Source organism: Phascolarctos cinereus, unplaced genomic scaffold, assembly GCF_003287225.1.
Source record: "Phascolarctos cinereus isolate Bilbo 61053 unplaced genomic scaffold, phaCin_HiC Scaffold_9;HRSCAF=440, whole genome shotgun sequence".
In the NCBI taxonomy this organism is placed as follows: Eukaryota; Metazoa; Chordata; class Mammalia; order Diprotodontia; family Phascolarctidae; genus Phascolarctos; species Phascolarctos cinereus.
In genome coordinates, this window is record NW_027556402.1 from 188,780,073 (window position 1) to 188,852,161 (window position 72,089).

The 72,089-nt window shown below is 37.9% G+C and overlaps 1 protein-coding gene across 1 annotated transcript; it reads right to left on the reverse strand.

Moving 5' to 3' along the window:
- Positions 1-21,838: 21,838 nt before the first annotated feature.
- CYTL1 (cytokine like 1) lies at positions 21,839-30,368 on the reverse strand. Its single transcript, XM_020992293.2, has 4 exons — positions 29,918-30,368; positions 29,284-29,328; positions 24,087-24,215; positions 21,839-22,547 (listed from the first exon to the last, which is right to left on the reverse strand). Exons 1-4 carry the CDS (start codon positions 30,059-30,061, stop codon positions 22,401-22,403), a joined length of 465 nt encoding a protein of 154 aa, XP_020847952.1. The 5' UTR covers positions 30,062-30,368; the 3' UTR covers positions 21,839-22,400.
- Positions 30,369-72,089: the final 41,721 nt, after the last annotated feature.

The following is a 72,089-nucleotide window of genomic DNA, read 5'->3' on the forward strand; positions in this document are numbered from 1 at the left end:
TTTCCTTGATAATTTCTTGAAAGATAATGTCTAGGCTCTTTTTTTGATCATGGCTTTCAGATAGTCCAATAATTTTTAAATTCTCTCTCCTGGATCTATTTTCCAGGTCAGTTGTTTTTCCAATGAGATATTTCACGTTGTTTTCTAATTTTTCATTCTTTTGGGTTTGTTTTACAGTGTCTTGACTTTTCATAAAGTCACTAGTTTCTAATTTCTCTATTCTAATTTGTAAGGAAGTATTTTCTTCAGTAAGCTTTTGGACTTCCTTCTCCATTTGGCCAATTTTGATTTTTAGGGCATTCTTCATTTTTTTTGGACCTCTTTTGCCATTTGGGTTAGGCTATTTTTAAGGTGTTATTTTCTTGAGTATTTTTTTGGGTCTCCTTTAGCAAACTGTTGACTTGTTTTTCATGATTTTCTTGCATCACTCTCATTTCTCTTCCCAGCTTTTCTTCTACTTCTCTTACTTGGTTCTCAAAATCCTTTTTGAGCTCTTCCAAGGCTTGTGACTGATTCATATTTTTTTTGGAGGCTTTGGATGTAGGAGCTTTGACTTTGTTGTCTTCTTCTGGTTGTATGTTTTGATCTTCTTTGTCACCAAAGTAAGATAATATAGTCTGACTCTTTTTGCGAGGTTTGCTCATGATCCCAACCAATTACTTGAGTTAAACTCTTTATTAAGGTAGACGTCTGCTTCCAGTGTGGAGAATGTACTATCCTAAGCTTTGGGGGTTTGTACAGCTGTTTTCAGAGATACTTCTAGGAACCTGTAAATTTTCAGTTCTTCCAAGATGCTATGATCAAGGGCGAGGTGTTTACTCCTTTTCTGTCCTGTGCTCTGGTCTATGAGTGACCACAAGCACTCTTTTCTGTCTTGGAACTGTGAGGAGGATTTTCTCTGTTACCGCCACTATAAGTTCCACCAGGCCAGAGCTCCTCCTTGCCCCAGGACCACCACCCAGAACTGTGACCCAGATCCAAGCATGGGCAAAGTAAGAAATTCCTGCCTCAGCACTGACAAAGAAATCCCTGCGATCCCCCTCTGATCAGCCACTTGACTCCCCCTCAGTCTGTGGGCCAGAAGCTCAGGAGGCAACTGCTGCCCGGGGCCATGCTCGGGAACTGAGGCTGAGACCTAGCTCCTCTCTCACCGCAGAAACAGACTTTTCTCACTGACCTTCTAAGTTGTCTTTGGTGTTTGTGGGTTGACAGGTCTGGAAATTGCCACAGTTGCCCACAATTCAGTCCTCTGAGGCCTGCTTCAGGTTCACTGTGGCCTATGCACCCATGCCAAACTGCGCTCCTCTACCAGCCTGGAGCGATAAACCTTTCTGATCAATTATCCAGGTTGTCTTGGGTGGGAAATTTGTTTCACTCTGTCTTTTTGTGAGTTCTGCTGCTTTAGAATTTGTTAGAGCCATTTTTTATAGGTATTTAGAGGGGTTTGGGGGAGCACTGAAGCATGTCACTGCTTTCACTCTGCCATCTTGGCTCTGCCCCCTCCTCAAATGCTGAGTCTAAATAGAATATTTCCCCATATGTAGTGATATGCTACAGATGTTTTTGCTTGTAGATTATACTATGCTTGATTGCACAAAGCCCTGGAGTATCACATAGTCTTCTATGTGAGATATATAAACACCTGAAAGAATTCAGTCTTACTTTCCACACAAGAAAAAAAAAGTGAATGAAAAATGCTTGTTGGATAGAGTATTATAAACAGTTGGATTGACAGTGTATAGAGCTGGCTCATTAGTACACACACACACACACACACACACACACACACACACATACACACACACACACATAAGCTTATGAACCAACTCTATATACTATCCATCTACACACACACACACACACACACACACACATGTCTTGAACAGATAATATGTAAGCACAATAAATTGATACTGATATTGAAGAAGAGGAGAGTAAGATACAATCTGGGAAATTGTATAGTCCAATTATCTTCCTGCAACAAAAATCCGTTACTTTAAGATTGCTATTCTTTCAGTGATTACATATGTTTGTAAGTCATACAATACCATAATCTCTGAAAAATTAAAGTTGTAGATCAACCAAAGGTCAATGTAAAGGCTCATGGTTGCATACATAAACTACAGAATATTTCCAATGAAGACTGATGAGCTCAGGGGCAGCTAGGTAGTGTAGTGGATAGAGTACTGGCCCTGGAGTGAGGAGGACCTGAGTTCAAATCCAGCCTCAGACACTTGACATTTACTAGCTGTGTGACCCTGGGCAAGTCACTTAACCCTATTGCCTAGCAAAAACAAACAAACAAACAAACAAACAAGAAAAGAATGATGAACTCAATGATCTTAGAAAAACATGGACAGACTTTCATGAAATAATGAGGAGCAAAATGAGCAGAACCAAGAGAACATTGTATAAAGTGAAAACTGAACTTCTGGTCTCATGAACTTCTGAACTTAACTCAGAGACAAAAAAACATAGCTCAGGTGGTTAGAATCAGCTGTAATAGAATCAATTACAGAATGGAATAAAATATAAAATGAGAGCTCAATATTTGATTTTCTCAAAGTCTCATTCCTTTTCTTTTTCTCTTTGGGGAGGTGATTGGGGTTAAGTGTCTTGCCCAGGGTCAGACAGTAATAAATGTTAAGTATCTGAGGCTGGATTTGAACTCAGGTCCTCCTGACTCCAAAGCCAGAGCTCTATTCACTGCCCCACCCAACTGCGCCCAAAGTCTAGTTTCTTCAGAATCATGGAATCTCAGGATTTGGAAGGTTCCCCCAAGGTTACCTAGTCTAATTTAGGGTGTATGGAGTATTCATGGAGGGCTAGCACCTCTAGTGAGGGGGCTTGCTAAGCCCTGTTCAGGGCTGCTCATCCACTTTTGGTGTCTACCTTTCTCTCAGATCTCACCTGTGGCTCCAAGAAACTATAGCATGTTCAGCAGCCACACCCCATTAAAACTGTCTTGGCAGACAGGCTAACCCAAATTGAGGGTAACTGACAAGCCCCAAACCCATAGATGAGTTGGGGAGATGTCTACCTCAAGCATGCAAAGACTTCCCTTGGCAGAATAGGAGGATGAGAACAATTCATTCCAATAGCCATGAAGGCAACTGAAGCAGGTGCTGTGGAGCACTTAGAGCTTGGTCAGACATCAAAGACGCCAAAATCATTTGCTACATCCTGGACCATCATCAGTCATCTTGACTTTTGTCTTGCCACTAGACTTTGATGACTCTGGAAGAGAGAGTGAGACTGATGACTTTGAGCAACTCTGCCTCACTCAAATCCAATTTACCCATAAGTGAAGACTTGATGATGTCATTGGTCCTTTTCAAAAAGAAGGACAACCAATACCTAGTCTAATCTATACTGGAAAAAAAATTACCATTGGAACTCCCTTACTAAGTGTTCATTGAGTTGTCCTTTTTCTTGAAGACTTGGGACTCAATATCTGAAGCAGCATATTCCACTTTTAGGTGGCATTAGTTATTTTATCTTCTCTTTTTCAGACCAAATTGCACCACTTCTGTCAGCCAGTCTTTTATAAAGCATGGTTTCCAGTTCTCTCACAGTCTTAGTCATCTTACTTTGGAGATTTCCATTTGATAGTGTCCTTCATAAGAAGTGTTGTCTAGATTGGAACATAATACTCCAAATATGGTCTGACTAGAATAGAGAACAATGGGATGGTGACTTCCCTAGTCATGGACACTATATATCTCTAAATGTAGCCTAAGTTTCTAATAAGATTTTGGGGCTACATTCTCACATTGTTGAGCCATACTGATCTTGTCATATATACTAAAGAGCCTAGAGCTTCTTCAAGTGAAATATTAGCTAGCTATACTCCCCCCATCCTGTATTGATGTAGGATTTTCTGAATCCAAGTGTAGGACTTCACATTTATCTCTATTCGATTTCATTTAGTCTGAGATTTTGTCAAGTCAAGGACTTTTTAGATCCTGAAATTGAAAGTGAAGCATCAATCATGTCAGCTCTCAGTGCAAGATTTATGTCATCTCTGTGGCTGATAACAAGTCATTTGTGCCTTAATCCAAATCATTGATAACAATATTGCACAATATAGGGCCCAGGACAGAACTCTTTAGAGAGGCAACATGATATGGTGTCTAGGACACTATATCTGGAGTCAAGAAGACCAGGGTTTAAATTCTGCCTCACATACATACCAAGTATAAGACCCTGGGCACATCACATAGCCTTAGTTTTTTCAGTTGTAAAATGGGGGTGATAATAGTGCCTACTTCATAGGGTTATTCTGAGGATCAAATGAAATAAAATTTACATAAAGTGTCCTACAAGCTTTAAAAAGCTGTTACTAGTTGTGTGACCTTGGTCATACAACTTAAGTCATTTAACTTCTCTCAGCCTTGATTTCCCTCATCTTTAAAATGAAAGGGGGATTGGATCTGATAACCTTTAAGGTCCTTTCCAGCTTTAAATATATAATTTATTATTCTATGATCAACTCTACTAGATATATCCCTTCAGGGTAGAATTAAGGTCATTCTGAGTAATATTATTTTTATTTGGTTAAAAAGCATTTCTGATACTTGGACAGTCCTGCAAACGTGTGCAGTGAGGCAGCTTTTGAGAAATCATTAGGTTACTCTTTCATAAAACTTTGCATTCAAAACCAAATATACCCAGATCTAGATTTTGGAATGAGAGAATCACAATAACAATTAAGAATTATATGTGGATGAGAGCTGAAATGTATGAATAAAATAATGGAAAGAAGAACCACACTTGCATGCCTATGAGTTGTAGACTAGAAAATCTAAGAGATAATTTGATGTATTTTACATTACATCTGTGGCTCTCAAATGGCTCTGAAGTTGATGGGCTAAGGTAGGGAGCAGAGTTTCTGACATCTTCCATATCAGACATGCAGTTTTTGATTGCCCTAAGATGCTCTTGTTAGTATAGACTCATCTTATTGTAGATTTACTCCTTGTCTAGGGAAGTAATAAATGTAGCTGTAGCTCACAAGTTCCCAAAGGGAAGGGAAAAGATAAGCACACATAGCTTCTTTGTCTGCCTTATCGGGCTACATCAGTGTCTTGAGGAAAATATACCCACCAGTGGGGAGTCTTTTAGGGATCTTGGTAATGTATCCTTGTCCTTCCACAGCCCTACAATCTCTATTTGGTGTGAATCACTTTATAAAGCAACTAAATCTGTTGCAAAACTGCACAATTGTGGATAGTCTATAACCATAAGCAGTAAGGAACAATCTTTCTCATCCTTAAATCTCCTACTACATGGCACCATATATACATGCTTAAGGATGGCCAACAGTTGAGAGTGTCATTGTACTGTCTCTTGCAAAATGATGACTTGAGTTAGAAGTCTGAGCACCTGCACTACCGCTGTCCATGGTGCTGACAATATACCTGAGAAGGGAGTGGAATTTTTGATAGTTCGGGATGCCTAGACACCTAGTATATGGGAGCCAAGAGGAGAAGCTGAGTTGAAAACAATATTCAAATGAGAAAAAAATAGGTGAAGACACATTAGAAAATTAATAATAATTTAGATTCTCTAGGCTTCAGTTTCCTTATGTGTAGAATAAGGGGATTTTGAATCTGGATGTTAAGTTCCCATCCTTCTCTAAATCTATGATGTTATAACTAGTAATACTTGATAGCATTTCTATAATCCTTTAATAAATACACAGCATTTTCCTCAAAACAATCTTCTCAGGTAGTTAGATGAGCAAAAGTATAGAAAAGAGACATAACTGCATAACAGTTTGACATACTCAGTGCATGCTCCAAAGATGCATATGCACGCTATATACAAGTATGTTATATGCACTTGCACATATATGTACACACATACATATATAGACATATGCTGGCTCAAATCTCTCTGCTCTTTAATATGAAATTGTTGTTAAAATACTGGATCTATACCTAAGGGATGGATGTGAGAAGTTTTACAAAGGGCAAGGATGTTAGTGATTTTATATGGTCTTATAATGGTTTTTTATTATTATTACAAATGTTCATGCTTGTTAATGTTGTCAAGCTTATAATGTTAAAGGGCAAGAAAAAGTTCAAGATAAATTCAGGTCTTCCACACTGGGAAAGAGATGAGAAAAGAATGCCTTACCTCTACATGGAAAGTTGGTCTAAGAAAAATATGACTGAATAGAATGACAGAATGGTTAGATCTGGAAAGCTTGTAGTCCTACTTACTCATCTTTACTTTTGGATGGATTGGCACTTAGAGAAAAGTGCTTTGTCCAGGGTCATACAGCTAGTAAGTTAGTGACAGAATGATCTCTAGAATCTGGTCTCTTGACTCTCAGCTCAGTGCCCTTTTCACTCCACCACACATTCCATTACCACAGAAAAATAAAGCACTCATTTTATTATCCAGCCAATACAAAAGCATAGAGCAATGATCAGGAAAAGCAGATTAGATTAAATCTTTTTTTTTTGGCTTCAATCACTTAAAGCATTAACAATAATGTCACTGTGGATTGAGTTTTCAGAATATACAATTTTAATTTGATTTTTTAAAATTTGCATTAACTACAATAATAAACATGTAGAAAAGTCATATTGTTTTGAAAATACAGTCATAAATACTTGATTTTCTGGCCTAGGACCCAATTGAAATACTTAAATCTGCTCATAATTAATTATACTAGAGAAACTGATGTTTGGTTCCCTGAGCAGCATCCTTTGCCTTTGCGCAAGCCGCCCAAATGGCCTCATAGACATGGGGGCATGCTTTCCATGTTTCCAAAATGTGTTGACATTTTCTCATTTTTAAAATTTCATGGATGAGTCCAGGGTAGGGAATGGAACAATGATTTGTCTGAGTATTTACTAACTTGAATTTAGAATGATTACCAGAGGGACTTCCTCTTGGAATGCCAATGACCCCCATTTTCAAAGGCTGAGCCAGTGGTAAAGAAGCTCTTGTAGATTCATCAAGCTTGAAAGGCTTCATAGGATGGCTCATCACCAGTAAATTGCTGCCATCTACCCCACCTCCCATCTGTAAAGGATGGATTTTTACAGTCAAAATAACTTTTTTTTTTTAACAGAAGAGGAAACTGAGTCTTAGAGAGACTATTCAAATTCACATAGTGAATGGAAAAGATCATATTAGGAAGAAGCCAGATCTCTTGTTTGCTAGTGCAGTGCCCTTTTGCCATGCCCTTTGTCTTCTTACCAATGTCAGGCTTATGATGAAGATGAAGATGATGTCCACCCGCCACCCCCCAATATAGTTGTGATTAGAATTAGCAAAGGGAGTATTTAGATTATAAAAATCATATATCCTCTGCCATAAGGGAATCAGGAAGGAAAAATGCACCAACCCTCAATTACTCTATTGAGACTTTGTTTTTTATATGTATTCCTTGCTTTGGGTTCTCTAGAAGATAGACAGAGAGGTGCCATTGAGCTAAGGATCCAGAAATAGGCCTAAATTCCAGGCCTGACTTCACCATTTGTTAACTGTGCTGATATATAGAATGAGAGATACACTTATTCTGCTTGGCTTTAGGGGGAGGAACTAATAATAATGGGAAGTTACAAAAAAGCAGCTTTTGCTTGATATAATGAAAATCTCTTAATAATTAGATAATCAATCAATCAACCAAAAAAAACACTTATGAAGCACTTATTTTGAAACAATTCCTGTCCTTGTAAGTGTTACATCATATAAGGGCAAACAATGTATACATATATATGGAAAACAAATATATCCAAAGAGATATAAAATAAATTAAAAAGTGGAATGGGCTGCTGTGGAGATAGGGGGGTTCTCTTTTGGAAGACCTCTTGAAATAAAGGTTGGAAAATCACTTGTTGGATATGCTGTGCTGTAGTAGAGATTCTTTTTCAGGCATGGGCTAGACCTAATGGTCACTGAACTCCCTTTAATCTCTTACATTATGTGATTCTGTGACCTTAGGAGAGAAATTTTACCATTTTTGAATACCTATAAATTATAAGATGGACATAATATATGTGCCACCTGACTCACAGGAGTACTGATAGAATACTCAGGAGAACTTGAGTTCAAATATAGCCTCAGACACTTACTAGTTGTGTGATCTGGGGCAAGTAACTTAACCTTTGTTTGCCTTGGTTTTCCCATCTGTAAAATGGGGATAATAATGGCATCTCCCTCCCAAGATTGTTGTGAGAATCAAATGAGATACTACTTGTTAAAAAAAAAAAAAGCTTAGCATGTTCCTGGCACATAGTAAGCACTATAGAATTGTTAGATATTATGGCATTTAGAAAGGTCAAGATACAGAATTTCTGGGTATTTAATCATTTTATTAACAATGACAGCATTTTAGTAAAAGGATGGTCATGTGGCATCTCTCTCTTAGACAAAAAACATCATGACATTAGGCTTATGGCTTATGTACCCATTTGAAGAAGAGTGTTCCCAAGGGGGACGATCCATTCTGATTAGTTAATAATTAGTGAAAGAATGAATATTACAACGATGGTCTAGACCTGAACTTTGATTATGTTATTAACTTCTTAAGTTATCGCCATCCTTGGACCCCACCCAAACCTAAGTTAGAGTACAATGGCTTCCCTACCCAGGTGGGGAAAAGGTTAGTTCAACCTTCAGAGACTGAGGTCTTGAAATGAGGATAAAAGAAAAAGGGGGAAAGCTAAATCTCCCAAGATCATTGGTTATTAATAATTATCTCTCTCATTATTGTTGTATGGGAGCCTTGGAGGTCATGTGCTTCATTTCCTTTATCTGGGTGGAGATGTAGCCAGGGTCACTTTCAGCAGTTGTGGGCCCAAGGTAGACTTTTGTAGGTGAGTATCCTTTTAAGGACTGAACTTTTGAATACTCAATGCATGCTACCTGGTACTCCTGAGATAATCAAGGAACAAGAAGACAATTTGTGCCTCGAATGATTCCTCTAGAAAGGATTTAGGGCAGGAGTTCTTGATTTCTCTTGTGTCAGACCCCCTTGGCAGTCTGGCAAAGCCTATGTATGCCTTTTCAGATTCATGATTTTAAATGCATAAAACAAAATACCGCAACATAGCAATACTCCCAAATATGCCAGCCCCTTTCCCACTGTGTGACTTTACTAAATATCCAGGTAGGAATGTCAATGCCATGTGCCATCAGTCATTGTCAGTCCCAGTATAACAAGATTGCTATAGGGCAGAGGTTCTCAATATTTTTATTTTTTACCTCAGGGACACCTCTGGCAGTTTGTTGAAGCCTATGTACTCCTTTACAGAATAATATTTTTAAATGTTTTTATTTTAAAAACATTTTTGTTTTTACATAAAATAAAATACATAACATTACAAATGAAACAAAAGGTTAGTGAAAGTGAAGTTGAATTTCTTCCTATCCAAGTTTTGACACCTATTTGATGACCTCTTATGAGTCCATGATCCTCAAACAAAGAATCCCTGCTCTAGGAGGAAATAGTACTTGAGTGCTCCTGTGAAGATGGTGGACTAGGTGGGGGTGTATGGCCATCATCTTCATCTTCATCATCACACCTGACATTGGAAAAGAGGCAGACAGCATAGTGAAAAGAGTACTGCACTGGCAAACAAGAGATCTGGCTTCTTCCTACTATGAACTTTTCTATTCCCTATGTGAACTTGAATAAGACACTTCTCTCTGAGACTCAGTTTCCTCTTTTGTAAAAAAGGATATTAGGCTAGATGATCTTTATGGTCCTTTCAAGCTCTATCATTTGATATCACATAATCACTTCACCCATTCAGTTGCTGATAGATTTTTTTTTTACATTAGAGTTGCTGACAGATTTTTTTATAGCAATTGAAGTGAATGATCCAAGAAAGATCAAAAATTTGCTCAAGGTCATATGATTATATGTTTAGAAGTTGAAGAAACCTCAGAAGTAATCTTTACAACATTATCTTAATCTATCTTTCTAGAAATTATATATCACTTTCACTAAATCATTTCAAATTCCAGCTAAATTGTTCTAATTATTTCTGTACATGTCATTCCATTGCCCACCTACATGCCTTTGCACAGGCTATGATCATGCTTAGATTGCTCCTTTCTTCACTCTTTCCCCCTGGAATCTCTACCTTTGTTCAAGATTCAGCTCAAGGTCCCCTCCTATGTTATTATTCCCCCACACACACCCTGCCATGGTAATTGATTCTCATTTTGTACCTCCTCTGAAATTATTTTGTACTCTTAATATATATATATATATATATATATATATGCATCTTGTTCCTCCTTAGCAGAATGTAAGCTGCTTGAGGGCAAGGACTCTTCATTTATGTATACCTAGAATAGTGCCTGGCACACAACTGGCACTTAATTACTACTCACTAAATTGATTTAAATTGGGTCCAGCTGGTCCATTTTATAGACAAGGAACCTGAAGCCCAGTAGGGATTAGGTAACTTGAACAAAATCATATAGATTGCAAGAGCCAGAGCTGAGACTGGAATTTGGGTCCTTTAATACCAATCTTTCTAGCACATTGAGTCCTATAGGAAAGGGTGATGTCTGATATAACATTATTTATGGAACTTAAGAAACAATAGGAAACCTGTTAACTGAAATAAACATCTCATTTGAAATTCAAACTGAGTAGCATTGTCAATTAGATCTCCACTCCCACACACCTTGGCTAACACAGAATTGTTGAAATGTGAAAATATTCAGGTGGAAAAAAATGACCTTTTCTGGGTCTGCCATAATTAATAATATGTAGAGTGAACCATTCTACTAAGTGGAAACTGCTATGAGATCAAAAAGGCTGTCTCTTCAAACTGAGTCTTCAGCCATCTCTTTGCTTTTCCTGGGTATTAATATCCTTGGAGGAAACCCAATTTGAGCCTTGTGATAAGATGAGTATATAAATCTATTTTAATGAAAAGTAGAATTGCAGCAAGGCAATAAATAATGATATTGTGTCTGGGCTCAACATCCCAAATTCCCAGTCTGCAAATCGAGGATATGGCTGCAGCAGGTGTGGTGAGGGCTTATCAGAGATTTCAGGAGGTATGAGACGTAGATAAAATGAGAAAAAGCATTATCAATGCATTGCATATATGACACAAGAGGGGATTGTTTTGGGGAACCAATGAAAAAATGGGATTTTTAGAGGAAACTAATTATACTTTCCAGGCTTATTTTAAGGAGCAAAAGGGAATCAAGGGCATTCAACCCCCCAATGACCCATATTCCCCTGCAGTAACTCTCCATGGTGTACTTCCTGCTTTGGAGTGCTTCCCATAATGCTTTGGGCTTTAGTTCAATTTCCCAACATAAAAACAGCACATTCAAATTAATTTTCTTTTTTGAATATATGTCTTGATTATATTGTTATGCCTTCCAAAAAGCAAGTTGCAATATTTGACTAATTTTACACTAACAAGGTTTTCATTGTCTAGTTTATTTTAAACAAAAAACACCTTGTTTTTATTTTCTTATATAAAAATCGTATTAAAAAGAATGACCTTGCTGAACTGTTTTTCAACTTTTTCTGCCTTTAACTGCTAACAAAAGGCAGCAGGGTGGTGGTAGTTAGAAGGCTGACTTAGGAGTCAGGAAAAGAAATTCCTGTTCTGCTTCTAAACATGGACAAATCATTTACTTTCTCACCTCTTTAAGACTTCTTCAAGTCTCACAAGAGTCAGTAGAGGGATTTCCCACACTGATTGATCAGATCTGAACAAAAAGACCCATCTCAAACTACTAACATTGGTATTATCATCCTCTTGTGAACAGAGGAGGAAACCTGTTCTTTCCATGAAGACTTCAGTTCTTTATCCCCTTTGGAAGTCACTCTATTACCGGGAAGTTATACCAGCCTCTCCATCACCAAACAGAGAAACCAATTCATTTCTCCCTGCTAGCTTCTTTCTCATCTCACCTGCACCTTGAATCAAGATAAGTTCCCAAGAGTGAATGAATATCTAGAATCATGGGAATGCCTGTAGGAGTTTTACTCAGTTTTTGTGGACTACCTAGGAAATACTGAGAATTCACTGTGTACTAAGCTTTAGCTCCCTTTAGCATTTTCAGGTCTAGGCATTGCTTGTCAAATTCCTAGCTGGGGTTAAATCTCAGATATTTGGTATGCACATTGAGTTTTATATTGGTAGATAAATTTAGCTGTGAAAATATGTTACAGTGGGTAGAGTGATGGACTTTCATGAAGACCTTGGTTTCAACTCAACTTCTGATTTTCTTAGCTGTGTGACCACGAGCAAGTCACTTAACTTCTTTCTGTCACAGTTTCACATTTGCAAAATAGGAATAATAATATCTGTAGGCGAGATCATGGACACAAAGTGCTTTGTTTTGGTCTACCTTAGTCTTAGTGCCTTCCCTCTGAGATCAGCTCCAGTCTGCCCTTTATAAGGCTTAACTGTACATAGCTGTTTGCATATCGTCTCCCTATTAGATGGTGAGCTCCTGGAGAGTAGGAGCTGGGTTTTGCCTTTCTTTGTCTTCCCAGTGTCTGAAACATAGTAGGTGCTTGTTAAATGCTTGTTGACTTGCAGACTCTGAAGAGCCAAGCATGGATGTCCCAAAAGTCTTAGTGCAGTTTTAAGCTATTTCAACATACCAAAGTACTTTCTTTCCAATAACCTCATGAAAAAGGTTTTGTTTGTTATTCTGCTCATTTTACAGAGTATAAAACAGCTTTTGGAGGTTTAACAACTTGCTCAGAGTCATAAAACAACTATGTGTCAGAGCTATGATATAGACCCCGGGGTCAAGAGTTCCTGTCCAGATCCAGTGTTCTTTCCACTACTTCATAGCCATTCTTCAATAAGAGAGACAGTTGTGTAAAAAAAAAAATGACATGCCTCTTCTTGGGAACATATGATAGGTAAAACAGTGGGAAAAGTGCCGAGTTTAGAATCAAAGAACTTGGGTAAAGGCCTCAAAACTGATCCAATCTACTTTCTGTCCTTTTTTTTTTTTTTAAGGCAATTGGGGTTAAGTGACTTGCCCAGGGTCACACAGCTAGTAACTCTCAAATGTTTGGTCTGAAGCTGTATTTGAACTCAGGTCCTCTGACTTCAGGGCTGGTGCTCTATCCACAGAGCCACCAAGCTGCCTCAATCTCCTTTCTGAAAACAAATTTTGCTAAGTACAGGGAGGCTCATCACTCATAGACTGTCCACATGGTTATGAATTCTTTGGCCATGACAACCCATGAAACCAAGAAATATATAAAATCATCCTCAGTCCTGAGTTGTTCCCATCCACTTTTGCAGTAATGTGGCAGTGTAGTGGAAAAGGGGCACAGAGTGCCTCTAGCAGTGCCTCTTACTAACTAGGATAGGATAGCTAACATAGGATAACTGGGGATTTGGCCCACTGACATGAGGGTGGTGCACTTTCTCCTTCTCACTGACTCTACTGCCTTCTGTCTTTCCTGGTGATTAGAACAGGTCAATGTACTCTAGATAATAATCTTTGTCATATCTATATCAAACTATCAAAAAATATAATTGGTGTAAAATTTTTTGAGGTTAAAGTGTTGCATTAATATAAGCTTGCCTAATGAAAATAAGAGCTTAAATTTCTATAGTATTTCTTCACAACTGGATTTTCACCCACGCTATGGTTAGCTAGTATGATGCGACATTCTAAGAAGAGTCCAGTGCATGTAGCGTATTTTCTGAAAAATTCACAAAATCAAAGTTTCATTTGAATCAGAAAATAATTTTCTCCATCTACAGAATTGCCTAGATGATATGGAGTCATTTGCCTACACTTAGAATAGTGATACCATTCTAATGATCTGTAAAGGTCTCCTGAGTTGATGCAATCACACAATCTTTTAGTTTTCTTAGGCTAGGTTGAGTGTTGGAGGGTTGGCATCTAAGCCAATGAAGTAAATAAAAAAGTAATAAAAATAATAACTGTCCCCAAATCTTTTGAGTTATAGTCACTATGCAATACCCAAAGTCATAAATTGGTGGATACTTAGAAAAACAAATGGTGTGAAACTTCAGGAGTTTGCTTGCAAAAGCAACAGAAATGGGATGAGAATAGCTTATTTCAAAATAATTCCTGTAACACCACTACCACAAAGGGCAATACACAAAAATAAAACTAAATTATGCCTGCTGACTTGACTGTTTCCAGGCTGATGTCACTATATTTTATCTCCTATAATATTTAATCAATTTCAATACAGTCAGGAAATTTGTCTCGTCAGCTCTTGGTACAGCATATCTACCAGACTGAGTATTTTGTAAATGAAAGTGGTAGCTTCACATTACTAATAATTTGGTAAATCAACTTGGCCGGAAATGAAGATTTTAATCAGATAGTTTCCCAGTTGACTCACTGACCATCAAATATTTTTAGGGCAATTAGTCTGTCTATGTTAAGTTAAGCATCTATAGCTCAACCTCTTCCAATTATTATCATCATTACCATCCTCACCACTAATAGGTCGTATTTGCACATTATTTTATCATTGTAATGTGCTTCATCTATATCATCTCATTTGATTCTGAGAGTTAGGTAGAGCGAGCAACCTCACTCCAAATTTACCAAACTTGTAATTAGGAAAAGCCTTGTTAAGGGAAAGGGCAGTCTCTAATGGAGGGTTGAAGAGACTGTGTTCAAACTGGAAGGGGAGCAACTATAAGTAGGAAAGCTGGGATGAGTGAGTACTAGGGTATCCAGAGAACAGGGTTATCTGTCTCTCAGGTTACCTGGTGTTTTGATGTTGTTGTCGTTTGTTTTTAATGGCCCTCTGGCTAACACTGTTTTTTTTTTATACTTTTAAATAAAGTTTTATTGTATTTAAAATATAAAAACCATCTTAGCTCATAGCCTGTTCAGGCATCAGGCTGGATTTGGCACTCCACTGTAGTTGGCTTATCCGTGCCACAGAGCATTAATTCACTTAAACAGTTCTTAAGAGCTTATTAGAGGAAGCTATATGGTGTAGCAGATAGAGGTTTAGACCTGGAGTCAGAAATACCTGAGTACAAATTTGGCCTTGGACACCTGCTAGCTATGTGACCTTGAGCAATCTGTATAACTCCTGCTTGCCTAAGTTTCCTCGATCGTAAGAGGGGGCTGATAATAATAGCTCCCACTTCTCAGGGTTCTTGTGAAAATTAAGTGAAACAATATTTGTAAAGCTCCTACCTAGTAGATGCTACATACATGCTAGCTAATATTACTATGTACAAGGCATATAAATATAAATAATTATTAAGCACCCATTATGTATAAGACATTGTCCTAGGTTCTGAGGATTCGAGGACAATCAATCACTAAGTGTTTATTAAGCATTTACTATGCTTAGGCACTGTGTTAAGCATTGAGGATACAAAGAAAAAGTGAAAATACCTCCTGCCCATAAAGAGATTCTATTCTAACGAGGAGACTCCATGTGCATAAATACATAAGTACAAGACACAGATGAGGCATCTAGAATGTAGCCTTACCCCCAGTGGAAGACACAGTGGCCAGGACGACAGAGAATGGCTTCCTAGAAAGAAGGTGGCACCTTTGCTGATATAGTACTGAGGAGACCTGGGGTTCTAAAAAATAGAGGGGACAAGAAAGAGCTCTCCAGGCCTGGGAGACTGTCTAGTTCAGAGTCAAAGAGAGGGTAAATGGAACATTATATGTCAAGATGGCAAGTAGGCCAGTAGGGCTGGGTGATTAAGTGTGTTGCAGGGAAGACAAAAAATGAAAAATAACCTTCAAAAGGCTGAGATAAGAGTGGGAAGACTGATTACCAGAGCAGAGATTCAAGGCATTAGGAAGTCAAAATGAAGGGAGATGACTGTTCATGACAACTGATGCTCCAAAACCTGAGTCTTTAAAAAATTATAGCTCCTAGAGTTCTTTGCTTATGCCCAGTGCATATATATTAGTGTCCTATCTAGTGACTGGGCAGGGTCTATCTTGCTTCCCTCTAATTCAACTACCCATATCAGGCCTTCTGGGTTCTTTCCACATTTTAGAACTGATGGCAAAAGACAGATGTGCCATTTAGAATTAGGATTGCAACTTTATTATAGTCACAATGGTTAATTGTGTCTATTGGGAGGATGAAGGACTGAACTGAGCTACCCTAGATGGTTGTGCATAGAGTAATCGTCATGGAATCAGGAAGACTGGAGTCCAAATTCAGCCTCAGAAACTTCCTAGCTGTGTGACTTTGGATGAGTCACTAAACCTTTGTTTGCCACTGGAGAAGGAAATGGCAAACCACTCCAGTCTCTTTGTCCAGAAAACTCGATGGACAGAGGTCCATGAGGTCACAAAGAGCTAGACACAGCTGAAAAGACTGAGCAACAACAGCAGATTGGAGATTCCTGCTGACCCATGGCCACGCTTGGGAGGCATCTCTGATGCCTCATTCAAATTGTTTTCCTATCTGGGAGGATAGTCCACTACTTGTCAGGGGGCTTTCTCTATGTTGCTTATGGGGTAGCATTCTTGCAGAGCCATGGTATGCTCCTTTATTTTCCCTCCACCATTAATATTCTCAGAATATCAAACCTTGACCCTTTTTGCTGCCTCTAGGTGAGGAGTGGGTACCTGATCACTGGCTTAGGTCGGGCAAGAAGGCCCTATGATCTATGAGATCCCTCATCCACAGTCGTGGGAAGAGCAGTAGCACTCTGATGAATGGAGAGTCTCTCTTATGAAAGTTAGTTATGTAGGCTTTAATAAATGGTATGCTCCCTCCTCCCCAACCCATCTTCAATGATCTACCACCTCCTGACTTTTCCTTGTGGTGTTAATATTACTCTGAAATAAATTGGGCTAAATAAATGAACAAATAATTAAAAAATAAATAAATTGGGAAGAGAACCATATGACTGAAATCAGGTATGTAGTTAGCTGAGTCCTTAGCTGATTCATGGTCTCAATGTTTCATGTGTTAACCACAAAGAGGGAAATAGGGCATTCGATCTGTGGGGAAGGAAAACTGCAGCTTTGGATAACAGCCTTAAGGCAGGAATCAGCCTCTTTCCCAAACAAAGGGCTTCCTAAAGACAATAGATTAAAGTAGATAAACAGGAGACTCTGGGCAGACCTATTAATAGCGATAATAGCTAAGATTTATATAGCACTTAAAGGTTTACAAAAAGCTTACGCAAATTCATTTTATCCTCATATCAACTTTGGGAGTTAGGTTCTATTATTATCCCCATTTTACAAATGCAGACACTGAGGCAGATAGAGGTGAAGGGTTTGTCTAGGGGCAGGCAGCTAGGAAGTGTCTGAGGCTCAAATTGAACTCAAGTCTTCCTGATTCCAGGCCCAGCTCACTTTCCACTGTTCCACCCAGTTGTTTGTTATAGTGTAGTGCTTGAGGAGGGAGAACCAGGGGATGGAGAAGTGTGGGCTCTGGAGAGTGTGCTAATGTGGGTGTCTTCATCTGTTAATCTGCATTTGTGTGCCTCAAGTCTTGGGCACAGAAAACACAGATTGCTTTGTGCAGTGAAGACTCTGTGTTATAAGGTTAGCAATGCTGAGTCTTTGGAAAGGCCTTCTGAACCCTTCATTATCCTTATTATTAATCAGAAGTCATGTGAGTTGACACCATGGAAAAAACCTAAACTGCATTAAAATATATGCATATGCATCATCCCATGCAGCATACTTCATAGGATATACTCCAGTCCAGCCTTCCCAAACCACTACATAAACGATGATGACAATTTTATACAGATGCTCCTGAGGGTGGTTCAATGGATGGAACATTGGGCCTGGAGGCAGGAAGACCTGAGTTTAAATGTGGCCCCTGAAACTTACTAGCTGAGTGGCCCTGGGCAAGTCACTTAACCTCTGTTTGCCTCAGTTTCCTCATCTCTAAAATGGGGTTGATAATAATAGCACCTATCTCCCAGGGTTTTTTGTTAAGATTAAATGACAGATGATTGTGAAGAGCTTAGCACAGTGCTTGGCACATAGTAAGCACTATATAAATTTTAGTTATTATTATTCAGAAAATCTCTGCTTTTCCCCATGACTTATTCTTAAAGGTAATTTGATTTGACTTTTGTCAATTAATAAGCATTTATTTTTTTCTCATTCCCATCTTATCCCCACCTGAAAAATGAAAACAAACCCAGTAATAAATATGACTAGTCAAGTAAAACAAATTTCCACATTATCCATTTTTGAAAATACATGTATCCTTGTGCAACTCTGTCAGCTGATGGGGAGCATAGTTCTTCATTGGCCCTCTGGAATCATGGTCATTGCATTGATTACAATTCTTCAGTCTTCTGATGTTTTTTTCCCCCAATGTTGTTATCATATATATTATTCTCTTAGTTCCACTCAATTCACTCTGCACCAGTTCACACAAGTCTTTCTAGATTTCTTTAAAAATGTCCCTTTCATTATTTTTATAATACAATAATATTTTATTGGATTCATATCCCCAAATTTGTTCAGCCATCCACCTGTTGGTGGATATCTCTTTACTTTCCATTTCTTTGCCATATAAATATTTTTGTGTGGGTGTGCCCTTTGCCCCTTGCTTTTACGTCTTAGAAGTATAGCCCTAGTAATGGTATCGCCAGATTGAAGGGTATGCACAGGTTGGTCACTTGGGCCATAGGTCCAAATTACTTTATTGAATAGCTGGACCAATTCTCACCTCCATTAGGAGTACATCAGTGTGCCTGCTTTCATGTAGCTCATCTAACAATTGTCAGCTTTGTCAATCTGATAAGTGTGAGATAGAACCTCAGAGGTGTTTCATTTACATTTTGCTAATTATTAGTGATTTGGAGACATTTTTTATGGCTATAGATTAGCTGGATTTCTTCCTCTGAAAACTGCCTATTCATACATATCATTTGACCATTTATCAATTGCAGAATGTTTGCCATAACATCTCTGAAAACCATAATGGAAAGTACCAAAGTTTAACATGGATCTTTCTGGCATCCATGTAATTAAATATAAGTTTGCAGTTACCCTCTTTCTGTGCTTGTCTTATTTATTAAAACATTATTCTGAATTTAATGGAGAGAGAGTAACAAAGAGAGAAGAGATGGGGGGGAGGAAGAGAGAGAGAGAGAGAGAGAGAGAGAGAGAGAGAGAGAGAGAGAGAGAGAGAGAAAGGATTATATGTGAAAACATGAATCAATATTACATTCAATTTGCTTTTATATCAATATCTTTATCTATATTAACATGGCTATCTCTAATTTTCAGCACGTTATTTTCAAAACTGTCCTGCTTGTCTATTTACTTCTGAGCTTCCTTCTATTTCCGTATTTGCATTTTTAAGATGCTCTGTTATTTTTTTCTTCTTTTTTTTTTGGAGGAGGGCAATGCTATCACTAGGTCCTCATTCCCCTGCAACTTCTTCTACCAATAAAAGAGAAAAATACAATTATTATAACACATAATCATAATCTGGCAAAATAAATCTATAATTTGTTATGTCCAGATATGTATATTTCATTTTGCACTTTGGATCCATCAGCCCTCTGTCAGAAAGGAACATACTTCCATACTAGTCTTCTGGTGTGATGAATGGTCATCCCATTGATTAGAGTTCTTAATTCTTTACAAAGTACTTTTCTTTTTAATGTTGTATTATTGTATAAATTATCCTTCTGGTTCTGCTCACTTCTATACATCAGGGTATACAAATCTTTCCAGATTTCTTTATTCTCATCCTTTTTCCTATTTCTTATGGTAAAATAGTATTCTATTACATTAAAATACCTTCATTTGTCCAGTTATTCTCCAACAGATGAACACTCACTTTGCATACAGTTCTTTGCTACTAAAAAAAAGAGCTTGCTATAAATATTTTTGTATATATGAATATTTCCCTCATTCTTTGACTTCTTTGGGGTTTAGGCCTAGCACTTATATCACTAGTTCAAAGGATATGGACAGTTTTGTGACTTTTTGGGCAGAATTCCTAAATACTTTCCAGAATGGCTACACCACTGCACACAGCTTCTGCCTTCTCAAAACCCTTCTAACAACTGTCATTTTCTTTCTTTGTCATATTTACTGACCTGATAGGTGTGAGATGGAACCTCAGAATTGTTTTAATTTACATTTTTCTAATTATTTGTGATTTGGAGCATTTTTTTTTTCTGAATAGAGATAGCTTGGATCTCTTCCCTTGAGAACTGTTCATATCCATCGTATATTTGTCTGTTGGAGAATGGTTGTAATTCCTGTTCACTTGAATTAGTAACTTATGTATTTTGGACCTTTATTGGAGAAATTTGCTGCAAAGATATTTTTCCTATCCAACTATTTCTCTTCTATTTTTACCTGCATTGATTTTGTTTATGTAAAACCTTTTCAATTTTATATAATCAAAACAGTTCATTTAATCTTCTTGGAGCTGCTTTATCTCTTATCTGTTCATGAACTCATTCCCTAGTCATAGTTGTGAGAAGTATTTTCTTCTTTGCTTTTCTAATTTGTTTATGACATGACATTTGTTCTCTGGACCATGTACCTATTTGGAGCTTATTGTGGCACGTGTTAGATCTTGGTCTAAACCCAATTTTTAACAGATTGCTTTCCAGTTGTCTTAATAGTTATAATGAGTCTGTACTCCAGTAATTATGGTCTTTGGGTTATTGAACATTATACTACTATGTTCATTTGCTTCTTTATGTATGTTTAATTTCTTTACAATAAGCTGTCTCTACTCCTCTTGCCTGGTACTCTACTCTTTCTCTGGAATCTTCCATTCTGGAAACTACCAGCTTCCTAGCTATCACCTATCTATTAGTAACATCAGAGGTAGGAACTTGGGTAAGACGACATCCTTCCTTATAAAATACCTGTCCCTCTTTTGTATTGGAAAGTCCCCTATTGTTTAAAACAACCCAGGTGTGCTCACAGTGGCCTGGGTGAGTGGAGAGAGCTTGGTGTTACCTGAGCTCTTAGTTTGGTGGGAGTCTTTCATTGCATCAATCAGTCCCCTTCTTCCTCTTGCTATGAATAGCAGATCATTTCTTGGACAACCCTCTATCTAAACCCCAATTAAATCAAAGACATATACTGCCCCTTTGGAGATTTCTCTAATGGTATCCTGGTCTCTCCAATAATTGATCTGGGTGTGTTTTTGCCTTCCCTTCTCCATTCTAAGCATCTTCCCTTGTCTGGATTAAAATACACTTCTAATGAAAGCCTACTGCTTTAGCATAATAAATAGTTCATCTCTTCTGTGGAACACTGTCCAAAAAAAAGTACAGTTATCCCTTTTACATAGCGACTTTCCCCATCATGGTTTTGATACATCGTGCATCAGCATAAGAAATTAAATGAGAAATTTTTGGAGTTTTACAGAAGCCACAGATGACATACAATGTCTGGCAGATGACACAGAGCCTATAACCAAATACTTAATCCAAATTTTACAATAAGGTACTGTAAACATTCCATAAAAGAAAAAGAAAAAAAATTTGGTGCTTCTCTGATATGAAAAGAGGTCCAAAACTTTTACATGGATTTTCCAAACTGTGGGAGCTTTGCACCCCTAATCCCCACAATGTGGAAGGGATAACTGTAGTCGCATCAAATTGCCATTGACACATAGATCACATAGCACATGGCAAAACAACGAAAAAAGTGGAGAATCCCTGAAAGGCATAAAGAAATGGTGTCCGTGCACAGTGGCATCAGAGCCCCACTGGGAGTCATGTTCTATCATGGACAGAACCATGACCTAGAACAGTAACTTCCAGGCTCACGTGGAAATGGGGAGAAATACAATTTGCTTAGAAAAGCAAGTTATAAAAGAATCATCAAAAACAAGAGAACATTCATGACAATTGAATGCTTGACAAACAAGAAGTTTCTTCTCTGTGAAAAGTGATCTTTAATTAAGGTTTTCACCTGTTTTGAAAGGAAGGGTTCTTCCTTCAATCACAATACTTCTAACACTATTGAAAGAAATTCAAAGAACAATACAAAGATAATGTTCTTAAAAAGTCATTGCAGAATCTGTTGCTTCTCATTGCTAGCTTGTGAAAAAGAGTCTAGTTAGCCATGAACGAAGCTGTTACAAGAACGGAAGGAACTTTTGCCCCGACCAAGTTAGGTTAGTAATGAAAGCACCTCCTTTTGCTTACTATGAAGCTAGCTATTCATGAGGAAGAAACAAATTTGGCATTTCATTCTTACTGTTCAAATAAACAGATCTGGGCCTTCTGGCTACATAGAAAAAGCAGAAATACTCAATAAAAATAAGCTTTCTAGCCCAGCTTTGACATGCAGCTCTCCAAGTAGGCAATGGATTTGTTCATTTCCTGGAGACGGCAAAATACACAGTGAAGTTAGAGATAACACACACACACACACACACACACACACACACACACACACATGCACACATAAGCCCTGTTGGGCACATGATTTCAGCCAGTTGAGGTTTTGGCAGCTGGTGTAACTGGAAACATCTTGGCAACTTCCTTTGGCTCTGACCTAAGTTGGGGTCTTGCTGTTGTGGGAGCTTGGATGGGGTTTTCCAGGGCCTCACAGTCATCAGACAAGAACACCAAGTCCTGAAGAAACAAGACATGAGTGCCAGCATTACAAATGGGGGGAGAAGAGGTGACTAAGACTTCAGGAAGCCCTAGAGTGCTATGTCTCACTCCTGGGGGGAATAGCACTCTTGGGCACTTGCATTGTTAGTCTTGCAGCCTATAGTACAGGCACACAGATGGAAGAGAAGAGGGGCCAGAAGGTCTTGTCAAGGAGGCAGCTGCTATTCACATTGGTGACAGAAACTCATCATCGTCCAGCCCTTTTGTGGATGCTATGCCTTGACACCTCTGATAGCTTTCAGTATAGCTAATTACACCAGAATGGCCTTAAGGACACAGACACAGATACCTAGGGAAAGGCACCCAGGTGATCAGACTCTACATTCTACAACATTTTCACCGTCATCCCTTGCTCTCCCTTCATTTAACAAACTCAGCCCTGCAATATGAGCTAGTTTAGGAACACCAGCCCAGAAGCCTAGTTTAACTTCACTTAGTATTTGCTGAATACTAGCAGCCCCAGAGAGGGAGAGAGGTTGGTGCCCTCATCAGCCTTATTGGTAAAAATTGCTGCCTTCCTGTCCCACCAGATTAATTGCCTTGCCTTGTGTGATTATGCAAGAGCACCAGGCATAATCACATCACAGAACCCATTTCACAGTACAGGTCTGAGACCTTAGAATCATTTTTTAAGCCTCCTTTCCCCTGCTTCCCCTCACTGACTTAAGCATCTTTTCAGCATTTGGGGAATAATACTACGGTCTAATCAATAAAAATATCTCAAAGAACAGAGAAACTAACCACGGACTGAAGTTTGTAAAATAATACTAAAATTCTTTGCCCTGGTACAGTCAGTCAGTCATAAAAGCCTGCCAGTCTGTCTGTCATTTATGATATTTTTTTTCCTTCTATCTCTTCCTTTCCATTTTCATTGCTGCTAACCATATAATCTGTGTCCAGACTACTACAAGGTCATTTAAATCAGTGTCCCTGTTTTCATTCTCTCCTTTTCCAGTCCCTCCTATGTAGTCTGCCAGCTGAATCTTTCTAAAGCACAATTTTTACCCAACCATAAACTTCTTCTGAACCTTTCAATAACTTCTCACTGTTTATAGGATAGAGTTAAACTCATTAGCCTGGCATTCAAGGCTTTCCACATTCTGGCTCTATTCTTGTCTGCCACTACACACCTGCATAAATCTCCTTCTTCTACCTTGTTGCATATCATTGGTATCCTACCCGGATCCATAGGAGACCCAGTTCAATGCCTGCCCCTTTCTGATTACCCCCACTGACAGAGATCCCTGCCTCCACTGAGCACTTATGCACTCATTTGGGACTTGCTGTAAGCTGCTTTGTATTGGTGGTTGTCTTTTTATGTATATACGGCTTGTTTTCCTCAAAAGATTATAATCTCCATTCAGGAAGGGACTGTGTTTTGTACTCTGTTATATCCCAAGGTAGGTTTCTAGCCCAGGGTCTCACACATAGCAGGTGCTCAGTAACGATTTGATAAATGATGGCAAATAAAAGAAGTCTTTAAAGACATTAACGTACCCTCCTGCAGAATGAGTTCATGATGGTGTACAGTTTCCGGACTTTGTCTTTCAGGGCACCTACTTGAGCTACTTTCCGACACTTGGGTGATGCTACAAAGTCCCGTAGTTTGGCCAGCACACAGTAATTCTGAAAATGTAGGATGGTGTATGATGGGTGAAACAGAATGACAACAGAATAGGAATTCCTTCAGCAGAGTATCAACTCTTTGTTTGGAAGAAGTGACTTTCATTTGTCTTTGTGAAGGATGTACAGTCAGTCAAAAAGCATTTATTAAGCACCTACTATGTTCCAGGAGCTATGATACAGTTCTTTTTTCTTTTCTGGTATTGTACGTGTTTTCCATTTTATATTTACATAGAAAACATTAGTGGCATAGGTGTGATGAATGGAATCATATAAAGAGGACTGAGGGTGCAGCTAGGAGGTACAGCGGGTAGTGCCAAGCCTGGAGTCAGAAAGACTTGTTTTCCTGAGTCCAAATCTGGCTTCAGATACTTACTAGCTGTATAATCCTGGGCAAGTCACTTAACCTTCTTTGCCTCAGTTTCCTCATCTATAAAATGAGCTGGAGAAGGAAATGGCAAACCACTCCAATATCTTGGCCAAGAAAACTCCAAATGGGGTCATGGAGAGTTGGACATGACCGAAATGATTAAATGGCAACAAAGAGGACAGAACTAGGAAGCAATAGGCCTGAATTCTAGTCAGCACTCTAACATTAACGGACTGACTGTATGACCTTGAAAAAGCTGCTCAGATTCTCCACTTCTCAGTCTCACAATTTGTAGCAGTAACTGCTCTAATAGGTTAAGTAGACTTTTTTTTTTGTAAAGGAAGATGGTGGGTGAGAATAATAACAGACATTTATCTGGTGCTATAGCATTATTTCATTTGATACAATAATCTTACAAGGTAGATACTACAAGCATTGCCATCCCCATTTTATAGATAAGGAAACTGAGGCTCAGAGACTTGACAATGGTCATACTAGTGTCAGCTTTAGAATTCAAATACAAATTTCTCTTGATTATAAGTTCAGCACTCCTTACCTTTCCATGTTCCCCAATAATGAAAAATAATATCTGGAATTAGATAAGTTAATAATTTTTCCTATTTTATTTTGGGATCTGACCTAGTCATCCTTTGTCCTCTTAAAAATTGTCGTTAGTTTAATGACAAGTATTGTCATTAATCAGCTACTGATTCTCTATTTCCTCTCCAACATTTCTATCTGTACAATACTACTTATCCTTTAAGGTCCGTTTCAAATGGCACCTCTTTCTTAAGATCTTCCCTGTTGTATCTAGCCAGAAATAATTTGTTTTTTTTTTCTCCTGATACTTACCTAGCTTTCAGATGCAAAACATGTCACTCTCACTATCTTATTAGACTATTCTCATGATGCCCATGTGGAGAGTTGTAGACAGAAAGAGCTGGGTTCGAATTCCACCTCACACACTTCTTGGCTGTGAGACCCCAACCAAGTTATTTAACTTGCCTGGCCTCAGCTTTCTTGTCTACAAAATGAAGGTGATAATAACTATAGTTCTTAGCTCATGGAGCTGCTTTGAGGACCAAATGACAATGTGTATAAAGTGGCTTTGCAAACCTTAGAGTGTTTTATAGGACAATGATAGAGACCAGATTCCTTGGTGAGGAAAATCCCTTCCCAATACCAGTTGACACCTCTTCTGCAGCTTATGGTCTCAGGGAGTTGTCTGGAGCCCCGAGAGGCTGACTTGCCCAGAGTCACTCAGTCAGGACATGTCAGAGGCAGTACATGAACCCAGCTGTCATAACTTTACAGCTGACTCTCTATCGCTCTTTGATGCTACTTAATTACAAATCTCTGTTTTCAGACTCCTAGCATACTTCCAGTGACAGGAAGCAGATGAAAAGGTATGCACCGGAAGGTGGTGCAGTGGAAGGAATCTTCAGGTAGGTTAGGAATCAGACCCCATGCCCACTTCCCACAAGTCCTATTCCTGGCTTTGCTACTATGAGCTAGCTGTATGACCTTGAGCGAATAACTGCACCTCATGTGTAAAATGAAGGGGTTGGTGGTGATCTCTGAGTTTTTCTGGCTGTAATAGTAAATCATTTAAAATTCAACATAAATGTCAGTTATCACTCTTAGAGGCTGCTAGGTAGCACAATGGGTGAGAGTCCCGGGCTTGGAGTCAGGAAGACTTGAGTTTGAATTCTACCTCAGGGAGTAACTGTTTGGGTGTGGTCAAATCACAACCACTCTCTGCCTCAGTTTCCTTCTGTGTTAGATGGTGATAATGATAGCAGCTACTGCACAGAGCTGTTGTGAAGATCAAATGAGATAATATGTACAGTGTGTTGTGAAGTACCACATAAGTGTTGTTGTTGTTATGATTAATTATCCCCATTTGGCAGATGAGGAATCAGGCTGAAAGAGGCTCAGTGACTTGTCTGTCATCATAGTTTATGAGAACCAGAACTGGGATTTAGAGTCCAAGTTTTGACTTCATGACCAGCACTGTTCATTGACCACTCTGCCATATTGTTTTCCTCCTTCAGTTGAATCCCAGGAACAATTCCGCACTCTTCCATGACATTCTGCCTGGTGTTGGAATCCATGAGATTTTATGGTTAGACTAGACTGTTATGACTAGATTTTAGATTTAATCAACCCTTGCTAGTTTCTATTGTTTTCTTGTCTTATCTCCTCCCTTAATCTATAAACTCTATTATTTTTTCCATCTCTCTCACTACCTAGTGAGTGCCTTGCATGTAGTATGTTTCCAATCAATCCTTGTTCAATGGAGCTGAAATTATGAATTTGGTTAGTGTAGACTACCATGCCAGACAATATGGGAATGAAGGTAGAATGATTACCTTGAAATATGTCTACATTATTATGCTGATTATAGAGTAATTGTTGATACTTGGTGCTAGACTGACTTAGTACACATTAAGTCCACTTAAGGGGCCATGTTCACCACCTTTATGATGTTTTACAATTTCTTGTCTTCCTCTGAACTCTGATAGCTCATTGTTTGTACAGAGTGTGGTAGGGCCTAAGTGTACTCATCAACGCTGAATGACTCCTTTGTTTTCAAAGGTCTTTGGGTAAGAGCAACTGTTGCTTTTCTTTTTGAGAAGCAGAAATAAAACTAATAGCCAGCGCCCCTAAGCAGAAAAAAAAAATAATGAATACTGATTGACTGATTCATTTAAACTCCTTGGTCCAAATCCCAGTGTTGACATTTCCTCCGCTCTGAGAGTCACTCAACTCTAAAAGGCTCTCTGGCCACAAGCATACTGCCAGACTCCCCTGTGGTGTTTCTTTTTAATATGTGAAGTCTAGTCATCAGGGACAGGTTGTTCATCTATACAGCTAAGCCATCAGATGATAGTTGAAAGACATACCATAAAGACAACCACATTGACATAACATGGCAGAACAACCACTCCTCTGCTTGTAGATCTCACTACCAGAACACCACTTTTTGATTTGTGAGAACAGCAGCTCATCTCAGAGCATAGATAAATATTAAATAAAATGTTCAGAAACTTGATTGTCAGTGTTTGAATGATTTGCCTCAGCAACCCAAGTAGCGAATGGATTCACTGGAAGTGAATGGCTATACTTACAGATTTAACTAGAGTTTAAGCAAAATCTAAGGGTACCTCCCTCCCCCAGCTCAGTCAGTATGTTTGTTTCCATAAGACCATTCCCCAACAGCATTGCTACTACATCCCTACCTATTTGTTTGCATGCTGGATTCCCAATTAAGACTGTGAACTCCTTGACATCAGGCAGTTGGGTTTGTTTTTTTTTTTTTTTTTGCCTTTCTTTGTATCCTCAGCATTTAGCCCCGTGTCTGGTACATAGTAAATGCTTATTGACCAACTGACCATGTTGTTAATAATGTTAATGCATTATTCATTATTTAACTAATTCCCAGAAGAAAATTTGAAATCTCCACTAGTAACATTGTTAGACTGCTCTCCCATTTATAACATTGTTCTTATAGAATGGACTGACCCCCATAATAAATATTATTTCACCTGAAGTCATGTTTCCTAGTAGCAATAAACATTCTATGGTGTGTGCCTATACTTTTCTTATTGAACTTTGCTATTTGGCCTTGTATTGTAATTATTTCCATATGGGTCTTATCTACTAGATTATATTTCCTAGCATATTATAGATTATAATTTCTCTGGACACTGAGATGGACTTGGTAAACTTTGCATCCCTTATGGTGTTTAGCCCAAATGTTTGTATATTGATTGATGCTCCATGTCTTCCTCAGATAATATACTCACAGTGAAAGGGACTAAAATTTATCATTGCTATGATTGCTTTTGCCCTGACTGTCCCAGTCATATTGCTTGAAACCTATTACTTTTGGAGCAATAGTAAAATGCTATTTTGTAGATAACAACAGGAATGTGGAAGATCCCTTGCTTTGAACGGGGTAGAATAGACAGTTCTTACTCATCAGAAAATTCTAGCAGTCATTCTTCTATCTTTTTCTAGATATAATTTAGCATTTAGATGACTTTTTCTTTAGATGGTGTTAAGGAAAGAGCATTGGGTTTAGTCAGAGAAGCTAGGTTTTCAGTCCCAATTTGCTACCTTCTCACCCTTGTGTGAAATGGAGCCAATTTCTATAAGCCCCCTTCCAGCTCTAGGAATGATTTTATGATCACATGAAGCATGGAAATAGCATGGGGCTCATATGATTGATTCAAGACCTCAACTCCTCACTAGGCACATGTGTGTGTTGGGCAACCCATGTGAGATAATTTTAAAAAACATTATGCCCATTTTATAGATGAGTAAACTGAGGTTCATATTAAGGCATTTCCCCCAAATTACATAGTTAATAAAGCCCCAGAGATAGGATGGAACTCAGGTATCCTGATTCCAGGTTCAGTGCTATTTCAACTACACTATGTTCTTCACGTACTCTGTCTTTCATTTCCTCAGTTCCCCTCTTATATAACTTTCCCACACTGATCTACATTTCATACTGATTGTTTGCTTAAGTGATATTTCCAAATTCCTTTCAGCTCCATCCTTGTACGATCTATGAGCTATCATCTCCAGCCAAACTCTGCATATAATAATAGTTCTCTTCCTCCCTCCCCTGCCTCTGATACATACACAGGCCCCCAACTACTAATGTTTGGATCTGAGAAAGAATTAACTTACATGTATATCCAAGTAAAGTTTTGGCAGTCCCTCCACACAGGGCTCCTAGAAGTAAGGAAAACAGACTGTTTATTATTCAATATTCTTGAGGGACCCAACAGATTGACAAGGCAGCCTTTCACAAGGTCATAGGAGTAAGAGCTAGAAGGAGCCTTGTGACATAAAAAAGGCTGTTAGAGTTGGAGTGGATCTTAGAACATAGAATTTTGGGACTAAAAAGGAACTTAGAACAGAGAACAAAGATTTTTAGATCTGGAAGGGATCTTGGAACACAGAATGTTAGTGGTGGAAATGATCACAGAACTTAAACTGTGAGAGTTAGAAAAGGTCTTGAAATGCAGAATGTTAGAGCTGAAAAGGAATGTAGAACATGGAATGCTAGAGCTGGAAGGAATGATAGAAATCAAAATGTTGGAGATGAAAAAGACATTTACATAATAATCCATGTTTATTATTAGAGCTGGAATGCATTTTAGAACACAGAATGTTAAAGATGGAAAGAACCTTAGAACAGAGAATGTTAGAATGGAAAGATACCTTACAGTTTATTGAGTACAATTGCATAATTTTTCTGAGGAAGAAATGGAAGCTTTTAAAACATCCACAAAAAAGAAAAAAAAAGCAATAAACTTACCAGAGGCTCTTCATTCTGCAGTGTGGTAAAGGAATCCATGATTTCTTTGCTTAGATTCAGCATCCTTGAGTAGCAAGTTGGAGGAGCTGCATTAGCCAACAGGCAAATGTAGAGAAGCATCACCAAGCCAAGCAGCAGCTTCATGGTTCTGCTCTTGTCTGGTAAGATCCAAGGCTCAGCACCTTGGGCTCAGGGCCTTAAGTAAGGCAGCCACACCCTCTTATTTAAACAGTGTTCCGAATCAATGCAGGAAACCTGTTTGGGGGTGTTCCAAGGAACAGCCAGCTCCAGTTCTCAATTTCCTGCAGTCCCCAGAGCCAGGGCTGGGCACAGAGGGTGAGAAGGAGGAGGGGCAGGGGAATAACAACACAAACACAAATGGAACACTTTATCCTTTCAGCTCCTGAACAGACCTCCAGTTAGAGCAGTGAGGACCAGAGGGTAGGAAAAGGGAAAGGGTTATGTCTGCGAGGCACTGGAGAAAAGACCCGAGGTTTTTTTGCTTGAGGTATGGGGAGGCTGAAGATGAAACTTGTCAATCTGGGAGTTTCCCATAATTGGGGATGAACTCTGGTCACAAATGTCAGAGTCTCAAAACTGGAAAGGATCTTAAAACTACAAGGGGCCTTAGGTTATAGGATATTAGAGCTGGAAGGGACCTTAGATAAAGTAATAAATGTAGATAAAGTAATCTTGATTTTTAGTAAGGAAATTTGACAAAGTTTCATATAAAGAGTGTCTTACATATGTAGAGTCTTTCAAAGAAGTCTCTACAATTGATGAAAAAAATAGAGAAGCAGACTGGAGACTAGCAAAATTAAGTGGATACAGTACTAAATGGGTCGTCAGACCCAAAGAAGGCCAACTTAGAAGGGGTCTCCATCTGAAGGCCTCAGGGATTGGCATTTGATCCTGTGCTGCTAAAATTTTTTTATCAGTGACCTGTATAAAGGCAAAAACGGCACATTTAGCAAACTAAAAGATGACACAAAGCTAGAAGGGATAGTTTACAAGAACAGATTGCACAACCAACATCCACAAAGACTTCAACGAACTAGAATGTTGGGTTACATTTAACAAGAAGACATTTAATATGGATAAATGTAACATTTTTTACTTGGATTCAGAAAAATCAGCATCATATCCAGAGGAAGAGATTGTGTGAAGATATCTAGGAGTGTTAGTGGGTTACAAATTCAACATAAGTCAACAATGTGATATGGCAGGCAAAAAAAAAAAGCAGTCTTAGGATGAATTAAAAGAGGAATAGTGTCCAAGACTAGGAAGATGGCAGCTCCCTGTATTCTACCCTACTAATCTTGGCTATATTGGTTTCATCTATGTAAAACCTTTTTAATTTAATGTAATAGAAATTATCTATTTTACACTTCATAATGCTCTTTTGTTTTTTCATAAATTATTCTTCCATTCATAAATCTGATAGGCCATATGTTCCATGTTCTTCTAATTTTCTTATGATATCTCCCTTTATGTGTAGGTCATATATCCATTTGGATCTTATCTTGGTAAATGGTGTAAGATATTGGTTTAAGCCCAATTTCGCCAGACTGCTTTTCTGCTTTCCCACCAATTTTTACTAAATAATGAATTTTTATCCCCAAAGCTTAAATCTTTACATTTGTCAAACACAAAGTTACTATAATCATTTGCTACTTGTATTGTATGTCTAATCTGTTCCACTAATCTATCTTTCTATTTTTTGACCAGTACCAGAGAGTTTTAATAATTTCTTCCTTATATTATAGTTTAAGATCTGGTACTGCTAAACCTCCTTCCTTTACATTTTTCCCATTAATTCATTTGATATTTTTGACCTTTTATTCTTCCAGATGAATTTTGTTATTATTTTTTCTATTTTGGTAAAATAATTTTTGGGGGTAGTTTAATTGAGACTATATTGAAAAAATAGGTTAGTTTAGGTAAAACTGTTATTTTTATTATATTAGCTCTGTGTACCCACAAACAATTAATATTGCTCCAATCATTTAAATCTGACTTTATTTATATAAAAAGTGTTTTATAATTATGTTCAAGTAGTTCCTAGGTCTGTTTTGTAGATATACTCCCTGGTATTTTATATTGTCTATGGTAGTTTTATTATTTTTTATATGGTTATTTTAAGTAGGGTATCTCTTACTATCTCTTCTTGCAGGGTTTTGTCGGTGACATATAGAAATGCTGATGGGTTTATTTTATATTCTGCTACTTTGCAAAAGTTATTAATTATTTTCACTAACTTTCTAGTTGAATCTTTAGGATTTTCCATGTATATCATCACACCATCTGGAAAAAGAGATAGTTTTTACTACCTCATTGCCCATTCTGATTCCTTCAATTTTTTTCTTCTCATACAATATTGAATAACATTGGTGACAGTGGGCATCCTTGTTTCATTCCTGATCTTATTGGGAAGGCTTCTACCTTATTCCCATTACAAATAATGCTTGCTTATGGTTTTAGTTAGATGTTTCTTATCATTTTAAGGAAAAATCCATTTATAACTATGCTTTCAAATTTTTTTAATAGTGAGGAATATTGTAGTTTATCAGAAGCTTTTTCTGAATCTATTGACATAATCAAATAATTGTTACTTTTGTTATTGATGTAATCAATTATGTTCATAGTTCTCCTTATGTTAAACCATTCCTGTACTTCTGGTATAAATATCACTTGTTCACAGTATATAATCTTTGTAATGTATTGTTGTAGTCTCCTGGCTAGTGTTTTATTTAGGATTTTTCATCCATATTCATTAATGAAATTGGTCTATAGTTTTCTTTCCCTGTTTTTGCTACTCCTGGTTTGGGTATCAACATCATATTTGTTTCATAAAAGGAGCTCATTAGTATTCTTTTTTTGCTTATTACTTCAAATAATTTATTTAATATTGGAATTAATCGTTCTTTAAATGCTTGGCAGAAATCACTTGTAAATCCATTTAGTCCTGACACTTTTTTCTTAGGAAGCTCATTTATGGCCTGTTCAATTTCTTTTTCTAAAATAGATTTTTTAAGATATTCTGTTTCCTCTTCTGTTAATCCAGGTGGTTTATATTTTTTTGTAAATATTCTTCCATTTCACTTAAATTGTTAAGTTTATTGTCATATAATTGGGCAAAATAACTCCTTATAATTCCTTTGATTTAATCTTCACTACTGGTGCATTTACTCTTTTCATTTTTAATCCTTGTGATTTGGTTTTCTACTCTTTTTTAAAAATCACATTAACCAATGATTTATCTATTTTATTTTTTGACATAAAACCAACTCCTTTTATTTATTAAATCAATGGTTTTCTTACATTCAATTTTATCTCATCTTTAATTTTTAAGACTTGCAATTTGGTGTTTAATTGGGAATTTTTAATTTATTCTTTTTCTAGGTTTTTTTTTTTAAATTGCATACCCAATTCTTTGGTCTAATCTTTCTCTCTTTTACTGATATAAGTATTTAGAGATATATTTTTTCTCTGATTACTTTTTTTTTTTGCTGCATCCCCTTGGTTTTGATGCGCACTCCCATTATTGTGATTCTCTTTAGTGAAATTATTAATTGTTTCTATAATTTGTTCTTTAACCTGCTCATTCTTTAAGATTAGGTTGTTTAGTGTCCAATTAGTTTTTAATCTGTGTTTCTATGGTCTTTTATTGAATAAAATTTTTATTGAATTGTGATCTGAAAGGGATGCATTTTGCATTTCTGCTTTTCTTCATTTAACTATACCAAAATACGTGGTCAATTTTTGTAAACGTACCATGTACTGCTGATAAAAAGGTGCATTTCTTTCTATTTCCATTCAAATCTTTCCAGATAACTAATATCTAGCTTACCTAAGATTCTATTCACCTCCTTAACTTCTTTCTTTTTTTTTTTTAATTTTTGGTTAGATTTATCTAATTCTGAGAGGAAAAGGTTAAAGTTCCCCACTATTATAATATTACTATCTATTTCCACCTTTAAAATTTTAGATGCTATAGCATTTAGTGCATATAAGTTTAGTATTGACATTGATATTCATTTTCCATGGTACCTTTTACCGTAATGTAGTTTCCCTTTTTATATCTTTTAATTAAATCTATTTTAGCTGTAACTTTGTCTGAAATCATGACTGCTACTTCTGCTTTTTTTTCCCTTCAGCTGAAGCATAATAAATTCTCCTGTAGCCTTTTATTTTAACTGTGTGTATCTCTTATTTTTAAATGTGTTTCTTGTAAACAAAATATTATAGGATTCTGATTTGTAATCCATTCTGCTATCCATTTCTGTTTTATGGATGTCCCATTCACATTCAAAGTTAGAATTACTAGTTGTGTATTTTCCTCCATCCTATTTTTCTTCTTCATTATCCTTCTCACCCTCTCTTTTTATCCTATCCTTCCTCATGCATCTGATTTGCTTATAATCACTACCTCTCTAATCTGTGCCCTTTTTAAAAGAATCCCTCCCTCATGCTTTCTCCTTAGCCTCCAACTCCTTAATCTACCCACCCTTGTAAGAATTTCTCCCTTATCCTCTCCCCTATCCTCTTGATCTATTCAGCCTCCTAAAAGTTCCTCCCTTATCCTGTGCCCTTGACCTCCTTTTTTTTTTTTTGGCAATTCAATTTATTTTATTAGATCTCGGTTTTGCTCTCTATAAAAATGATTAGGTTGGTTTACATGACTCCTGAACCCTTTCCATCCCTAAACTATGCCCAATCAATTTAGTAAAGAGAGATTTTTCTTATTCCTAAAATGTCTGGTTTGGGCTAGGAAGGTTCAGTTCTGCTCTTTCCTGTATCACTACCTTGGAATTTGGAGAGATGATTTTCTATCCTTAATAGCTATCAGACTTAGTGTATTGCATGTTTTTTAGGCTATATGGATACATTTCTATTAAACATATTTTCATATTAGTCATGTTGCAAGGAAGAATTAGAATGAACAGAAGGAACCACAAGAAAGAGGAAATAAAACAAAAGAGAAGGAAAAAAAAGAGCAAATAGTATGCTTCGATCTACATTCAAACTCCACAGTTCTTTCTTTAGATGTGGAAAGCATTTTCCATCATGAGCTGTCTTAGATGCTTGCATTGCTGAGAAGAGCTAAGTCTATCAAAGTTAGTCATCTCACAAGTGTGACTGTTACTGTGTACAATGTTCTCCTGGTTCTGCTGACTTCACTCAGCATCAGTCCATACAAATCTTTCCGGGTTTTCTGAAGTCTGCCTGCTCATCATTTCTTATAGCACAATAGTATTCCATTACATTTATATACCATAACTTGGTCAGCCATTCCCCAATTGATGGGCATCCTTTCAATTTCCAATTTTTTGCCACCAAAAAAAGAGCTGCTATAAATATTTTTGTACAAGTGAGCCCCTTTCCCAGTTTTATAATCTCTTCAGGACACAGCCCTAGAAGTGGTATTGCTGGGTCAAAGAATATGCACATTTTTATAGCCCTTTGGGCATAGTTCCAAATTGCTCTCCAGAATGGTTGGATCATTTCACAACTCTACCAACAATGCATTAGTGTTCCAATTTTCCCACATCTTCTCCAGCATTTATCATTTTCCTGTTTTGTCACGTTGGCCAATCTGATAGGTATGATGTGGTCCCTCATAGTTGTTTTGATTTGCATTTCTCTAATCAATAGTGATTTAGAGCATTTTTTCATGTGACTATAGATTTGCCCTCTCATTTCTTTAGAAAATTTAGAAGACTTTTAAACCTTTCTAGATGTATGTTATTAGAATCAGGTTCTAACACTGCCAGCCTTACACCCCCACTTGCTCTAACAGTTCTTCCATCCACACCTTGTTTGTATAATTTCTTCATTTTATCTGTCCTTACCCCAATTTTATTTTTTTAGAATCATTCCGTGATACTCAACTGAACCCAACCTTTCTTTCTGTGCATGCTCTTTCAAATTATTCAAGTAATGATAACACTTTTAAGAGTACAGATTACATTTCCATATAAGAAGTAAACAGTTTGACCTTATTGAGTATCTTATAATTGTTCTTTAATGTTTACCATATGTTTTTCCTGGACCTTCTATGTAAAGATTTTCATTAAGTTCTGGTCTTTTTGTCACAAATATCCAAAAGTCTTTCAATTCATTAAATGTCCTTTCCCCCCCAATTCATTAAATGTCTTTTTTTTTTATTCAAGATTTCAATCTGGAAAATATTCCAAGCCCTTTGGCCTTTTAATGTAGAAGCTGCTAGATCTCATGTTATCTTGACTGCAGCTCCATGGTATTTCAATTTTTTTCTTGTTGCTTATAGTGTTTTCTCCTTTATCTGAGAGCCTTCACAACTTGGCTATGATGTTCCTGTTAGTTTTCATCTTAGGATCTCTCTCATGTGGTGATCAGTGGACTTTTTCTATTTCTATTTTACCCTCTCATTCTAGAACTTCAGGGAAATTTCCCTTAATGATTTCTTGTAATATAGTATCTAGACTCTAAAAAATAATAACTTTCAGGTAGTCCAACAATTTTTACATTGTCTCTCCTCAATTTGTTCTCTAGATCAGTCATTTTTTCTAATGACATGGTTCACATTTTCTTCTATTTTTTCATTTATTTGATTTTGTTTTATTATTTCTTAGTATCATATAACATCATTAGCTCTCCTTGCCCAATTCTAGTTTTTAAGGAATTATTTTCTTTCTTAAATTTTTGGATCTCTTTTTCTATTTGGTTGATTTTCTTTTTATATTTTCTTGATTTGCTTATGTTACTCTTATTTTTTTCCCCAAATTTTCCTACAACTACTCTTATGTATTTTTAAAGTCCTTTTTAAAGTTCTTCCAAGAACTCTTTTTTGGACTTGTGATGATTTCACATTTTTCTTGGAAGTAGGAATGGCTTTTTAAATTTCACTATCTTCTGCTGAGTATGAACCCAGCTCTTTTCCATCTGCACAGTAGCCATCTGTGGTCAGGTTCTTTCTCCTTTGCTTACTCATTGTTACTATTATTTTTTTTTTAGCATCTTATTATTATAGTAAGGTTCTTATCCTGAGATATAGGGGGATGCTACCTCAGGCTTCAGGTTTTACTTACTGTTGTTTTCTGAGCTCTGTTTAGGGGCTGACCTAAGGCATTTGTCTCTGTCCCTGTGCTATGGTTAGGGCCCCCAGCTATGCTGTCACCACAAATGCTTTTGCTCCTTGTGGTCCCTCCTACAGCTTCAAACTTCAGCTCATTCTTTTGCACTGGAACTGAAACCAGGGGCTTTGCTCTCCTGCAAGTGCCTATAGCCAGCAGGGTCCTCAACTCTCTGCTACTGCACTCAACTGGTATGTGCTCACTCCTCACCAGGGGCCACATCTGGGACTGGTTCTGGTCAGAACTCAAGCCAAACCTCCACCCCTGGAGGTCAAGTCTTTCATAAGTTGTCTTAGGAGGATAGCTGGTTTATGCAATTTTTAATTATTTCTGCCTTCTCAGGAGTGCTGAAATTATACTTATATGTAGTAGAGCAGTAACTAGGATCAGGTGATTGGAGCTTTGTCCTAGGAAGTCAATATCCTGTATATCATTTCCCACTTACAATAAACCTCTAATTTGCTGTCGATGTGTTTAATCATTTTGAGCTGTGACCAACTCTTTGTGACCCCATTTAGGGTCTTCTTTGCAAAGATCCTGGAGTGGTTGGCCATTTCCTTTTCCAGCTTGTTTTACAACTCAAGAACTGAGGCAAACAGTGTTAAGTGACTTGCCCAGGGTCACATAGCTAGTGAGTGTTTGAGGCTGGATTTGAACTCAGGTCCTCTGGACTCTGGGGCAGGTACTCTATCCACTGTGTCACCTGGCAGTCTATAGTGTCCAGCAGACTTTAATTTACCCCAGGCAATAGAATGATTGATTTATAGTTCTATTTAATAGCTATCTGGAACCCATATCAGACTGCATGCCTTGTCCCTGATGATATTCTTGACAACAGAGCAGAAAACCCCATTTCCTCACATTTCAGGACCCTCTGAATCTCCGTTATAATTCTCAAACCCATTGAAGAAGATTCTGGAAGTCATGGTGTTGCTGATTGCTTGAACAGCAGGGGTGGAGACTAAGCCAAGGCTTGAGATCTGATTAGCAAAGCATTCCAGATCTTATTCCATAGATCCCAATTTACCTGTCAGCTATATCTAGGATGGCCTTAATTTCTTGACAGTTCTATATGTTATGAATACCTAGTTTTTTGGTATTTTTTTTCCTTTTTTGGTGAGGCAATCAGAGTTAAGTGACCTGTCCAGGGTCACACAGCTAGTAAGTGTCAAGTGTCTGAGGCCAGATTTGAACTCAGGTCCTCCTGACTCCAAGGCCAGAGCTCTATCCACTGCACCACCTAGCTGCCCCAAATGCATAGTTTTTTGAATGTTACCTTCTCCATTAGAAGGAGACCTCATCTCCTTGACAAATGTGTTTTTGCCTTCTTTGTATCCCCAGTGCTTAGCATGGTCCCTGGCCCATAGTAAGTGTTAATAAATGTTTGTTGATTGATTCATTGATAATTAAGTTGCCTCCAAGCAGCCCTTTTCCAAAGTCTCATTACGGCCTGCAAAGATCCCTGTGTACTCCATGCTAGTGAAACTCAAACTAACATGTTAACAAGTTGGAAGATCCTAAAATATAGCCTAGTGATGGGTTCTATGACTGTCATTGCCTGTTACTGGAGAATCAGCCTACTTAAGTCTAGATAGGCTCATTCTAAGCTGATTGGTCATCAAATTAATTTTTTTCAGATGAATTGTTTCCCACAGAAATTTATGAAATAATTTGCTGAGGTATAGAGAGGTTACAATCAACACTGGCAAGTTCTACAGTGATGTAACCAAAAATTCTTGAAGTATTGAAGCAAGAAGTCTGGTCAATGTCTACTCAAATGTAAGTAACATGATGGCAAGGACAATCTCTTTCTTTTAGCACCTTGCATGATATTCTGACACCCAGGAGGTGTTTAATCAATATTCATTAAATGATTGTATAAAAGAACCATTATAGCTACGATTCAAAGCCTCCAGATGGGCAGAAATCCTAAAGAGGCATACTTTCCAACTTTTCTTGGACTGTATATACACCCATGAGCCAGGTACACATACATACACCTCTGCCAGAGTCTGTTATTCCTAGCAGGGTTTGAATTCTGATACATAATGGAAAATGATGTTAGAAAAAAAGATCAAGAGAATTTATCTCTGGCAATGTTCCAGGTATGGAAGGAAGGGATGGGGGAAATGATTAAGCGACACAAAAAATAGCAACTGCTGGAATGTGTGAATTATGATTGGAATTCCATCTTGGGCCATACTGAACTTCTGGGTCATCTAAGCTCCATTATGAAGCTTTACTTACTTCCTACCCAGCAGGCAAGGCAGCCTTTGAAAACACACTATTATGGCCAGGGCCAAAGAAGTCTTTGGGGAGCTGTCACTCCAAATTCACAGAACAATATTTACTCTTAGGTGAGGAAAATTAAAACATATTTTTTTTTATCAACATGAAAGAATTTTCCAGAGACAGAGAGAGTAGTGCCACAAGGGTGATCATCAGCATGAAGGCTTGGAGGTGTCCTGAGCTTTGGGGCCTCTCGAACTAGCCTGTGATATTTGGAGACTTCTGTGGTCCTTCAAGAAATGTTGGGAAGTGGGAAAGAAAAACAAGCCTAGGGTTTGTGGACCATTCTGTGGCTGGAGGAGCCCATTGCTCTGTGGGAAAACATGTCTTTTGTTGACTTTAGGAATTAGAATAAACAGTCTCTGCTTGTTTCAAAGGTTAGATCTTTCTTGGGTTCAGAGGACTATGTGGGAATAAACTCATATAGCACCAATGGACAGGAAACTGGAGGAGCAATGTGATGAAGAGAAAAGAGTATAGGATGGAGTCTGGGTTCAAGTTCCTGCTCCATCATTTAGTTGTGTGGCCTTAATCAAATCTCTTAATCTCTCCAACTCTCTGTTTTGTTTTGTTTTGGGGGGGGAGGTCATAAAGTGGAGATAATTATGCTTACTCTCCTCCTCCTGCTGTTTGAGGCATGCTGGTATAGTCACAGTAGAATTAAACTCAAATAGAAATGGAGCTGGCCTCATATTGACTTAGAAAACCACAAATTAACATTATCTATGTTATATTGTATTTTTATTTTATTAAACATTTACCAGTTACATTTTACTCTGGTTAAGGCCTCACTGGAAATTTTGCAGCCACTTTTTTTTTGGGGGGTGGTGGTGGTGTTGTTGAATTTGACATCTCTTTGTAGGATAGATAAGTAGCTGGTCCTAGAGTTAGAAAGAGCTGGGTTCCACACCTGTCTCTGATAGATACTAAGGATGTGACTATGAACAAATCACTTGCCCCTACATATTTGCTAGCTAGCTAGGTCCCAGTTAGTGCAAATAATAAATCTTCTGAAGTGGTCACATTATTTAATTCACACTATATATTTTCTTTGGGATCGAACTGATGACTGTATTATAATTATAACTTTGAATTATGCAAATTCAAATGTATGTGACATTTCAGGAGATTCATTGTTGATACTAATTGGGATCTAACTATATTGTCGTTGTTCAGTCATGTCTGATTCTCTGTGACTCTATTTAGGGTTTTCTTGGCAAAGATACTGGAGTAGTTTGCCATTTTCTTCTCCAGTTCATTTTACAGATGAAGAACTGAGGCAAACAGGGTTGAGTGACTTACCCAGTGTCACACAGCTACTAAGTTTGAAACCAGATTTGAACTTAGGAACATGAGTCTTCTTGATGTCAGGCCTGGCACTCTATCCACTATACCACTTAGCTATGAGATATTACCAATGAATTCTTGATCTGCCTCAGGGGTTTCCCCATGTCAATGATATCACAGGTCTAGATTACTCCTCTACATCCTACAGTCCCCCATTCCAAAAAACTGTAAAATTTTTGTATCAATGTGAGAAATTATTATTAGCTTAAACTCTAAACTTTTTGTTGTTTATTGAGAGTATTACATATACTTGCATACATTGCATATATTATACAATATTTGAAGGGCATATACTCTCATAGGATTTAGACATGAAAGGGATCTCTTTTTGCAGATGAGAAAACTGGATTAGATATTGGTAATGATGATGTCAGAGGAGGGCAGGTTGAGATAAAAAAAGAAGAAAACCGAGCTGCTATATATTAAAGTAACAAAGTCTATCTCTAGGCCAGGCCTGTCTGTGTCTGTGTTCCATCCAACAGCTCAGCCAGTCTCACAGGGTGCAGAAGCATGGAAGGTGCTGCGTTTCCTGCTAGCAGGATGAAGGAGTTTGGGTAACCCATCTTCATCTCACTTCCCATCATATCATCAGATCCTCTCAGTAGTCATTTTCATCAGGCAAGAAACTACAGCAGAGAATAGCAAAGTTCTGAGCTCTAGGTCCTATTCCAGCAATTAAAAGCTGCGTGAGCTTGGACAACTGGGTGGTGCAGGAAATAGAACAGTGCACTTGGAGTGAGGCAGTCCTGCATTCAAATCCTGCCTCAGACACTTACTAGCTGGGTGACTCTGGACAAGACAGGCTCTGTCTGTCTCTGTTTCCTTAACTATAAAACAAGGAAAATAGTAGCACTACCTCCTAGGTTGTTGTGAGGATCAAGTGAGATAATATTTGTAATGCACTTTGCTAGCTGTTATTATTCCTTAACCTCTATGAGATTCAGGTTTCTCATCTGGAAAATGGAAGTGAACTTGCCTTGCCAGCTGCAGAGGGAAATAATGAGGATCAAGGGAGATAAATGTATATTCAAAAGGGCTTTGATAAGTACAAAGGTCAACCTCCTCCTCACCATTTCAAGAATAAAGCCAATGGATACAGATGTCCACCAAGAGACTTAGGCCAGCTTTCATGATGGTGAGCACACAGCGGCTTGCTCCATGTTTATTGCATGAATGAATGAGTTCCTCTAACCTCTGACAGAGTTCATGAGTGAATTGTTGGGTGTCAAAACAAAATAATATCTATGGCGAATGAGGGAATTGTCAACTGTCCCACCAGACATATGTTTCTTTCACAAAAGCCACATTTACCTTTGTCCTCCATCCTCTCCCTCAGCAACGACTAGTGGAGAATGACATTCTGTTTTTATGTTGATATTAAATACTCTGTGGGGAACTTTCCCAAAGAGTAGAGGCTTTGTCTTCACTCCCTATGTTTTTCTTTTCCCCTGCCCATAGTTGCTTCTCAGATCACCATATGCTCCCTGTGAACTTGCTACCAAAGTAATAGTAACTGATGTTTGTATAAATATATCTGAAATACATTTATGTGAGGAACAATGTGCAATAGTGAATAGATAGATAGAGAGAGCTGCCCTTAGAGTCTGGAAGATCAGGGTTCAAGTCATGGACATATTCTGGTTGTGTGATCCTGGGCTAGTCACTTAACTTCTTTATGTTCTAGGGCCAATTCTCTAAAGCTGTAAATTGTAAAACAGGTATGTGACCTACGTGGGTAGAGTGCCTCTCCCTTTATCAGTGAAATCTCTGGTCTGGTCCCTCCTCCTTCCATGCCCCCTTCCTTCAAATTATACTGCACATTCAATTGGGTGAGATACTTTATATTTATTTCTTCCTTTGAGCCTCATAGCAACTTCCTTAGGTAAGTATTATTATACCCATTTTACAGATGAGGTAACCAAGACTCAGAAATATTAAATGATTTGCTCATGATCACATAGCTAGTAAGGATCAGAGACAGGATTTGAACTTGTCTGGCTGACTTCAAATGTAGTATTCTAGCCATACCGTACCAGTGCCTCCCAATAACCTTGAACTGGCATAAGCCAGAATCTAAAGGGAAACAGGGGTGCCTTGGAGCCAGCTTGACGTGGCTCACAGAAGCAAATTTAAAAATTTTCAGTCAGATGACATTTACACATTAGAAGTCAGTAAATACTTCAAATCAGGGCTTTATTTATTTGTTTGGTTGTTTGCTTATTTAATTTGACTATTTAGACTTAAGAAAGTGATGGAAACAGTATTAACATTGCAGATTAAATATGAAAGTGTGTTGAGCGTATCTTTCCCCCACCCTGAGAATTGATTATTAGCATTTAGCAGCATACCAGTGATGCATTCACCAGCTAAAATCTTGTCCTATCCCTTCATGTGATTCCTCAGGAAAGTGGTGTCATTTCACTGCTTTTTCAGAAAGGGAGAGGGAAGTCCTCATCATGTCTTTGTCTCCTAGAGGAGAAAATGCAGGAAATCCAAAATGCTCGTCAAAGCTTACTTTGGGCAATATTTCATTTTGCAATGAGTTTTCTGAAAGATAATGATGATGTCATTTTCTCAGAAGGTGAATCCTCCACATAAAATGATTGTCTGTGAGAGAATGAAAGTGAATGCTCAAAGTATGTGGGCTGCACTTTGGTCCTTGTCTACTCTTCTCATATCAGAATCATTCATATACATAGCTTCAGCCTCTCTCCTGGAGATCAGAGCCTGTTACTCTGCTCTCTTTGAATCCCAAGGGCCAAGTACCTTTTAGAATCCTTATCTTATTTTCTAGTTAGCTCAAGACCCAGTGCCTATATGAGGCCTCTCCTAGTTCCTTCCCATCTGAAATTTTATCCCCTTTGCATATATTTCATATACACTGATTTAGCAAATATATGTATGTGCACATGCTCTCTCACCCTGTAAAATAAAAGCTCAGGGACTATTTTAGTTTGGTCTTTATATCTCTAATGCCAGTCACAATGAAGGGGCTTAATAAGTATATTTTAACTTTGATTATTCAAAATATATTTATGGGTTGGTCTGGTCAGCTGTCTGCATGTGACTCAATTCTCCAATGTATTTGTTCCCTGTTCAAAAACATTTTAGGAATCACTACATTTAAAGCTGGAAAGGACCTAAGAGTTTATCTAATAGAACTCCCATTTAACTGGTAAGGAAATTGAGGTCTGGAGTGACTTGACTGAGGTCATACAGCCAGATCTTTGCTACCCCTATTGCCAGAGATCTGGAGTTAATTTCTGAAAGCTGAACATATAAAACCTGGAAAGCTCTTGGGCCTGTGAGTATCAGCTAACTTGGGACTGGGGCCATCCTTGCTTTGGTGAGGAGACTGTCCCTCTTGGTTTACAGGGCAGTGTTTGGAATTGTCGCCAGATTCATTTGTCTATTGATTTTTTAGGAATTCATATATTATTGCCTACCAATATGGCTAATTTGCACAATGGCTTTATTTTATTTTGCTATTGACCCTCTTTCATCTCTGAGAAACCTAAGGAAGATCTACACAAATGGTATGCCTTTGTGATGGGCTCCACAAAAGCCACAAAGAAGTGGTATTACTTTCATTTTGGAAAATCCAAAGGATTAAGGGGCTTGGGTGGGGAGGGACTTTAAATTCTAGCTCTTGTGTAATTTGCCAGAGTTATTCATTGTATTAGTTCTCATGTGAAAGGTTGTAATCTTCCTAAATTTTGGTTTTTTTGGTTTTTTTGTTTGTTTTTTTTTTCTTTTGGTGAGGCAATTGGGGTTAAGTGACTTGCCCAGAGCCACATAGCTAGAGAGTGTTATGTGTCTGAGGCTGGATTTGAACTCAAGTCCTCCAGACTCTAGGGCCAGTGCTCTATCCACTGTGCCACCTAGCTGCCCCATCTAAATGGTTTTATCACGTTATTCCATTGCTCAAGAATTTTCAATGACTCCCTGTTGTCCACAGCAACAACTTTAAACTTTTGTGTCAGTTAAACAACAGTCAACAAGCATTACTTAAGCACCTACTGAGTGTTGGGCATTGGTAATACAAAGAAAGGCAAGAGTTTTTACTCTCAAGAAACTCAGTCTAATGGCAGAGACCATATGAAAACAATTATGTATGAATCAGATATTTATAGGACATAATTGGAGATGATCAACAAAGAGATGGTCCTAACATTAAAGAGAATCAGGAAAGGCTCCTTGGAGAAGGTGGAATTTTAGCTGGGACTTGAGGGAAACCAGAGACCATATGACCTTTGAGCACCAACTCTGTAATTCTATGATTCAACTGGAGGTAATGCTAATTCACATTTATAAAGTACTTTTCTCAGAATGACCCTATGAGCTAGTTATTGTTGCCATTTTTCAGTCATGTGATTTCTATGATCTGTGACTCTGTGATCCTACTTGGAGTTTTCTTGGCAGAGATCTTGCAATGGTTTGTTATTTTTTCCCTCCAGCTCATTTTATAGATGAGGAAACTGAGGCATACAGGTGTTAAGTAACTTATCCATGGTCACACAACTAGTGTTTGAGGCCAGATTTAAACTCACGAAGTTGTCTTCCTGACTTCAGGCCCGGTACTTTAGCTGCCCATGAGGTAGTTTTTACAAGTATTATTTTTTCCCATTTTCAGATGAGGAAACTGAGGCTCAGAAGTAGTGACTCAGTTGTGGTCACACAATTAGTAAATGAAAGAGCTAGGACTTGAATTTTCATTTTCTGACTCAAAGGCCTGAGATTTTCCCTCTTTCCTTTATTTGCTTCCCTGATCTTATATAAAGTAAATGGGGAAAAATATTTTTTGATATATCCTAATGGTCATTATAATGTAGCCACAAACTTTGAGTCTTCTTGATTCTCTGATTATCTACTTCTCTACCTTCTGATTCTTCCTGGTCCATATTAATACTCAGAACAGCTTTTCATTTAAAGAAAAAAAGTCAGCAAAGTAAATCATGTGGACTCATAATCTGATTCAAAAACAGCTAGCATTTACATAATGCCTTAGAGTTTGCAGAAAACTCTACATTCAATGCCTCATTTGAACATTCTAAAAATCATTTTCTTTTAAAAAGTGTTTTTATTTCTTTTTTAGTTTCCCCAGCATCCCTCCTCCTCCCGGAGAACCATTCCACATAAAAATGGCATTTTTATAGATAAAAAAGAGAGAAAAATCAGAATAATGGATCAAAAAGTCTGAAAATATGTACAACATAACAACAGTTGTGGACTTCTCACCTCTGACATAGAGTGGGGCAGTAGTATATTCTATAGTACACATATTATTATACATATATCTATTCTATAGCATATATATTATATTATGTATCTTCTTTTAGTCATACTTGTTCTTTATAATTTTGTGACATTTACTAATGATTGTTTTTTGCCTGTGGGGTTCCAACAACCACTTTCAAAAGACTTAGTTGATTCAGAAAACCAAGGGGAATGCATAGCCAAGGAAACCATGGTGTTTCTAAGGTCTCTGCTGTACCAAAGCAATGTAATAGCTAAACATGACCTGCACCTAACTTTCCACAGAGCAGGATTCCCTCTATTTAGAGTCTAGGAATATGTTCAGATACCTTGTAATTCATCCACTTGTCTGTGGAATCAAGAAATCCTTATTCTATTCTCCAAAGTCTATTTCTAAAAGGCATTCCATCTCCTGAAAAACTGCGTACTTTCATGTAAGTATCTGTTTCACATGAATAGATTCGCATTTGTTGAAACTGACATGCTCTCTCTGTCAGTGAGGTACTTTTTTCTGTAGTGGAAAGTTTGAAGTTGTTATAGGAAATAATATTTGACAGAATAATAACAACTGATAATAAAAGATAGTGCAACATTTTCATTTTTGTCACTTGCTTAAAAGTTCTGTGGAACCAATGAATTTCTGTTAGTTTTCTTTGAAAGGGATACAAGTTTCTTACTCTATATCGACACAGATATAGAAGTCAGAGAGAATTATTGAGGTGGTGTTAAACTCTAAGTCAATGAGGAACTGGTAGAATATAAGTTGGCAATGTTGATTGGAAGGGAAAGAAAGTTTTAATTAAGTTGGAGATAAGAGGGTGAAATAGATTTGTGTAATTTTATTTTATTTTTTTCAATTTTATTAATTTATTGATTTATCAACAATCCCTTCCATATGCTTTTAAGTTGAAAATTTTTCTCACCCTTCCTCCCACCCACCCTCCCCAAGACAGTGCACAATCTGATATAGGCTTTACATTTACATTCCTATTAAACATATTTTCACATTAGTGAAGTTGTAAGTAAAAATTAAAACCAACAGGAGGAACCATCAGAAAGATGAAACAAAACTTAACAGAAGGTAAAAATAAGTGATTGCGATTCGACTTCCATAGTTCTTTCTTTGGATGTGGACAGCATTTTCCATCCTGAGGCCTCTGGAGATGTCTTAGATCCTTGTAATTCTGAGAAGGGTTCAGTTTAACAATATTAGCCATCATATAATGTGGCTGTTATCGTGTACAAAGTCCTCTTGGTTCTGCTCACTTCACTCAGGATCAGACCATATAGGTCTTTCCGGGTTTTTCTGAAGTCAGCCTGTTCATCATTTCTTATAGCACAATAGTATTCCATTACATTCATATACCACAACTTGCTCAGCCATTCCCCAATTGATGGGCATCCTCTCAATTTCCAATTCTTTGCCACCACAAAAAGAGCTGCTATGAATATTTTTCCACATGTGGGTCCTTTTCCCATTTGTTTGATCTTTTGGAATATAGCCCTAGAAGTGCTATTGCTGGATCACAGTGTATGCACATTTTTGTAGGCCTTTGGGCATAGTTCCAAATTGTTTTCCAAAATGGTTGGATCATTTCACAACTCCACCAACAATTTTCCAATTTTCCCACAACCTCTCCAACATTTATCATTTTCCTGTTTTGTCACGTTGGCCAATCTGATAGGTGTGATGTGGTACCGCAGAGTTGTTCTGATCTGCATTTCTCTAATCATAACGATTTAGAGCATTTTTTCATATGACTATAGATGGCTTTAATTTCTTCATCTGAGAACTGTCTGTTCATATCCTTTGACCATTTATCATTGGGGAATGGCTTGTGTTCTTATAAATTTGTCTTAATTCTCTATATATTTTAGAAATGAGGCCTTCATCAGAGAGACTGGTTGTAAAAATTCTTTCCCAATTTTCTACCTTCCTTCTAATCTTAGTTGCATTGGCTTTGTTTGTGCAAAAACTTTTCAATTCAATGTAATCAAAATTATCCATTTTGCTTTTCATAATGTTCTCTATCTCCTGTTTGGTCATGAATTCTTCTGTTCTCCATAGATCTGATAGGTAAACTATTCTTGTTCTCCCAGTTTACTTATGGTATCAGCCTTTATATCTAAGTCATGAACCCATTTTGACTTTATTTTGGTATATGGTGTGAGATTTGGGTCTATGCCTAGTTTCTGCCATACTCTTTCCAGTTTTCCCAGCAGTTTTTTTCAAAGAGTGGGTTCTTATCCCAGAAGCTGGGGTCTTTGGGTTTATCAAATAATAGATTACTATAGTCATTGACTACTGTGTCTTGCATATTTAACCTATTCCACTGATCCACCTCCCTATTTCTTAGCCAGTACCAAGCAGTTTTGATGATTGCTGCTTTATAATACAATTTAAGATCTGGAATTGCTAGGCCACCTTCCCCTGCATTTCTTTTCATTAGTTCCTTTGATATTCTGGACCTTTTGTTTTTCCAAATGAATTTTGTTATTATTTTTTCTAACTCTATAAAATAATTTTTTGGTAGTTTGATTGGTATGGCACTGAATAAGTAAATTAGCTTAGGTAGGATTGTCATTTTTATTATATTAGCTCGGCCTACCCGTGAGCAACTGATGTTTTTCCAGTTATTTAGATCTGATTTTATTTGTGTGAAAAGTGTTTTGTAATTGTGTTCATAGAGTTCCTGGGTTTGTTTCAGGAGGTAGACTCCTAAATATTTTATAATGTGTACAGTAAGTTTAAATGGGATTTCTCTTTCCATCTCTTGCTGTTGGGCCTTATTGATGATATATAGAAATGCTGATGATTTATGTGGGTTTATTTTATAGCCTGCAACTTTGCCAAAGTTGTTTATTATTTCAAGTAGTTTTTTACTTGATTCTCTAGGATTCTCTAAGTATATCATCATGTCATCTGCAAAGAGTGATAGCTTTGTTTCTTCTTTGCCTAGTCTAATGCCTTCAATTTCTCTTTCTTTTCCATTACTAAAGCTAACATTTCCAGTGCAATATTGAATAACAGTGGTGATAATGGACATCCTTGTTTCACCCCCGATCTTATTGGAAATGCTTCTAGCTTGTCCCCATTACACATAATGCTTGCTGAAGGTTTTAGATAGATGCTATTTATTTTTTAAGGAAGACTCCATTTATACCTATGCTTTCTAGTGTTTTTAATAGGAATGGGTGTTGTATTTTATCAAAAGCTTTTTCTGCATCTGTTGAGATGATCATGTGATTTCTTTGGTTTTGGTATTGATATGCTCAATGATGCTGATAGTTTTCCTAATATTGAACCAACCCTGCATTCCTGGTATAACTCCTACCTGGTCATAGTGTATTATTCTCGTGATAAGTTGCCGCAATCTATTTGCTAGTATTTTGTTTAAACTTTTTGCATCTATATTCATTAGAGAAATTGGTCTATAATTTTGTTTCTGTATTTTGACTCTTCCTGGTTTAGGTATCAACACCATATTTGCATCATAAAAAGAATCTGGTAAGACTCCTTCTTCACCTATTTTGCCAAATAGCTCACATAGTATTGGAATTAATTGTTCTTTAAATGTTTGATAGAATTTGCATGTAAATCTGTCAGGCCCTGGAGATTTATTCCTAGGGAGTTCATCAATGGCTTGTTCAATTTCTTTTTCTGAGATGCGGTTATTTAAGTATTTTACTTCCTCTTCAGTTAATCTGGGCAATTTATATTTTTGTAAATATGTATCCATTTCACTAAGATTGTCAAATTTGTTGCCATATAGTTGGGCAAAATAATTTCTAATTATTGTTTTAATTTCCTCTTCCTTGGTGGTAGCTTCGTCCTTTTCATTCTTGATACTAGTAATTTGGTTTTGATTTGTGTAATTTTAAAAGGGAGAGAGAAAGAGAGAGAGAGAGAGAGAGAGAGAGAGAGAGAGAGAGAGAGAGAGAGAGAGAGAGAGAGAGAACTATAGATGTAGAATATTGCATGCACTCTTAGATGAAGTCATTAAATTATTAGTTTTATTTAAATCTTACTGTTACATGAGACCTCTCGCAGAACTGAAATAATCTGTAGATGCTTTGATATCAAACAAAACACACTAATAAACCTTTAAAAAATAAAAAAGGGGAAAAAAGGACTTGTATACATAGTCACTTCAAAAAGCTGGAAGGGAACATAGAACATAGAACATACTACTACCAAGTATTGTAGAGCAAACAATGTCCTAATAATAATTGTTACATTTTCATAAGGGGGTACCGATGAACACAATTTTGTAAGTTCACAATTTCATATTTGATTACTCTGTATGTGATGATTTAATAATGCACCATTGTACCCATTATGAAACATTTCAGATGTAATCATTTTAATAATATATTAATAATAATCCTTTGAATTTCTTAGAACCAGATGCTTAACACAGATCCTGGCATATAGTTAGCATTTAACAAATGCTTGTTGACTATGATTTGCTAAATTTACTGTCACATTTGATCAAGTACTCTCATCCACGTTTGACTTGCTTAACACATAGCTAGTAAGAAATGAGACTTGACTTATGTCTCTTGATAGCCAGTACAATGTTCTTTTCACTAGAGCAAACTTTTAGTACTCCAATCCATATGCTTTACTTAAAAAACAAATATATAAGCATCTTAAGTATGTTTAGCCCCAAAGAAACCCCAGGTTTTGCATAGCATCTTTATGAATTAAACATGTTTCTCAAAGTAGGAAAACACCTGTGGTTGTTTGTCTGGAAACTCAGAGGCAAAGGAGAGGAAGGAAAACAGTAACATTTGCTCCACAGCTGAGTAGACAGTCAATGGTTTTCAGATGAAAACCTTGGATAATATGTACTCAGTTAACTCAAAGTGTGTTTTATTTTTGTTTTTTTCTCTCTAGTAATTTGCTTTGGCTGAATGAGGATTGGCGATAGAGGATTGGATATGTACGAAGGATGAATAATTTCTTGGCTTCTTCGAGAGGTAAGAGTCATGTATTCCAGTTAGAAGAAAAGACAAAAAAGATTAGGGAGGTGGCTAGCTTTATGTATCAGGCTAGAAGCATTTTATGACCCCTCTGACCCCACAGGACAAGTGAGCAATTACCTTGGAGGATTAATAAAATCTCAACTGACCACAATCTTCATTTTGGACCAAATGGCACTTTATTCCTATCTTCTTTATGGCACTCAGTATCTACTGTCTTGCATTATAATATCTTTGTACTTGCCGATTTCCAGTCCTAATTTCTAGGTGCCCTTGAGGCAAGAGCTTTGTCTGATTCATCTTTATATTACTCGTAGATCCCTAGCCTGAAGATATGATGCAGTGAAAAGAGAGCTGTAATTCACAGCATAATTTCTTCAGCAAAAGGGGAATCATAATATTTGCACCACCTACCTCATAAAATTGTTGTAAGGAAACTTCTTATAAACCTTCAAGTACAGTAGAAATAGTAGCTATTGTTAAAGGAGTTTGTAAATGTTTGTTGAATCAATGAATGATTCAGATAGGGTCAAAGTTTATCTTCAAGCCCACCATCCTCCTTTTCAGGGATTTTTCTAAATCAGAAGCTTTCTATTTCCCATACACCCTTCAGGCATTTGTTTCTTCTCTCCCTTCAAAATCTGTTCTCATAAAGACTCTAATATCAGTTATTCATACTTGAATTTAACTGAGAGTATGTTAACTGAATGTTAGTAATTGAGTCTTCTTTCCTAATGGTACAAGATTAGAAGCTTGGTCTCTCCTTGGGGATTGGTAAATGAATGGTTTTGTGGTTCCTCACCCATTAAAGCACCAATGATGCCCACAAAAGAACCTTCTGATTGTATTGAAAGCACCCCAATCAAGTAGCTACCTTCAGAGAAATCACCAAGCATGTTCAAAGGGCTTGTGGAGAATGGAAGTGGTTTAGGAACCTCATTATAAAGGCAGTAATGTACACAATAGAGGTTCTTAGCATCTTGAGTGTCATAGACCCCTCTGTCAGTCTATAGAAGCTTCTTCGAATGTTTTTAAGTATTTAAGATAAAATAAATGATATTATAAAGGAAACCATTTATATTAAAATAGTGATCAATAACACATATGTATATATACATATATCACAAGTTCATAGATTCCAGGTTAAGAACTCCCATTATAAAAGACTGAGTATTGACTTTGGAGTCAACACTGGGTTCTAACCCAGCCCCTGACATTTACAAGCTGTCTGAGGGCAAGTAAATAATTTATCCTTAGTTTCCTTATTTGTAAAATAGGAACAATAATGTTTGTACTCCCTACCTCTTAAGGTTGTTTGGAGAAACCACATAAGAACCACATGAGTTATTATTTTCATTGCACACATCCTGTTACATTTGGGTCTCTCTCCAGGGCACCCTGAAAAAGTGATGTTTCCCTGTTAGAGGTGGAAATATGGAATAATGAGATGTATTTCACCAGCCCACCAAAGTGCCATCACTTCATACTCATACCTTGAATTAGGCAAGCATTTCATATATATATATATATATATATATATATATATATATATATATATATATATATATATATATATATGTAAATATGTATATATGTATGTATGTATATGTATATGTATATATATACACATACATATATATGTACATATATATGTATGTGTATATATATACGTATACATATACATACATACATATATACATATTTACATATATAATGCCTCTTGGCAGGGAAAACCTGGAAGGAGTCAGAATAAGATTTGAAGTTAGAGGTGTTTATGTCCATGGAGTTCTTGTGGAGTCCAGGATGTGGCTACAAGGTATTTCGATCCTCAACTACACTATTAACATAGAGCTAAACCCTGCCACGTTCTTTTCTTTCTTTCTCCTTCAATCTTTTCCATATTTCTGGCAAAACCTTCATCTCTCCTCTGGGTTGAATGAGAATGAACATTAAAGTAAGTTATCCAAGAATTGGGTTATATTGAGGACAGGGACTATGCCAGCCTATATTATTTTGTACAGTAACAATAGACTACTAGTATACTAATCCTTAACATCTCCCACTGCTGTGACCTTCTGCCTCGCATTTCTCCACCCTGCCTCTTCTTCGGGGCTAGGGGACTTAAAGCTAAAAGAGGCTAAACTCTGGATGATTGGAGGATGGGTTACTTCTCTGGTATGACTGTAGCCAACTTGGGCGGATCAACAATCTATTCTCTTCCTTTTCAGTTGAACTTGCCTTGGGCTCCAGATTTGCTAGTTATTGCTTGGCCATGAAGTAGCATCTTTTGCCTTAAGTCACCAAGGTGAATGGTTGGCCCAGGGTCTATGGTGGACAGGTACAACCTGGTGGGGTGGGTCTAGTGCTGTGATGGAATGGAGAGACCAGTGAGTTCGGAATCAGGAGCCCTGGCTTCAATTTCTGACTCAGGCACATACTACTTATGAGACCTTGGATGAGATATTTCCCTTCCCTGACCATCAGTTTTCCCATCATAAAAGGGTTTGATGAGGTTCCTTCCATTTCTGACATTTTATGATTCTGTGATGCCCACCTCTTCCTTTCTGAGGAATCACTTAACCTTTCAGAGTTTGTTTTTTCAACTTTAAAATAGTGATATTACTGGAGAATACTATTAACATCACAGAGTGGTTGTGGGAATCAAATAAGCTCATGGACAGAAGTCATCACAAAAATATAACCTATTTCTATTATCTTTGTAAACCCTGTTCCAAAGCCCATTGATATGGAACTCTCCCTATTGGTGAAGATGAATATCCTGTCCTGGGTGAGCAGTGGGGCCAGAGTTGACCAGAGCCTGAAAGCTCCAGCCTTCTTTGGGATTTTTTTAAGCTCCAAGAGGAAAGATGGAATAGGTCAACACCACCTCAGGTTGCCAAAGGAAAAAACTCTGGGAAGACATGAGAGGAGCTGGAAGGCTCCATCATGTCCCTGTCCCCATCTTGCTATACCAGGAATTGTAGAGAGTTTCCCCCTGGGTTAGATCTCAACTCTTTCTCTTGGTTGAGTTGAGTTATCTCATTCACAGTAAGAGGGCTCCTTCACTCTGCATTGCTTGCTATACATTCTTCTATGTATATCTTATCAGATTTCTGTTTTGCTATGCTTTGGATAAATGGGTTTCTTGGCTAATTGCTATGCATGTTCTTTGTGGAACTGGTATTTGGTGGAAAAGAAGTCATGCCTTGGTTATAAAGCTTGGGGTCCCATCTCTTTTGTCCCAATAATAATGGGAGTTATTAGTAAAGGTAATTGCTCACTTGTCCAGTGGGGTTAGAGGGGTCATAAAATGCTTCTAGCCTGATACATTGAGCTAGCCATATTCTATCCATCATTCCCTAATCCTTTCTATCAGTTAGCTTCTACCCCTAGACTAACAATATTTAAGGAAACAGATAGATACACTTTTAGCTCAGTACCCCTCTCTCTGAAGAGAGAAGAGGTCCTCTGGTCCCAACAACTCACTTCCATTCTAGGCCAGAGTGAAAAATCTCCCTTGGAGAAGGTAGAGAAAGGGCTAGAAATGTCTGTTCTACCTCCCTTTGAACCCCATAATGACACCTCCATGCTACTAGGGTGGGCGTAGGGACAGCTCCTCATACCACAAGTGAGGGCTTCTCCTCATTATATCTTATATTTACAGTGAGCCATAGCTATAGAGAAGAGTAGGGAGAATTGTCTGTGAAGCCAAGAAGAGCCAGGGTTAAGTCCTTCCTCTGACATATACTAGCTATATCACTCTGGGCATGTCACTTAACCTCTCAGTGGCCCAGACAATTTTCAAAGATTGTAAGTTGCAGAAAAAGGATTGATCTGTATTCATTAAAGGGATTTCCTTACATAGCTCCTTATGTCAATGAAACCACAGGGTCAGTTAAAATAAATATAAATATTCACAGTTATTTCTCATACATTATCTTATTTTATTTTTGCAACTACTTTATGAGAAAGGCAGATGAATTGTTATTATTATTATCCCCACTTTACAGATGAGCAAACCAAGTCCCAAAGAGGTGACTATAAGATCCTTGAAAGCAAGACTGTTTTTCATTGTCTTTGTAAGCCCAGTGCCTTGAATATAGTGGGTAGCTTAAAAATGTTTCTGGAATTGAAATGAAAGTTCAAGGTCACACAGTTAGTAAGTGGCAAAGCCAGGACTTGAAGTTAGGTCTCTCTCCACCATGAAATACTACTTCTTTTAGCTAGAATTAGTATATACCATTATAGATTATCCTAGGCAAAATGCTATTCTAGGTTTTCCCACAAGCTCAGCTGTCTTATAGGTCATTTGTTGTTCTCTCTCTCATAGAGGTCTCATACTTCCCTCATCCCTCCTAAAACAGAGCACATGAGTCTATTAAAATTAATTTACACTCAGATGATTGGTTGACAGTGGATAAGACTTCCCAGAAGCAGTTACATTTTCCAATTTACATAGAAAAAAGAGGCTTATGGTGTGGTACAATGCAAAAAAGGGCTAGGTTTGGTGTCAGAGGATGAGGGTTCAAATCCCAGCCCTGGTCACTTATTACTTGTATGCTCTTGGTCAATTCATTTGATTTTTTGTGCCTTAATGTCCTCATTTGTAAAATGGAGATAATAATGTCACCTACTTCATAGGGTTGTTGTGGGGATCAAACGAGAACAGATGTAAAATATTTAGCAAACCTTAAAGTGTTATATAAATGTTAGTTGTTCTCTTCCTCCTCCTCTTCCTCCCCCTTCTCATTACCATTAGTTACACTTGTTGGTGGGGAGTAGAACGAGTGAAATTTATGAGAACTGGAGAAGCATCAACAGTTCTGCCTCTACTACTCACTCATCCTGTGGCCTTGGACAAGTCATTTCATGCCTCAAAGCTACAGTTCCTTCATCCATCAGATAGGTGCAATAGAAAAAAAGAGTCTTAAGTCAGAAGGAACCCCAGTGCTCATCTGTACCTGAACACAAGCAGTCATCCCCTGTGTGAGACCCCTGACCAGGGTCAACAATAATAATCCTAACATGACAATGACAATGGTGGTAATGACATGACATGCACTTCTGATTAACATAACTATTTCTCCACATACAGGCAGTTAGGTGGCGCAGTGTGGCCAGTGGATAGAGTATGTATGCAGTCAGGAAGACTCTTCTTCTTGAGTTCAAATCTGGCCTCAGACACTTACTAGCTATGTAACCTCGGTCAAGTCATTTCACCCTGTTTGCCTCATTTTCCTCATCTATAAAATGAGCTGGAGAAGGAAATGGCAAACTACTCCAGTATCTTTGTCAAGAAAACCCCAGAAAGTGTCACAAAGAGTTGGACATGATTAAAAACAACTGAACATTCCCCGTCATAATCTTCCTAATTAGGTAGTGCAAGCATTGGTTCAGTAGAAAGAATCTTGGACTGATTGTTAGGAAAGTGGGAGTCTAAACCCTATCCTACCTTAACTCACTTGAGTGTGACCTTGGGCAAGTTACTTCCCCTCTGAAGGCCCTACCTCACATTGCTGTTGTGAGCGACAAGGAAGCTAACTTATGCAAGTCACTATGGCAATGGAAGATGCTGTTGTCACATATCACATAAAGACTCAGCAGCAGTTATTCCAACTTCTACTTACAATTACATTTTACATTTGCTCTTGATGAGCAAACCCGGTTTGAGATCTAACTGCACCAGATAACTAGCAGGACCCAATAACACCTAGAAGCCAACCAGGAGGGTGAGACCACAGTGTGGACAAGGCTTTGATACATAAAACTGTGCCTCTTCCTTCACCATTCTCCATAGCCAGAGAAGGAAGGAAATGCCTGAAAATCAGTAGGTGTTACTTGAAAGCGTTTGAGAAACTGCCATCGGAAGGCTGGACCAGATTTTGGAAATACTTTGTGTGAAAGGTTTCAGTTTTTCTCCTCTACTTCCTAGAGTGTATATGTTGGCCACTGTGCTTCCTGTAAGGACCAGGGCCAACAGCCTGAACCAAATATCTCCCTGCAGTATTCACATGTGCTGAAGTATACAGGAAAGCTGGAGGAAAGTAGGATTTTAAAATAAATGAGTGGCCCAGGTGTAGAAATTTTTATCTCTGATTATTTTGCTGTCATTTAAATCCATAACAAAATCCTGCATTTTAGAGATCAGGAAAACAAAAATCCCTCCTCCAGTAGCAAGGGTATCCACGGTGAAGACAGTGGAGACTGAGAAAATGAGAATGACAGAGCTGAGAGGTACTTCAAAGGTCATGGGCAATGGATTATAGTTCTGGAGCTAGAAGGCCAAATACTCCAACTGAGACTCAGAGAGGGGAAGTGGCTTGTCCTAATTCACACCATCAAATGTACTATGTACCTGAAAGGGTTTGTGTGGAAGTAGCAAACATGGAATTTCTGGGGTACATCCCCCTCAGTTGAAGTAGTTGCAAAAAAGAGACAAATAATATGGTATTAAACTAATGGTAAAGATGCTGCCATTCCCAAATATCTCTTTTTTTAAAATTATTTTTTATTTTTAGGCAATTGGGGTTAAGTGACTTGCCCAGGGTCACACAGCTAGTAAGTGTCAAGTGTTTAGTCTGAAGCCAGATTCGAAGTCAGGTCATCCTGATATCAGGGCCGGTGCTCTATCCACTGTGCAACCAAGCTGTCCCCTCCAAATATGTCTTTACAAGGTATGAACAATTTTCTTCTTGACTGAATTGAAAGAGGTAACACCATTGCTTGTATAATAATTAATCATTCCCTTGACAGGCCCTTAAAGACTGAAAACTCACCACCTCTAAGCCCAATCTATTCTGGGAGCTGTTCTATGCAGTGTGATCCCTGTGACTATACCAGAAGTAGGTACAGGGGTAGTAAGGGAGAATTAAATGGTCAGAGACCAGTCACTCCAATTAGGGCAAAATGCTTAAAAAATCTTACCATGTTATAGAAATACCAGCTAGTGCTGTCATTGTCCTCACTAAGCTCTTATTTGTGATTTATTCTTCATCACCTTGGGTGGGTCATTTATATATTCACAGACTGTTAAGAGTTGGAAGGAACATTATACATCATCTAGTATCACCTGCTCAGAGAGGCAAAAATGACTTTCCCAAGGTAGTTAGGATTTGAACCCAGATTCTTTAGCTTCAAAGTTGGAGTTCTTTTTATGACCAACTGAAAAGTTCAAAGCTTCTGGTACTCAGAAGCATGGCATTGAAGACAAATTTCACTTGTGTCATTATTTTTCTTTGGATCAGTACTGCTGCTGGACTGACTTACTTGAATTTATTTATACTTACTTGAAATTTATTTTTATTTATACTTACTTGAAAAGCTGGAAACCTTAAGTTATAGTCAATCAAAGGGATCTTTTTCTATTTCTGTCTCAGAAGGAACATTCTTAGAGAAAATGAGTCTATAAGGTAGGAGCTGAATGATATCATCTAAATCTCTCACTCCCCACCTTTCCAAAGTAAACTTTCCCCAGATGAACTTGAGTTCCATGATGTGCATCAATGACAGCTTTTTCTTGGGGCTTTTGGAGCTTTTGTAAAGCTTTACAAAGAGCTTTATGTGAAGCAATAAGAAGAGAAAACTAGTGAAAGTATTATTATCTGTACTCTGCAGATGAGGAAATTAGGGTCTGAGAAGTTAAGGGACTTGCCCATGCTCACACAGCAGTAAGTATTAGAAATCAAACCCTAGTGAGCCTTGAAAGGAAACTCAGGATTCTCGAATGTAAGAATGAAAAAGGAATGTGTTATAGTCATGGGGAATAGCTTAAGAAAGTGAATATTGACAAGTTTGAGAGTTCAGTTTGACTGTGACAAAGAGTGCATGAAGGCAATAATAGAATTTAGATTGGAGAGTGAGTTAGAATCAGACTATAAAAGGCCTTAACTACCCAGATAAGGAATATTTCTTTTATCTTGGGGCACTAGGAAGCCAACAAAATATTTTTAAGCTGTGGAATGGCATGTTCAGACCTATGCCTTATGGAAAATAATTTGGTAATTGTATGCAGGATTGATTGGAGAGGGAGGGAGTGGAGGCAAGGAGGCCAATTAGGGGGCTTTATAGGGAGACTATGTAGACATAGAGAAATTTAAGATTTAAGACAGAGGAGGAGTGAAAAAAGGAACATTCAGTCTCCGAAAGGAAATCAGATGAATGGGATCACAAACACAAGGGAAGGGCTTAGCCCTGGAAGGGAAAAGAAGTACCTAATTCTATGACACCTGAGCAAAGGATTACCTGAAATATCCTTTCTAGCTCTATGAATCTATTGCATGGGTGCCAGGATTGCCCCAGTGCAATTCCCAGACATAGTAGAGGGAAAAGGAGAGGCAGCTGGATAGAGAAAAGTTTTAGAGCTTTATCCCCACCCCTGCAAGTGAGGGGCAAATTGGTGTAGCACTGTGATGTCAAACTCAAAGAGAAACAGGAGACACTAAAACATAGGGTTGGATATTGATTTAGAAAACTCTGTGTGTGTGTGTGTGTGTGTGTGTGTGTGTGTGTGTGTGTGTGTGTTTTAACACATTAAGACATTAACTTCTGATGGAATAGGAACTCCATATTAATCTGGTTCTGGACACTCTCAGGAGTGTTGCAGGCCACGTATGGTCACTGGACGCATGTTTTGATTCCTCTTGTTTAGTGGATAAAGCGCCGAATTTGGAACTAGGGAAAAAATCCCACTCCAGTCACTTACTAGCTATATTTAATATAGTGTGTTTAATGTCTCTGGGCCTCAGTTTCCTCATCTGTAAAAGGAGACGGTTGGACTTAATGGTCTTTAAGGTTTCTTCCAGTTTTACATCTTTGACTCCCTCATACACGCCCTGACGAGCACCTAGTGATCAAGAACAATTAAAGCAGAAAACTAGGGGGTGGTCTGCAGGGAATGAATTGCTCCCCCCACCCTCTCATGCCAGTGTCTTAGAATATTTGTTTCCCTTTCCCTTCAGCTGAAGGCACCCTTCCTGTCTCTTGCCATAGGTACGAACATTCCTCCTTAACCGCTCCATGATTTACACCGGATTTCTCCAGCCTTCAGGAAGCCTCTGTCAACATAAAAAAGAGGAATCACTCCCCTTCAGATTCCCCGTGGAGTCAGAATGTCTTTAATGCAAAGCTACCTTGCCTCACATCTATCTGTGTAGGTGTCACAGCCCTCCTAATAGCTCCTTGAAGGCAGGTTCTGTGTCTTATTTCAACTTTGCTGCCCCAGGGCCGGTATACTGCCCTGCACATAGTGGGAGATTAGTCAATATTTCTGGAATGGAATGGAATGAAATCAAATCTCTGGGCATGAATGACAATTCCACTGAATGCAAAATAGCGTGATTGAGATTGAAATGTTGAAGACAAGGTTGGTGATTCTGGTCCCGTACCAAGAACGCACCAGAGTTCAGGGCCTGAATCAGAGGCTTCCCTTGGGCTGTTGGAAAGTGCTCCCGAACTGAGCAAACAGCATGAAGGAAATCAACACGCTGTGGTTAAAGTTCTTCTTAACCGCAGGCATCGAGGCAGGAAACAGCTCTCTCTAAGCTCCTCTTTCTCTCTTTCCATGATCTTAAATCTTACCTTAGTCCATCCCTGCTTCCTATAAATATTTCCAGTTCTCCTCTATCTTTAAAAAAATTTTTCATGTGACTCTGCCATCCCCTCAATCTATCATCCTCCATCTCACCTCCTTTTCATAAAGGCGAATGCCTAGGAAGAGCCACTTACACTGTTTGCCTCCATTTCCTATTTTTCTACTCACTTCTCATCCCCTTACAATATGGCTTCTGACGCCACACCTCTTTTGAAACTGCTCTCTTTTTAAAAAACAAATTTATTTGTAGTTTTCAACACTCACTTCCATAAGGTTTTTTTTTTTTTGGTCTAGGCAATGGGATTAAATGACTTGCCCAGGGTCACACAGCTAGTGAGTATTTTGTGTCTGAGGCCAGATTTGAACTTAGGTCTTCTTGACTCCAGGGCCGGCGGTCTATCCACTGTGCCACCTAGCTGCCCCCTCCATAAGCTTTTGAGTTTTAAATTTTCTTCCTCTCTCTCCTCTCCCCCACCCCCAAGACAGTGTGCAATCTGATATAGTCTCTACATGTACATTTGTATTAAACATATTTTCACATCAGTCATATTGTAAGCAAGAATTAGAACTGATGGGAGGAACATAAGAAAAAGGAAACAAAACAACCACAACAAAAGAGAGCACATGGTATGCTTCCGTCAGCATTCAGACTGCACAGCTCTTTCTCTCGATGTGGGCAGCATTTTTCATCATGAGTCCTTTGGAGTTGCCTTGGATCCTTGCATTGCTGAGAAAAGCCAAGTCTATAAAAGTTGTCATACAATGTGGCTGTCTGTTACTGCATACAATGTTTTTCTGGTTCTGCTCACTTCACTCAGCACCATATAAGTCTTTCCAGGTTTTTCTGAAATCCATCTGCTCATCATTTCTTATAGCACAATAGTGTTCCATTACATTCATATATCATAACTTGTTCAGCTATTCCCCAATTGATGGACATCCTCTCAATTTCCAATTCTTTGCCACCACAAAAAGAACTGCTATAAATATTTTTGTGCATGTGGGTCCTTTTCCCATTTTTATAATCTCTTTGGGATACAGACCTAGAAGTTGTATTGCTGGGTCAAAGGATATGCACAGTTTTATGGCCCTTTGGGCATAGTTCCAAATTGCTCTCCAGAATGATTAGATCAATCCACAACTCCACCAACAATGCATTAGTGTTCAAATTTACCCACATCTTCTCCAACATTTATCATTTTCCTGTTTTGTCATATTAGCCCATCTGATAGGTGTGATGTGGTACCTCCAAGTTGTTTTGATTTGCATTAAATCAATAGTGATTTAGAGCATTTTCTCATATGACTACAGATGGCTTTAATTTCTTCATCTGAGAACTGCCTGTTCATATCATTTGACCATTTATCAATTGGGGAATGACTTGTATTCATATAAATTTGACTCAGTTCTATATATATTTTTAAAATGAGGCCTTTATCAGAGACATTGGCTGTAAAAATTGTTTCCCAGCTTTCTACTTCCCTTTTAATCTTGGCTGCATTGACTTTGTTTGTATAAAAAATTCAATTTAATGTAATCATAATCATCAGTTTTGCATTTCATAATGTTCTCTATCTCTTGTTTGGTCGTAAATTGTTCTATTCTCCATAGATCTAAAAAGTAAACTATTCCTTGCTCTCCTAGTTTGTTCATAATATCAGCCTTTATATCTAAATCATGTACCCATTTTGAAACTTCTCTCTTGAAGATAAACAATGATCTTTAAACTGATTTTTTTTCTCAATTCTCTACTTTCTCTCTGCAGTTTTTGACGTTGTTGACCAAGTCCTCTTCCAGGTTTCTCTTGGTCCTCTCTTGGTTTCTCCTGTCCTTCCCCCCTGCCCGCCTATTATATCTTCACTTTCTTAGTCTCCTTTACTGTCCTTTCATCCAACTCTTGTCCCCTAAGAGTGAGTGTTCCCTAAGACTCTGCTTTTGACCTTCTCTCTTCATGCCCTTGCTTGGCAATCTCATCAGTTTCCCTAGGTTCAAGTATCATCCTTCTTACTTCCAAATATATATATCCAGTCTTGACTTCACTCCTGATATCTGGTTCCAAATCATCAACTGCCTACTATGCCTTCTACTTACATGCCTCTCCAACACCTCAAATTCAATACCTCTAAAACTGTATGAATTATCTCTATTTTGACCCAATTTCATCCCTTTTCCAAACTTCTCTTTCACTTGAGAATACTAGTTTCTCAGTTACTTAAGTTAGCAACCTCAGGGTCATACTTGATTCTTCACTCTCCTAACTTTCAAGGAAAACAATTGATGTTCAGTCACTGAAGCTTAAGGAGATGTCATCAATCATTTCTATGAATTGCCATTAGGCATGTCCACACCTGTCCAAAGGATAATACAGTTAAAGACCCAAATCAAGGCTCCTTCCTAATAAATTCATCCACTTCAACTTCTACATTCACAGAGAAAGAGGGAGATGGATATAGATACTTGCCCCTCTGCTTCCACTCTTTTCAGAATCTAAGAATGATATCACTTATTCATCCTACTTTTTAATATGCTTCTCTATACACCCCTTCCTCCACACATACCTCCAACTTGCACTCCTACTCTGGGTTCTAGTACTCAGGCAGCCTCCCCCAACCCTTCTCCTATGTTTCTCTCTAGTAGTAGAATATGTAAGATTGGTCTCTATTTTCCCTATAAGGTATTACTTTCATCCATCCATCCATCTATCTATCTATCTATCTATCTATCTATCTATCTATCTATCTATCTATTAGAATATATTATACTGTGTATCTATATACTGTAGAGTATATATATTATATATATGTGTGAATATATGTATGCATACACCCCCCATATATGTATATATTCACATATATATTCTACAGTGTGCATACATGGTATACTATATTCTAATATATGTGTATATCCTATTATACATACATAATACAATATATCTTTACATACATATTCATGCACATATAAGTATACACATATTTAAGTATACAAATAATGGAATATGAGTTGAACACAGCTACAGTGACCTTTAATATTTATTTTCTGGGTATCAGTGCAATACTCAGTCCATCTGCTGTTCCTTGTCATTCATTACCAATGTGGGATAGAACCTTTGGCAAGTACTTAGTATATACTTGTCCCTTTGCTAAGCACTGGGAATACAAAAGAAGCAAAAAGAATAAACAATACCTATCCTCAAGAAGATTACTTTCTAATGGGGAAATACAAGCAGGAAGAGGGAGAAGGTACCTGCCCAGGAAACATACAAAAGTCTGGAATGTAAGGAGTGGAGGTGGGAGAGAAGTGAGCATGACTGGTTTGGGTGCTTTCTCAAATGGATATTCCAAGGAGGTATTTGCCCACTGGAGGAGAGGGCTGCACATGTGGGGGCAACTGAACTAGAGGTGTTAAAATCTGGAGGGGTCCTGGGAATGAAATGAATATGGGTAGCCTTGTTACTTCCTTAAATGGAGGTTCCAAGCAGGAACTCACCATTCGAAGGAGGGGCCTACAGCTTATTAAACCATTGTCTAAAAGAATTAGAGGCATGTCAACAGTGCTAGGTAGATCCTCTGTGGAGGATTTGTAGAAAGACAGGAACAGCAATTGCCAAGGATAAAAGGAGGCGTTAAGGGGCTCTTACCTCTACCAGCTGAGGGGGTACCAGTGCTATTGGATGGAAGATCTACTAAAACATTAAAATAAATATTTCAATCCAAATTACAAGCATTCATTAAGCACTTATCATATACATGCTTTCGTATTAGGCATTGGGAATAGAAGAAAAAAATACAAGTCAGCCACTGCTTCTCCAGCAATTTACTACTATTGCTTGTTTGTGGTCATTTTTATCAGAAGGTGGACTTCGATCTCTTTGTCAGGAAGACAGCCCCTTATCATAGCTTAGGGTCCATGTGGGGTGGGGGGAGTTCAGGTTCAGCCTATATTCTTTTGACTCTTGGGGTTTTTTCCAGGGCTGTCTATAACTTCTTTCCCAAACACAGCTGCTACCACTGAATATTTGTTTTCATTCTATCCTAAAGAAGAAGCATGGGAATCCACTCATGTTCAACTCATAATATCATTTCTTGCCTCTAGGAATAAATCCTACATATAAACTAGAGACCCATTATGCCTACATTTTCTTACTAGCAAGTATTACCAATAAAATTCTGTTTATAACAAAGTATACCATGAACTGAGATAGAAAAGACAGGGTATTAGTCAAACTCCCCTAGGGATTGGGATATGGGTCTGCCACCCAAAATGATGAGGGAAAAATCAAGTAAAACTTATTAAACAGCTAACATCAGAAGGGAACACACACCATAGGTAGCCGCTTTTAGGTTCTAAATAATCATCTATAACTGTCTTCATTTCAGGAAAGCAGCCGCTTAAGTAACAACTATAATGACAAAGGGTAAAATCTTATCAAATATAGCCCCAGAGTACAAATTTTTGAAGAATAGAAAGTAATAAGAAATAAGTCCATTTATCCCACTGTTTCTTCCTCTTATGAAAGGGCAAATTAGAGAGCTACAGAGAACCCATGAGTGATTTCTTGGATGCCTTCAGCATGGATATTAGACCCCTCCCTCCTCTCTGCCAGGATTCCAGAACTTGCCAATCTACTGGGAGTTCTTTGGACTTGGGTGCTTAAGGCTCTGATGTAATAATAAATTGATAAAAGCTACATTTACTCTACAAGAAGGAAATAGAGCCTCCAAGACAGGCTATAACTTGCTCAAAGGCACATAGCTAATAAATAGTACAGGTAAGAATTGAACCAAGGCCTTCTGATGCGGGTGAAGCAATTGCTATATTTTCAGGTATAAGCTCCTTCTAGACTGTCAAGATAACTCTATAAGATAGGCAGGCTAGGGCAAGAATTACCACCTCCATTTTGGATTGAAGGGAACACTGAGGTCCAGGGAGAAGAGTGATTTGTCCAAAGTTCAATATTTCAATGCTTCCTGTAAGATTGTTACCATAGAGACTGTATAACTGAGCAGCTTGCATCCTCATTGGCTATATCTGTAGCTCTTGTTTAGCTCCTCTCATCAAGACTCTGAAGACGGCCCACCCAAATGTTTGGGGGAGCCTATCCTCTATGTTTCTTGACAATATCTTGGTGTCTGTGTGTTTCACATGGACTATCTATCTTTTGTTCTTTCTATGGAACCAGTTACCTCCTTTAGAGGCTGGACATCTTTTTGATTATATCTTGTATGCCATTTTTTCTATTTTACATGTTGTGGTATTTTTTCCCCAGCCTTATAGCAGCACTAGAAAAAAAAAATTGGTGTAAAGAAGTGGGATTTTGTTTTAGGGAAAGACTTGGGATTATTCAAAGTATTGTACAAGTTTCTAAAGGCTTCATTAATGTACTCCTTTCCTCCTATTCAGTTCTAAGCACACTTCATTGCACTTCTGAAGTATCTATCCAAAATAATGTGCTAATGTAATAGTCCCATGGGCTGTCCATGCATGTGAATGTCAGTCTGGACAATGCACCTCATCTGCTTGATTTTTCCTGTATGGATAGTAAAGTTAAACTCTTTTGAGTGGTTATGGATCTCATCTAAAAGCTTCAGCAGTGTTCTAGGACTTGATGTAATCAGTTCAATGTCATTCATAAACAACATCTGGAGGACCTCACAATCTAGAGGGAATCCCTTTTCCATTTTAGATTCTACTCTCAACATCCTTTGTAATAGAGGTGGACACTTTTGGTCAACATGTGTATCTTTATTTTTATTAATAATAAGAAAATCATCAAAGAAAGTTATCTCCTCATTGAATGTAATAAGGAATCTTAGATGATTTTAACACATGCATGGAAGCTCCCTTGTTGGACACTCTTTAAGGCATCATTTTGCTCTACCAAATAAAATGTTTTATGCATATGTTTATGTGTATGTATGCAGAGAGATAATTGATGTCCATATCTGTTTCATTTCTTATTTTTCAGTGTCAATGGTCTTCTCCCCCTTCAGTACAAACCTATGACTTCCTTGCTATAATGAACTCTGAGATGAGATCCCTTCACCAATGCAGATCAGCAACTATTGTATAACATATATTCACATACATATATACATAATACATACATATATGCACATATGTGTGTATTTATATATGGGTGTGTGTACACACAGTAGAATTTTGTATTCTCTCTAATTGTTATTCAATTGTGTAACTGTGAAGATCTGGCTTGTTATAGAATGCCATTTGTTAAAGGCTTCCTATCCCCTTCCTATCCTCCTATCAGGAATAACCTTAATATGTGCATACTTTATTGTATTAAAGATTTTGCAGAAACAAAAAAGTAGGCATAAAAGTTGGAAGTTATCAATACCCTCTTTTAAAAATGCTAATAGCTTCCTTGTTTTTATGTAATCATTTGATATCTTCCCTTCTTTGAGTTGGTTCGAAAAATCAATTCCTTAATGCTCTCAAAAGTTGTTACCTTCCTGGGTACACTTGATTTGGTCCACATGTCCTTCATGTCTTTGTTTTCTTTAGTGCCATTTTAAGCCCATCACATAGTGAGTGCATTATGGACTAGGATGTTAGAATCCAAATGTCAATGGTGAAGGAAATAGTATGTCATGGCAATCTTGACCATGCTTTTGCAATTTTTCTTGTTTATTAGCTTCCTTGTTTTGTTCTTAAATATTCTCAGAATGATTGGACATAAGTGATTTTTACTTGTCTTTCCACTCCACTGTTTTCACTCCACTGATCACTATTTTAGTAAGGAATATAGCTGATAATATTCCACCATCCTCCTATGTAAGAGTTTACAAATGAGCTTGTATTTTAAAGTAGTGTCGTCCCGGGCTACTATATCTCTACACGTGGAAAAGAGATAAAGTTGGTTGACTAAGACGTTTTATAGACTCCTTGATATGATAATTGCTTTATTTTCTGTAAAAGTTCTGTAAGATGGTCATAGTCTGTGTCTATGTCTGTTCCATTTCCTATATTTAAATGTCAGTGGTCTATTTTTCAGTTAGAACTTATGATTTCATTACCATAATGAACCCATTACCAATGCAGATCAGCAACTTTTGTATAACTTATATAGTCTTAGAGAAATGTTTTTCTGTTAATAGCTTGTGAAAATAGGTCAGGTTCATGTTGTTTTGATTACGTATAATATCTTGTTTTAATTTGTATTCTTTCTTCTAATTTGGTGTTGATTCTGGTCTGGCTGTAATACTAAGTTGTTGAATTGTTTCGGTGTGTCTGACCCTTCAACCTTTTGGGGTTTTCTTGGCAAAGATACTGGAATGGTTTGCCATTTCCTTCACCAGCTCATTTCACAGATGAAGAACTGAGGCAAGCAGGGTTAAATGCCTTGCCCAGGGTCACATGGCTAGTAAGTATTGGTGGCAGGATTTGAGTTTAGGTCCCTATTACTCCAGGGCCAGCACTCTTTCCAGCGCACCACCTAGCTGCCTTGTATACTGACTAGTGATTCAGAAATAACTCCGCATAAGTTAATCATCATTTCCTATCTCTAAATCTACTATCAATCTCTTTTGAGGAATGTTATAGATTGTCCACCATGTACAGAGCCTCTTGATTCTCTTAAAAAGTATTGATGACACTTGCTGTGTGACTCTGGGCAAGTCACTTAACCCCATTGCCTAGCCAAAAAAAAAAAAGCATTGATGACTAATTGGCTTGAGGTTCCTGTGTAGTCTATAAGCCTTTGGACTCTTGTTTCTTACACCTGAGTCATATTTAAAAGCACACATAGTATATATGTACATATGTGTATATATCTCTATCTCTATCTCTATCTCTATCCCGCCATTGTACCCATCTTTGAATTAAAGTCATGGGCTGTGTAACAAGGTATATGTTGATTTAATTTGGAAGATAGTATTGAGTTCTTCATAGAATTTTTACGACCTCCTCTACCTCCTTAAGAGATAGTTCCAATAATGTTCATCTGGTGCCATCTCCAGTCGTCCCAGTGTATATCTTGCCAGTGGACCCAGATGGCTTTGGAGGAGAAAGTGAGGCTGGTGACTTTGCACTGTCCTGCCTCACTAAAATCCAATTCACTTGCATGTCAAGGCATCACCTTCCTGATGTCCTGGTTCTCTTCAAGAATGAAGAACAAACAACAGCTGCAACGTGAAGCTCTAATGCTATTGTTATCTTGGTGACTCTTTTGCTTATAGTCATCGCGAACCCTAGGGTGCAAGGTGACCCAGTGTCTTTTGCTAATTCTTGTTGCCTTTGCACATAAAATGAATGCATAAATGAATGGAAGGGAAAGTATTTAGTAAGTACTTGCTCAGTGCCAACAACTTCTTTATTTGCCTTTCCAAGGAGAATAGGTGAGCCGTCCTTCCATTTAGTAGCAAGTTCCTTATACCTCGTGGTTTTCTTTATGGCAATGATGGAAAAAATGCTATGCTTTATTTCCTTTAGTATGAATCAGTTTGTCGGACAAAGATTTCACCTTCCAAAGCACAGTTAATTTAATGTTTCTGGATGGAATGCTTAAAAACTGCATGATTCTTCCAACCCTCTGGCCCCTTTATTGATAAGCCGCCCTTCACAGAAGCAGAAATAATCACACAAGACTGAGCATCACTTCACACTTTGCTTTGTCTTATGACATGCCCAAAGTTCATCATCAAGTAGACTTCCTTCTGATAACTGCTGGTATTCAGAAAGCAGACACTCTCTGTCATTTTTATAAACAGCTTCGTAAACATCAATGTGAAATGGCACCATAGGGTACATTGCACAATAGCGTAACCCAGTTTCAACTATGCCTCTGAGAGGCTTTTTTGAGGGGATGGGGCACTTGGAAGTCTGTCTATGGGTCTGGGCAGACACTAACCAGTGTTCCCTTCTCCAAACCTAAGACAGCTTGCTTTTGACCTCAGGACAGTCATTTGGGAAAGAACTGATAAATGAACTTCTAGGAGAAGATGAGTATGTACGTGTAGCACATGGCCCAGTAGTGTGGCCAAGGGGTCAGGGAAACATGAAGCAAAGTGATGGCTAAAAGACCCAGGTGTCCACATAGATCAAGACCATTGTGATTAGGTGCCAAAGAGAAGAGGAAGCCAAAGACCTGCTGCCCCCAGGTTTGTGAGAAAGATATTTGTCTGCATTAAAGGCACTCAGATGTCTAGCCACTTCCAAACCTCAGGATAATCTACCCTTCCAGGTATCAGTAAACTCTTCCCCTTCTTCAAGAAAAGCTGGTTTTTCCTTTCTGGTTACCAATGGAAGTAGCTGGTGTGTTCAATCTGTTTTTAATCTGTTGCTTTTAATTCATATCTATTTGCTGACTGTAAATATATATATATATACTGACCAGTGATTCTGACTCTGTTTCGTTATTTACAACTTGAGAAGGATTATAGAGAAACATTTTTCCTAGCAGAGTTTGTGCAAATAGTCTTTAATAGGAGGAGATCTGGTATCTGGAGCCAGAGAATCTCACTGAGTTAGAGAGAGGTACCAATGCTCCAGAACTTCTCTAGACTTTAGGCCCGAGTAGTCTTCCCCCTCCACAACCTAGTATATTATGAATTATTGAGCAAAAGTCATTCCTTTAGTGGGAAAATATCTGCTTTGCCTAGAGTGCTTAATGGTCTGGCTTCCTCCCTGTCCATTGATGTTACTTTTCAAGGCCATCTCCATTCCATGATGATGCATCAGAACAGGATTGTGTGGAGGCAATTAAGCTTTTTTGTACACATAATGGGTGTATATTCAGCTAAGCCAATGATCCTCTACCTGGAGGATACTGGGGCATTGTGGAGAGGCTATGGAGCACACAAGGACTTTCTACAACTGGCTCTGATAGGCCAGACAGGTGGTTGGGAGGATCCTTTTTTGATTGGCTTCACTGCTGGAACCACTGACATCTTCAAAAAGGCCCGAGTCAGCCTTGGCCACCTCTTTGCTCATTGTCTTCAGCTGCCCCCTAGTGGTATGACAGTGTCCAGTAAGAAGCTATGCTGTAAGAGGATGGACCTTGCAGCCTTTTTCCCTTTTTGAGGCCTTATGGTCCCTAAGAAACAGCTCCTGGTCCTTAGGCCTTTTCACCAATTCATATTCATTCTAGGTATGGGGAGTGGAGATTCCAGGCATGGAGAGAGTGCCATGGGAGTCTAGGAGACACAATCTAGGCCACATGTTGCAGCCAGCGCAACATCAATGCCCTCATGAGCAAGAAAAGCTGAAACAAGGACTAATCGGGCAATGAAGCTGCCTTTGAGATGTGCATCTGGTAGGAACAATGCTATATAGAAACTGAACTAACTTTTGAGCCTATGTCCCAGAGAAGAGGCAGTAGAGGGGAGAGTATGCCCTGGGAGACATACTCTGGGGGTACTGGGGAAAATGTTTGCATGTTTATTCTCATTATATCTCTGAAGTAATAATAGCTCTTTCTAAGAGCTAACTGACATTAAATAATTAAATAGAACAGGGACTGTTAGTCACTGGCCCCCTTAACTAATGGGAGGAACATAGCTGTTGAGGCTTAAACTAATGGCAGTAGGGAAGACACATCGTAGGAACCCATAGGATGCATATCTGGAACCCTATCTGAGTGACCTTTCCTAGCACCCGCTTCCCTTTTGTCCTTCTAAATGCATCTATATAGAACAAAATAGTGTATAATACATAAACATAGAAGCATTTATTAAGTGTTTCCTATGTGCCAAGCACTGTGATAAACATGGGAGTCACAAATACAAAATCAAGCTAATTTCTACCCTTCACGACCTTATATTCTAATAGGGAAGACAACATACAGGGAAGTAGAGTCCAGGGAGGGATGCTTTGGTACATGTCATAGGGCATGGTAAATTGAACCATATCAGAGTTAATTGACTTGTCCTTTCCAGTAAAAATAGTAGTATTAATTTGATTATGATGGGGGAGGGAAGGCCAGGGAGGGTAGATACATGCCTGGCTCTGAGAGAGGACCAGAACAAACAGGTTTATCATCTATCTATCTATCTATCTATCTATCTATCTATCTATCTATCTATCTATCTAGGTATCTTTCCCTCTATCATGTATATATTATATGTTGCATATAATATATAATATAAATACATACTGTATATTTTATATGACACACATATATAGTTTATGGTAGGTAGTAATATAAATATTATATATACACATATGTATGCATGTATACACAAGTGTCCATAGATATGTGTATATATATATATGTGTGTATGCATATGTTAAAGAATGGGCCAATGAACTAATTTCAGGTGGATGAATTCCAAACTGGGCCCAAGAGAAGGTCCTTCTTGTCTGGGTTCAAGGGAACGAAGGTTAGAGGGTCCTACATAGCTTAGGGGGATTTAGGATGGCTGCCCAAATGAACCTTAGTATAGAACAGCTTAAGGAACTTATGACTTGTTATTTTTATTTGTGCTTTTAATGGCCTTACCCTGGTGTATTATTCCTGACTTTATTTATTCTCTTGCTTGTTATCAATAAATTCTTGAAAATCTATTACAGGCAACCATTTTCCTACCATCTACCCTGCCTGGTCCTGCCCCATATGGACCCCTGGAACTTTCTGTCT

What these genes read in the sequence shown, in the direction of transcription:
- CYTL1 (XM_020992293.2), bottom strand. Translation starts at nt 30,061, where the DNA reads ATGAAGCTGCTGCTTGGCTTGGTGATGCTTCTCTACATTTGCCTGTTG. An exon ending in TGCAGAATGAAGAGCCTCTG is followed by an intron (nt 29,329 to 29,917) that starts GTAAGTTTATTG and finishes CCTTACTTCTAG; the next exon opens with GAGCCCTGTGTGGAGGGACT. An exon ending in TGAACTCATTCTGCAGGAGG is followed by an intron (nt 22,548 to 24,086) that starts GTACGTTAATGT and finishes TTGTTTCTTCAG; the next exon opens with GACTTGGTGTTCTTGTCTGA.